General features: G+C 40.7%; 3 protein-coding genes and 1 non-coding gene across 9 annotated transcripts in view; all 4 read left to right on the top strand.

The window, feature by feature from the left end:
- Positions 1-4,546, top strand: part of sarnp (SAP domain containing ribonucleoprotein) — a 16,627-nt gene extending 12,081 nt beyond the window's left edge. For both annotated transcript variants that reach the window (XM_062053544.1, XM_062053543.1), the window contains exons 9-11: positions 3,510-3,578; positions 3,668-3,754; positions 3,832-4,546. In XM_062053544.1, coding sequence (XP_061909528.1) covers positions 3,510-3,578; positions 3,668-3,754; positions 3,832-3,873 — 198 coding nt within the window. In that variant the 3' untranslated portion in view covers positions 3,874-4,546. The remainder of the gene's footprint in view (positions 1-3,509; positions 3,579-3,667; positions 3,755-3,831) is intronic.
- Positions 4,547-22,438: 17,892 nt separating this feature from the next.
- Positions 22,439-28,455, top strand: ccnt1 (cyclin T1). Of its 4 annotated transcripts, none has more exons than XR_009826776.1 (10): positions 22,439-22,651; positions 22,742-22,916; positions 23,492-23,573; positions 23,641-23,769; positions 24,248-24,308; positions 24,871-24,933; positions 25,036-25,081; positions 25,212-25,267; positions 25,507-25,577; positions 25,670-25,741. XR_009826776.1 is itself a non-coding variant. In XM_062053542.1 (10 exons), the coding sequence occupies exons 1-10, from the start codon at positions 22,576-22,578 to the stop codon at positions 26,918-26,920; spliced, it is 2,118 nt and encodes a 705-aa protein (XP_061909526.1). In that variant the 5' UTR covers positions 22,488-22,575; the 3' UTR covers positions 26,921-28,455. The 4 variants fall into 4 exon arrangements, 3 of the variants coding, with proteins under 3 accessions (XP_061909526.1, XP_061909525.1, XP_061909524.1); XM_062053542.1 differs by having other exon boundaries at positions 22,488-22,651; positions 25,212-25,375; positions 25,670-28,455; XM_062053541.1 differs by having other exon boundaries at positions 22,488-22,651; positions 25,030-25,081; positions 25,212-25,375; positions 25,670-28,455.
- An 899-nt stretch (positions 28,456-29,354) lies between these two features.
- Positions 29,355-54,982, top strand: kansl2 (KAT8 regulatory NSL complex subunit 2). 2 transcript variants are annotated; one of them, XM_062053538.1, is made up of 10 exons: positions 29,355-29,503; positions 39,362-39,622; positions 39,788-39,960; positions 42,412-42,526; positions 50,353-50,516; positions 50,599-50,762; positions 52,303-52,399; positions 54,167-54,420; positions 54,501-54,707; positions 54,779-54,982. In XM_062053538.1, the coding sequence occupies exons 2-10, from the start codon at positions 39,369-39,371 to the stop codon at positions 54,833-54,835; spliced, it is 1,485 nt and encodes a 494-aa protein (XP_061909522.1). In that variant the 5' UTR covers positions 29,355-29,503; positions 39,362-39,368; the 3' UTR covers positions 54,836-54,982. The 2 variants fall into 2 exon arrangements, with proteins under 2 accessions (XP_061909522.1, XP_061909523.1); XM_062053539.1 differs by lacking the exon at positions 29,355-29,503 and adding an exon at positions 29,630-29,765.
- On the top strand, positions 52,477-52,609 carry LOC133654437 (small nucleolar RNA SNORA2/SNORA34 family). Its single transcript, XR_009826892.1, has one exon. It is a non-coding gene; the product is annotated as a small nucleolar RNA SNORA2/SNORA34 family (small nucleolar RNA).
- Positions 54,983-72,089: the final 17,107 nt, after the last annotated feature.

Below are 72,089 nucleotides of genomic sequence, written 5' to 3'. Positions count from 1 at the left end.
ACGAAGGCAAGATGGTTTTATAAATATCTCCGCAATGCCTTTGTGGGTTCATATCAAATTTTCAGGACGTATGCAGATCCTAAATACACAAAAACAGGCACCAATAGGTATGATAATGTGGTTTTGCATAATTGGTACCTTTAACCAATAGGGAGCAATACCTGAAGCTAGGCAAACATCCTTCTACAGCGCTATATATATTGCTGCGTACCCCAAGGATCAATACTGGGACCAAAATTGTTCAATCTCTATATAAACAGCATTTGTAAAGTTACAAAGAACTTAGTATTATTTGCAGACAGCACGACTGGATTTTGTTCAGGAGAGAACACACAAACGCTAAAAAATAGTACAAATTAAAAATATGTTTTGACAAAACCAGACTATCCTTGAATCTCAGTAAAACTCAAATAATGCTATTCTGTACTAGCAGAAGAGAAAGTTAAACACAAATATAGATAGACGGAGCAGACATTGAGAGAGTAAAATAAACCAAATATTTGGGTTTAATAATAGATGATGAAATGAACTGGAAATCTCATAAAATTTACAACATAAGGTGACAAGAAATGCAACAATAATGAATAAAACAAAATATGTTCTGGACAAATAATCATTTCATATTCTCTACTGCACGCTAGTGTTACTATGTCTGAATTACTCTGTAGAAATATGGGGAAATAACTTCAAAAATACACTTCATTCACTAAACGTGTTACAAAAAAGGTCAGAATAACACAATGTTGGTTATAGAGAATCCTTAAAACATTTTATTTATTAAATCAAAAATATTGAAATTCAGTGATTATGTTGCATTTGCAAACAGCCAAAACACAAAGCAAACTAACCTGCTACACAAGTGTCCAACAATTCTTCTCAAAAGAAGAGAAATATAACCTTTAGAGAAAAATCTAATTTAGAACAACACTTAAGACTTTTCTTGCATCAGAATGTGGAATTAAATGATGGAATTGATTAGGCAAATGAGTCAATGTTCTGATATTATCCAGTTTAGGAAACTGTTTAAACTCAGTGTTTACAAAGTAGAAAGAAGATTGAAAAAATGTTTTTAAATACAATAATCTTATTCATCTAATTATGTAAATTATAACTTATTTAACTATTTATTGAGGACATGAATATTTATTGATTTAAAATGTGTATGAATTGAGATCAGGAAGTGAAAAAATCTGTTAGTAATTGCTATGAAATGGAAAAGTGGTAGGTTTAAGGCTCAATTTGAATTCTCCCTCTTTCCCCTCTCCTCTTCTACTTGACTTGACTCGCTATGTCATCAATCAATGTCATTTGCCAGCAGTGTCGTAAGGCCGATGCGACAAATGCTTTACCTTACGATGCCGTCACACGCTATGTTCGGCTTTACCTGTGCTTTTATTTTCTTTCGCTCGTCTTTATTAAGAACATTTAGAAGACGTTTTTGTCGACACACGAAACTGCTGGCGCATCAGCTTGCGGTGTGTAAAATGTTTCATTGTGTATTTGTTTAAAACCAATATTTACGTGCAGTAGCAAAGGTTTGAAGTCTGACTAAAACCAGGAATGTCATTGTTATAAAAATCATTAATTACCCTTGTTACTTACATTTGTACGCTTCACTGGGTTTCTGGTCTGCCATCTCTCTCCTCGCACTTGATAGTGTATGGAGGTCTGCAAGCTTACCGGTACTTAGCTTCTAGGGATGTACTTCACCTTTCCCCCCTACCACACGGATAATTTGAACACCTCTTGATTGGCAATATAAACAAGCAAAAACAATGAAGGGGGATGAGGCTATTCCTACTCCTTTTCGGACATGTAGCGAGAAACTGGAAATATAAGATGTATTATTTTTTAACTGCATGCATGTTAAAAATAAACTTAAACCATTGTCTGGCTGGAGTAGGAGCTGGCTGCCGACTGGCACTGCTGCGGTCGAGCTGGGTTGGCTACACTGTCGATCGTGTTTTGTTACTTCGGTTTGTTGGTTGGCTTCTGCTTTGAAGACAGGATGTTTTGGGACGGGTTTTGCAGAGTCGATACCGGAACTCGCTACGCTGGTCGGGAGGCTCTTCTTTCTCATTATCGTGGCACGGAACATACTCATAACTCAAATTGATGCTGGCAACCTAAAGTATAACAAAAAGCCAAGCGACAAATACTCGTAAGTTGAGTTGGAAAACTACATACTCAAAGGGTTTATGTGTAACATATTCCTTACTCGTACACTTACACTTAGACTTTTAAAGAGGTGCCTCATGTTCACTTTTCTCTATTTAGACATATTGCCACCTAGCTGCGCCTAGTTACCAAACACACACACACTGATTCTAATGTTCATGGAAATGAAACCTCTGATATTAAAATCTGACTGTTATGACACTGATAATACAAACGCCCAGCAGGACAGTGGCAGATGAACTCGGACTCCCCTAGCTGCTAGACTGGCTAACTAGCAAAACGACATGTGCAAGTATTGGCGCTATTTTACAACCAGATGGTGTGACAGCGGAGAAGGCCAATCAAACGTTGGCAAGAAATAATAGCAGGCAGGCAACACAGGAGTGCATGTTTTAACAAAATGTCCTCCTTTTGCTTGCAGCAGTTTAGGAGTGCCGTATTTTTCGGACTATAAGTCGCTCAGGAGTATATGTCGCACCGGTCGAAAATGCACAATAAAGAAGGAAAAAATCATATACGTCGCACTGGACTATAAGTCGCATTTTTGGGGGAAATTTATTTGATAAAATCCAACATCAAGAATAGACATTTGAAAGGCAATTTAAAATAAATAAAGAATAGTGAACAGGCTGAATAAGTGTACGCCATATGACGCACAAATAACCAACTGAGAACGTGCCTGGTATGTTAACGCAACACATCATGGCAAGAGTCATTCAAATAACAATAACATATAGAACATGCTATACGTTTACCAAACAATCTGTCACTCCCGATCGCTAAATCCGATGAAATCTTCCTCCCCGGTGTCTCCTCTGGTATGTCCTTTCTTTCTGCTGCTCGATTGCTGTTCTCTGCTGCATATTTCACTACTTGTAATCTGCAGTATATGATTTCCTTTTCGGTGCCATTTTAGTTCAGCCCTTCTCAGTTTTTAAAAGTTACCGCCAATGTTGATGTGATCCATTTTAATAGCTATGGCAGTAACGTATAGCATATAGCAGTTAACATACCATGACCCACAATGCATTTCTGCGAGTGGCGATTGTTGACATGTGTGTGACGATTGCTGCCATTTGCTTCGTCTCTTACGCGAATGAGATAAATAATATTATTTGATATTTTACGGTAATGTGTTAATAATTTCACACATAAGTCGCTCCGGAGTATATGTCGAACCCACGGCGAAACTATGAAAAAAACTGTGATTTATAATCCGAAAAATACGGTAGTAGCATTCGTTTACACAAACAAGCATGTGTGAAAAAATAAGGGCACCCCGTGTATGTGAATAGAATTGACATTAACTTGAAGCTTCCTGTTTTTATCAGGTAAATGTTGATCAGCTGAAGAAAAGGGCAGAAAGATTTGGCATGAACGTCTCATCCGTCTCGCAGAAGGTGACTGTGAGCCATGTTGGCGTGGTTGGAATATATACATTGTACACCCCTTTTTGTTTTTAAAATGCATTTTGTGTCATGTCTGCCAGATGGAAGAGGATGAAAAGCTGAAAAAAAGAAAGGAGCGGTTTGGGATCCAGACAGGCAGTGGGACAGTTGGATCAGCAGACACGGAGGTAGATTTTATACCTGACAGTTGTGGTTTCTTGTTGTATCCGATTGTGTTTTTATGATTTTTTTTCCCCTCCTGCAGGCAAAGAAAGTAAAGCGTGCTGCACGATTTGGAATAGTGTAAAACATAAACTGTGTGTGTATTTTTTGTTTCTTTTTCTAGTTTTCATTTACCAAGGTTCAAAATGTTCTAACTCTTACTAATGGTCACCTTGGGTGTCAAAGATGCAATTAAATACAAATAGTTGGGTTCAGTTAATGGAAATTAATTTTTCATAACACATTCAATGCCAAATATTGCGTTGTTTTTGAATTGGCACAATTTTAACCATAAATGCTGAAACACAATGTCTCCAAATCGGATGCAAAATAACATTAACAATTACATTTGTCTTTTGCTTATCAAATCTGTATATCCTGACTGTGTATCTAAAATTCAATTGGGAGTATAAACACTTGATTTGCATAATTTACTTTTAAGTTTATTACTTTGATTATGACTAAAAATCTCCCAATTGTTCATTATAGTTTATTATCAGACAAGAAAATCATGGCCGTGGAAGTTGAAATTATGTAATATATTACAGACCGAGTCAGAAGAAGAACCAACTAACAAAAAGTTGTAATTTTTGTTTCAGCTGATCTGAGGGCAAATGTTTTTGAATAACCCACTAAAATGTAATAACTTGATTATAATTTGTTTTGTTTGTATTAAGTTGTGCTTTTGATGCCTGTAAATGGTTGAGTCACTGCTTCAGTTGTCCATTTTATAAAAGTAAGACTTTTCAATTTTCTTATATGGCCTCTGTTTAATTCCATCAGTGCTGTGTGTATTTGCCTTGGTCAGACATTGAAACTGTACAATTTGATGTGTCGTCATCAATTCTTATATAACATTTTGGGCTTATAAGAATTAAAATATACAAAAAAACAGAAGTTTGAAGAAAAGTGCTAGGACTTTTAAGTCTGTTTTTTCTCTGGTTGCACTGAAAGTGCTCGCCAAATACAATATTAGAATACTGAAATATCTTATGAGTGTACAGTGTTTACAGTATAGTATTTTGACAGTGGCAATATATTTTACCTCTTTACTATATAACCAAATTATAGCAGGAATTACAGCAAAAGTATTTGGACATTTGACTTGCAGTAATTCCAATCATAGCCATAGGTTTTAGATCAAATCAGATAGGTCTTTATTGTCATTGCACAAGTACAACAAAACTTTGATTTCAGCACAAACCCTTTCAAGATTAGACAAACAAACAGTGTACAGGGTTACAGAACAGGAACGCTTATGGGTCACCACAAGACTCCCCGTAAAAGATGGGAAAAAGGTAAAACTGGGGAAAAAGATGAGTAAAAAAATACAATCTAGACTGGGCTCCTAAGGGGGCTTAGTCTGGAGTGGGGAAAAACTTCCATGCAATGCACACATAAACACGTTACATTTAATCACGACAAACCCGCAATAGAGGGGTGGGGAGTTGGAGCCCTGGAAGGCGACCGCTGCTATGACGCGCTGCCATCCGACCATCACCCCGAGGGGAAAAGAAGCGCTGGTGAAGGCGTGGGGTGAGGGGGGGGGTGCCCAATTGTCTTGGGTGTGATGATGTAATGTTTTTTTAGACTGAGGCCGATCTGCAAAAGTTCGACTCCAGGTGTCGTTGAGGATGGAGAGTGGTCAAAAGTGTCCATCATTGAGGTGTTCTCAGGGGTGTTTTTCAGAACAGCCTGGTCCTGTTTTCACAGCGTCAAGGCCATTCAAGGGAGTCAAATCGTAGATTAGGATGTTTGTGTTCTGCGAGCAGACAAAACAATGACTTGTCTGTTCTATTCGTCTATGCTGGGTGCTCTCAAATTCAATTCAATGTTCCTTTTCAGCAAGCTTGTCCATGATGTGATTCAGTTCAGAAATCACCGCAGCCTTTGGGCTCCTTGAATGGCTGCCATCGTCTTACGAATTTGAAGATACACCAGAGCAATGCCCAGCCCAATCAGCAGGTGCCCCGCGATCACGGTTCCAAATAGGTAGATGTCTTCCACGTCCTCGATGGAAAGGACTGAGAGGCACATGATTCTCCATTCATCCCAGGAATCTCTCCCGTACCCCGCAGCAATGGTTCCATCAGGGCAGCCAGGCTCCCCCGAACTTCTTTTCCTCGTCGAAAAGATTTTGTCAATTGCGTCGAGAGTCCAGCTGATCATATCCATGTCTGATGTTTAGATTTGAAGACAGCGCAAAGAAGAGTCTTCAAAAAAGTTCAGACAAGACAAAAACAAAGAGAGCAAGCTGGGAGAAAAATGCAACCGCCCTCACCAGAGGCAAGATAGAAAGACAGTATTTTAATTAGAATAATTTGCAGTCAAGACTTTTAATATAGCATTTGTATGATTAAAACAAGAAATCAATACACTTCTGGACATAATTATGCAAACATAGATTCCCCAAGTCCAGTACGACATTCTTGATACGGGTTAAACCAACAATTAAAACACATATACACTACCGTTCAAAAGTTTGGGGTCACCCAAACAATTTTGTGGAATAGCCTTCATTTCTAAGAACAAGAATAGACTGTCGAGTTTCAGGTGAAAGTTGTCTTTTTCTGGCCATTTTGAGCGTTTAATTGACCCCACAAATGTGATGCTCCAGAAACTCAATCTGCTCAAAGGAAGGTCAGTTTTGTAGCTTCTGTAACGAGCTAAACTGTTTTCAGATGTGTGAACATGATTGCACAAGGGTTTTCTAATCATAAATTAGCCTTCTGAGCCAATGAGCAAACACATTGTACCATTAGAACACTGTAGTGATAGTTGCTGGAAATGGGCCGCTATACACCTATGTAGATATTGCACCAAAAACCAGACATTTGCAGCTTGAATAGTCATTTACCACATTAGCAATGTATAGAGTGTATTTATTTAAAGTTAAGACTAGTTTAAAGTTATCTTCATTGAAAAGTACAGTGCTTTTCCTTGAAAAATAAGGACATTTCAATGTGACCCCAAACTTTTGAACAGTAGTGTACATTTTCTTTTTTAAATTAATAGTACTATACTATTGTAATGTTACTGTTTTAGGTTAGTTAAATTGCTCAATTTTACAAGCCCTGGAAAAAATATGTCTAGGCGGATGTTCATTTGCTTAATGTTTTTAGAAAAAAAAAAGATAAACATGACAAGTCATTTCGAATCAAATGTCAACATTCTGGCTTAAGAAAATAAATCTAAATAAATTGTGGTCGTCAGCAACTGTTTCATTTTAGATCAAGCAGAGTGAAATAATTATGGAATCATTAAAAAAAAACACTGGTACTTTGTTGCACGAAAATAGCTTTTTAACAGCTTACTCTTCCATCAATCTTACTCCAACTTTCTCTGATTGCTGTTGTCAGCTCAGCTTTGTAGGCTGGAGTCATGTAATGGACAATTTTCTTCAATTTACACCACAGATTTTAATTGGACTATTTGCAGGCAATGACAATGACTTTGTATCTCTCTTCAAGAAACGTTTTTACAGTTTTTGGTGTATGGCAAGATGCATTATCATCTTGAAAAATTGTCATCCCCAACATCTTGCATGTTTGGTTTAGGAGTTATCCTTGAAACAACTTTATTGCTTCATGTGGTGTGATTGTATTATGTGAGAACTACAGAGTCGACAGGCTATGACGTCACGAGGTGCGACGGCGCGGGAGACAGAGTGGGAGTGAGTTAGAGAGCAGACACTGGTTGTGATTGAGCTAATAAAAGCATCCACGTTACAAAGTACAGCTTGACTCACGTATGTAATTCAGTAACTCGACACTTCAAATGCGTTTTTTTTTGGATTCTAAGAACAATACTGTCATATTCAGCAAAAAAATTATGTTTGCAATTGCAAACCTTACAAAAGCACATGTTCCAAGTTTAACTCACAAAGATACATTAATACAGCCAAATTTAGACATATTTCTTGTTTGGTTTAGGAGTTATCCTTGAAACAACTTCTTCAGTGTAGTGGCTCACAGGCTGGCCACCTACCTGGAAAAAAAAATACATTGATACTTCGGTGCAAAAAGCTGGGATTACAGGCTTCTCGGGGTGCCTGGAGCACACAAACCTAATATGGAGTCAAATTCAAACTACCAAAAAGGGTGGAAGAGATCTCCATGTTGTGTTCCTGGACCTAGCAAATGCCTTTGGGTCAGTTCCTCATGATCTCCTCTGGGCGGCATTCCACTATTTCAATGTCACAAATTCCATAACTGGCCTCGTCAAAGCCTATTTCCAGGACCTCCAGCTATGCCTGACAATTGGTGAGTGTACCACAGCATGGCAGCGACTTGAAATAGGAATAATGGCAGGGTGTAGCATCTCACCTCTTGCGTTCACAATGGCTGTGGAGGTCATCATTTAATCCTCTAGGTGGGTGGTAGGAGGTCAGAAGAGTAAATCAGGTCTTCGTCTCCCGCCCATCAGAACCTATATGATATGACCATCATCACCACAACCAAGGCGTGTGCTAAGTGGTTGCTGAACAAGCTGCAAGAAAACATCCAGTGGGAAGAAAGCCAAGCAAGTCCAGAAGCATCTCTGTTGTGAGGGGGAAGCTGATGGAACATTGATTCTGTGTGGGTGAGGAGGCTATACCAACAGTGTCTGAGAAGCCTGTCTAGAGTCTTGAACGTTGGTATCATGCCACCCTCAAAGACACAGAGCATGTGGACCAGCTCAAGCAGGATACCATAACTGGCCTAGAAAACATTGATAATCAATCAATCAATCAATCAATGTTTATTTATATAGCCCTAAATCACAAGTGTCTCAAAGGGCTGTACAAGCCACAACGACATCCTCGGTACAGAGCCCACATAAGACCATGTTCCCTGGCCGGTTGAAGCAATGGTGCCTCCAATGTGGCCTCTTACCATCTAAGACGTACCAACCACAAAGGTAGAAAAGTTGGAGAGGGTGGTTATCTCATTTGCCAGGAAGTGGCTGGGTCTTCCCAAATGCTTCAGTAACATCGGACTGTATGGAAGAGGTGTTCTGGAGCTTTCTGTTTCCAGCCTAGTAGAGGAGTTTAAGTATACAAAGATCAGGCTGGAAATGATGCTAACAGAGTCTCGTGACCCATGTGTTGCCCAAACATCTCCTACCTAGGTGACCGGAATGAAATGGACTGCAGTGGCAGCTACTCTGCAAGTAAAAGAGGATCTTAGGCACAGAGACATCATCAGCCTTGTGCAGCAGGGGAGAGGAGGCCTTGGCCTTGGTGAGAGCCATACTTGCCCACCTTGAGGCCTCCAAATTCGGGAGATTTGGGAGGTGGGTCGGGTCGGAGTGGGTGGGGCCGGGGGGAGGGGTTAAGGGGGGGAGTATATTTATAGGTAGAATTCACTGAAATTTAAGTATTTCTTATATAAATATATATATATATATATATATATATATATATATATATATATATATATATATATATATATATATATATAAATATATATAAATAAAATAAATACTTGACTTTCAATGAATTCTAGCTATATATGTATATATATGTATTTAATTATATATATGTATGTATATATATATATATATATATATATATATATATATATATATATATATATATATATATATACAAATAAATAAAATAAATACTTGAATTTCAGTGTTCATTTATTTACACGTATACACACATAACACTCCTCTCTATTCATTGTTGTATTTGAAAGTGCAATGCTTTGCAGCCAGTAGCACAGCCTTTGAAGGAGAGTAGGTATGGGCAGTGTAATATTCTGGGTTGGAGTCAATAACCAGGCGAGGTGACGAAGTTACGTCTCTTTACTTCATACTTCAGAACCGACTCCCACACTTGCCGTCAGGGTGCGCAATACAACGTAAATCGTTGGCCAACCAAAAAGTAACCACAGAACACTATACGGTATAGTGTTCTGTGGTTACTTTTTGGTTGGCCAAGCGGACGTGACGACAGGCTGTCCTCACTCAGGTCCGCACGGACCTGGAGGGGGTGTGCCTTAAGTCCGGCTGGAAATCAGGAGAAATTCGGGAGAATGGTTGTCCCGGGAGATTTTCGGGAGCGGCACTGAAATTCGGGAGTCTCCCGGAAAATTCGGGAGGGTTGGCAAGTATGGGGAGAGCAGACCAGTGTGGCATACGGCTGCTCCAGCTCAGCAACGCCGGCAGGTTATGGAGGAGGTACGTCGGCAAGAGCAGGCTGCAAGATATGCAAAGGCTGTCTCACAAGTCAAGCAAGGACAGTGGATGAGCTGAGAGGAGTTGAGAGGAGAAAAGTCTTATGGAGGGAGCTCTTGGGCATGGAGGCAGTTCACATCAGCTTCATCTTACGCTCCACTTATGATGTGTTTCCCTCCCCCTCCAACCTCAAACAGTGATACGGAGAGGACCCCACATGCCCCCTCTGTCCATCTCCAGCTAACCTCAAACATATTCTCGTTGGCTGCAAGACAAGTCTGTCACAAGGGCGCTACACCTGGTGGCACAACCAGGTCCTGAAGTGCCTAGCAGTCACGTTAGAGGCCAGACGGGAGAAGATCATTGCCCTGCCCCCTCAACATTACATCATACATCCACAAGAGAGTTCATCCGAGAAGGTGTAGAGTCAACCAAAGGCCATATACCAGACATAGGCCAGGTCGGAGGGGCTTGTGACTGGAATATGGCGGTGGATCTCAATCAAAAGCTCTGCTTTCCTTCAGAGATAGTCAAATCAAACCTCAGACCAGACAAGGTGCTCTGGTCCTCCTCACTGCACATCGTGTACATAATAGAACTCACAGTTCCCTGGGAGGCTGCTGTGGAGGAGGGATTTGAACGCAAAAGCCTTAAGTACACCGAGCTGGCAGCTGATGCTGAGCAGAAAGCCAAGGTCTGCCCAGTGGAAGTTGGCTGCAGAGGCTTTGTGGGCCGGACAACCATCAGGCTGCTTAAAGACATTGGAGTTTGAGGCCAAACCCTGAGAAAAACTATCAAAGCCCTCTCAGGGGCAGCAGAGGCAGCCAGTCGGTGGCTGTGGGTGAAGAGGAGAAACACCATCTGGAGCTCAAGTAAGACCTACAGCACATAATGGTTGAAAGCGGAGGGGGGCTCACCTGGGACGTCAGGTGTTGCCAATGAGCCCTCTGGAGGTGTTGTGGGCCTGTCATTGAAACACCGGTGAAGAAGATGGCGGCGCGCACAGACGCAGCGGCTCACGGCTCTCCTTTTCAGTGCTCTTTCCTCCTTCTTTTCTTCTTGTTTTTTTTTCTTTTGTGCACCACCTGTACTGCAAACACCCGGTACACCCGCCAGTCACTCTTGGATATCGGGAACTCGCACCAGATATCTGTTTCGAGCGACTTTCACCACGAGCACAACATCCCAGACGACATAGCAAGAGCACCAGGCTCTCCGTGGTTTGTTGTCGGGTCTGGGAGACGGCGCAGACGGAGGAGGGAGAGGAAGCAGAAGCGTGGCCGCAGGTCCGGCGTCTTGCTCAGGCTTAGGAAACAACCCCACAAGCCACCTCTACCGAGCCTGTTCCTCTCCAATGCCAGATCCCTCGTACAGAAGATGGACGACCTGGAGTTACAACTCGCTGGAAACCGCTATGTTCGGGACTGTTGTGCTATGATTATCACCGTAACCTGGCTTCACCCGGAAATACCCGATGCTAGCATGCAGCTAGCCGGCCGCACTCTGCTCCGCCGGGACAGAACTAAGAACTCCGGTAAGAGCAGAGGAGGGGGGCTCTGTATTTACGTGCATGAGAACTGGTGCAACAACGGGACAATCATTGAACAGCACAGTTGCCCGGACGTGGAGTACATGTCTGTTAGATGTCTGCCTTTTTTTCTCCAGAGAGAGCTGTCTGTTGTTATCATCACGGCTGTGTATATTCCACCGGACGCCAAAGTAAACACAGCGCTCTCTCTTCTGCTGAACACCGTCAACGAACAGCAGCGGGCCCACCCCGACGGTATTCATATCATAGCAGGGGATTTTAATAAGGCCAATCTAAAGACTGTACTCCCTAAGTTCTACCAGCATGTGAAGTGTTCTACAAGGGGCAAGAACACCCTTGACCACGTGTATACCAACGTGAAGCACGCGTACAGAGCTACACCCCTCCCCCAGCTTGGACAGTCAGACCATCTTTCCCTCCTGCTCTCTCCTACCTACACCCCCATCAGACGCCAGGCCAGGCCCATCACAAAGACTGTTATGACCTGGCCTGACGATGCACTCCCCAAACTTCAGGACTGCTTCCAACACACGAATTGGGACCTCTTCCAACAACAGGAGCTGGAGACAGCCACAGGAACGGTGCTGGACTACATACAGTTCTGTATCGGGAATGTGACTGTGGAAAAAACCATCCGGGTTTACCCCAACAAGAAACCCTGGATGACCAGCCAAGTCCGCACACTCCTCAGGGCCCGCGACGCAGCCTTCAGGTCAGGGGACAGGGCACTGTACAGTGCTGCTAGAGCCGACCTGAAGAGAGGGATTAAAAAAGCAAAAGCGGACCACAGGAGGTGCATAGAGTCCCATCTGTCCAGCAATAACTCACGGGAGGTGTGGCGGGGCATTCATGACATCACGAACTACAGAGGCTGCAATGTGACAACTGCGGATCAGAGTGCGACACTGGCAGAGGAGCTTAACTGTTTCTTTGCCCGTTTCGATACCCCCCAGCGACACTCATCTGCTCCAGCCCTGCCCCCACCGGGCTCCGGCACCACTCCACTCACTGTACAGGAGCACAGTGTCAGACGAGTGCTCCTGGCTGTGAACCCCAGGAAGGCTGCCGGACCAGACGGAGTGGATAGGTGCTCAGGGCGTGCGCCCACCAGCTCGCTCCCCCCTCACCAGGATCTTCAACCTCTCCCTGGCTCAGGCAGTCATCCCATCCTGCCTGAAGTCATCTACAATAATCCCGGTGCCGAAGAAGTCTCCCATCACCAGCCTGAACGATTACCGACCAGTGGCCCTCACTCCGGTAATCATGAAGTGCTTCGAGAGACTGGTTCTCCAGCACATCAAGGACCATATCCCTCCAGACTTTGACCCCCACCAGTTCGCATACCGGGCGAACAGATCCACAGAGGACGCCATCGCTGTTGCTCTCCACTCTGCTCTGAACCACCTGGAGCAGCAGCAGAGCTACGTCCGGATGCTCTCTGTGGATTATAGTTCTGCCTTCAATACAATAATCCCGGACAGACTCTGCAATAAACTGGACACTCTTGGCCTCCCCCCTCTCACAAACGCCTGGATAAGGGACTTCCTAACGGACCGACCCCAGAATGTGAGACTTGGCCCCCACCTCTCATCCACCCGCACGCTGAGCATCGGCTCCCCACAGGGCTGTGTGCTGAGCCCCCTCCTCTCTGCACCCATGACTGCAGTCCAGCCCACAGTCACAACCTTATTGTCAAGTTTGCTGACGATACCACAGTGGTCGGGCTCATCTCCAGGGGTGACGAGGCTGCCTACAGGGAGGAGGTCCTGAAGCTGACGGCCTGGTCTTCGGAGAACAACCTCGCTCTCAACACCAACAAGACCAGAGAGATCATCGTCGACTTCAGGAGGAGCAGCACCGACCCTGCCCCCCTCTACATCAACGGCGAGCGTGTGGAGGGGGTCCATTCCTTCAGGTACCTTGGAGTCCACATCTCTAACGACTTTTCCTGGACAGTCAACACCACAGCAATCATCAAGAAGGCTCAGCAGCGGCTACACTTCCTGAGAGTCCTCGGGAAGTACAACCTGAAGCCTGACCTGCTGCTGACCTTCTGCCGCTCCTCCATCGAGAGCCTGCTGACCTACTGTATTACAGTATGGTACGGCAGCTGCACTGCAGCAGACAGGGAGAGGCTGCAAAGAGTGGTCAAGACGGCTCAAAAGATCATCGGCCGCCCTCTCCCCTCTCTAAAGGACATCTACACCTCCCGCTGCCTCAACAGAGCCAGTGCCATCATCAAGGACAGCACCCACCCTGGCTCTGACCTGTTCCACCTGCTGCCCTCTGGGAAGCGCTACAGGTGCATTAAAGGCCTACTGAAACCCACTACTACCGACCACACAGTCTGATAGTTTATATATCAATGATGAAATCTTAACATTATAACACATGCCAATACGGCCGGGTTAATTTATAAAGTGACATTTTAAATTTGCCGCTAAACTTCCGGTTCGAAACGCCTCTGCGGATGACGTATGCGCGTGACGTAGACCGGGGAACACGGGTATGCCTTCCACATTGAAGCCAATACGAAAAAGCTCTGTTTTCATTTCATAATTCCACAGTATTCTGGACATCTGTGTTCGTGAATCTGTTGCAATCATGTTCATTGCATTATGGAGAAGGAAGCTGAGCAAGCAAAGAAGAAAGTTGTCGGTGCGAAATGGACGTATTTTTCGAACGTAGTCAGCAACAACAGTACACAGCCGGCGCTTCTTTGTTTACATTCCCGAAAGATGCAGTCAAGATGGAAGAACTCGGATAACAGAGACTCTAACCAGGAGGACTTTTGACTTCGATACACAGACGCCTGTAGAGAACTGGGACAACACAGACTCTTACCAGGATTACTTTGATTTGGATGACAAAGACGCAGACGTGCTACTGTGAGTATGCAGCTTTGACTTCTAAACATTTGATCGCTTGACCGTATGTGCGCAACTTTTTTTTGCGTATGTACGTAACTTTTTTAAAATATATAAGCTTTATGAACCTTGGCTTAGGTGAACGGTCTTTTGGGCTGAGTGATTGTGTGTGTTGATCAGGTGTTTGAATTGTATTGGCGTGTTCTATGGAGCTAGGAGCTAGCATAGGAGCTAGGAGTTAGCATAACAAAGACTTAGGTGTTTTTATGCAGGATTAATTTGTGGCATATTAAATATAAGCCTGGTTGTGTTGTGGCTAATAGAGTAAATATATGTCTTGTGTTTATTTACTGTTTTAGTCATTCCCAGCTGAATACCAGGTACCGTGAGTATGCAGCCTTGGCTGCTAAACATTTGATAGCTTGACCGTATGTGCGCGTCACGTACGTAACTTTTTAAAAATATATAAGCTTTATGAACCTTGGGTTAGGTGAACGGTCTTTTGGGCTGAGTGATTGTGTGTGTTGATCAGGTGTTTGAATTGTATTGGCGTGTTCTATGGAGCTAGGAGCTAGCAGAGGAGCTAGCAGCTAGCATAACAAACACGCAGGTGTTTTTATGCAGGATTAATTTGTGGCATATTAAATATAAGCCTGGTTGTGTTGTGGCTAATAGAGTATATATATGTATTGTGTTTATTTACTGTTGTAGTCATTCCCAGCTGAATATCAGGTCACCCCCGGCTCTCACAGCATCTTCCCTATCTGAATAGCTTCAACTCCCCACTAGTCCTTCACTTGCACTTTACTCATCCACAAATCTTTCATCCTCGCTCAAATTAATGGGGAAATTGTCGCTTTCTCGGTCCGAATCTCTCTCACTTCATGCGGCCATCATTGTAAACAATAGGGAACTTTGCGTATATGTTCAACTGACTACGTCACGCTACTTCCGGTAGGGGCAAGCCTTTTTTTTATCAGATACCAAAAGTTGCAATCTTTATCGTCGTTGTTCTATACTAAATCCTTTCAGCAAAAATATGGCAATATCGCGAAAAGATCAAGTATGACACATAGAATAGATCTGCTATCCCCGTTTAAATAAAAACAATTCATTTCAGTAGGCCTTTAAAACTAAGACGAACAGGCTAAAAAACAGCTTCTTCCCCAGGGCCATAACCACCCTGAACAGACTTCCCCATTGACCCTCATAACTGCCTTCTCTTCGGTGCAATAACCCATTCCACCAACCACCCTGTTTCATGTCGGTATTCATGTATATATTCATTTCACCCTCTGTATAGAGTGTACACTTGTTTTATCGCACTGTATGGAATGGCCTCAATCTCGTTACCCTGCGTAATGACAATAAAGCTGATTCTGATTCTGATTCTGATTCTGAAGAAGGGTACCCATCTGATGACCCAAATGAAGCTGTCAACCATCCCCCTCCTCCTCTCCATCCCCCATTTTGCAATCCCACCCAACCAGGACTAACACTATAACAGCACTGAAGTAGCCCTGATGGATGTAGCCTTCTATTACCCCTCTACTCAGGTTTTTTCTATCATGGAATTGTTCCATCTAATCCTAAAATTGAACTGTCTTGCTTCAAACACGTTTTCTCAGGTTTCTAAGAACATTACTGTCATATTGAGGTAAAAACCTTACAAAAGTAGAACTCTCAAAGATACATTTATACAGCCAAATTTAGACATATTTCATGTTTGGTTACTTATTTTAAGACTTTGTGAACACAGTATTTCAAAATGGTAGGATTAAAATACTTTCCATTTTATTTTTGTCACTACCGAAATGATCATATCACCACCAAAACGTTATTGTATGTTTTTTGGGTGTGACTGTTTCGGGTGTGAAAATGCTAGCAAATTTTGACCATAACTAAATAATGCTACCAAGCATATGGCAAGCAAACACATATTTGAAGAGTTGTACACTCATAAAAAGGACAAGGTGACTACCATTCAGCCATGAGGGGCAGAAATGTAATGCCACTTCCTGGTCAAAAATGTAGGGGTGTGGCCTAAATTCAGAATCAGCCATGCCTCTAAAATTCTTGCATTTCGGTCGTGACATAAAAACTAGGGACATTAATTTTTGAGTACAGTTTATTAATTTAGAAATTAAACCTAAAAGAAAAGCAATGCCGTAAAAACTTTCTTTAAACTTAATCATCAAGATTGTTTAAATTACACCATTGCAACACATTTAAAAAATGTTTTATGTTGTATTTTCAGAAATGTCAGAAAAGCAGTCAGTGTCTGGTGTGACCACCAATTGCCTCACGCAGTGTACCACATCTCCTTCGCATAGAGTTGATCTGTTTATTGACTGGCCTGTGGGATATTGGTCTACTCTTCAAAGGTTGTGCGAAGTTGCTAGATATTGGTAGGAACTGGAACACGCTGTTGTATACGCCGATCCACAGCATCCCAAACATGCTCAATGGGTGACAATGCCCGGTGAGTATGCTGGCTATGCAAGAACTGGGATGTTTTCAGCTTCCAGTAATTGTGTACAGATCCTGGCAACATGGGGCCGTGCATTGTTATGCTGCAACATGAGGTGATTATCTCAGGTGAACGGCTTAACAATGGACCTCAGGATCTCGTCACGGTGTCTCTGTGCATTTAAAATGCCATCAATAAAATGTACTTGCGTTCGTTGCCCATAACATACGCCTCCCATACCATAACCCCAACCCCACCATGGGCCACTCGATTCACAACGTTGACATCAGCTAACCGCTCTCCCACACGACGCCACACAAGCTGCCTGCCATCTGCCCTGAACAGTGAAAACCGGGAAGAGAACACCTTTTCCAATGTGCCAGACGCCATCGAATGTGAGCAATTGCCCACTCAAGACGGTTACGATGACGAACTGCAGTCAGGTCAAGACCCCGATGAGGACGACAAGCATTCAGATGAGCTTCCCTGAGACTGTTTGTCAAAGTTTGTGCAGAAATTATTTGGTTGGGCAAACCAATTGTTGCAGCAGTTGTCCGGGTGGCTGGTCTCAGACGATCAAGGAGGTGCACCTGCTGGATGTGGAGGTACTGGATTGGTGTAGTTACACGTGGTCTGCGGTTGTGAGGCCGGTTGGATGTACCAAATTCTCTAAGAACGTCTTGGGAGACGGCTTATGGTTGAAAAATTAACATTCAATTCACGGGCAACAGCTCTGGTGGACATTCCTGCATTCAGCATGCCAATTGTACGCGTCCTCAAAACTTGCGACATCTGTGGCATGTGATAAAACTGCACATTTCAGAGTGGCCTTTTTATTGTAGGCAGCCTAAGGCACACCTGTGCAATAATTATGCTGTTTAATCAGCATCTTGATATGCCACACCTCTGAGGTGGGATGGATTCGCTTGGCAAAGAAGGAATTCTCATTAACACAGATTTAGACAGATTTGTGAACAATATTTGAGAGGGATAAGTCTTTTGTGTATATAGTCAAAGTTTTAGATATTTGAGTTCAACTCATGAAAAATGGGAGCAAAAACAAAAGTGTTGCGTTTATATTTTTGTTCAGTGTATATATATATACACATACAAACATAGATAGATGTGTGTGTGTGTGTGTGTGTGTGTGTGTGTGTGTGTGTGTGTGTGTGTGTGTGTGTGTGTGTGTGTGTGTGTGTGTGTGTGTGTGTGTATATATGTGTATAAATATACATATTATTTTATATATATATATTTTTTTTTTTCTACAGTAAAGTGGTACTTGGTGAAAAAAGTTTGAGAACCACTGCTATAATCTAAAAATAAAACTGTCACTGACTACCACGAATTATATTTTTGATTTATGGCCTTTTTTTTTTTTTAAATAGGCAAGACCATCTGTTCATAGACACAAACACAACACACTGCTGCTGCTTTAACACCTGTGTATATATAAACATGTATATTGTATAATATATTTATAGGCTTATAACTTTTTTGTTCCTCAATTTTATTCTATTTTGATTTGTATTTATTTTTTAGTGTTTTTCCTTTATATTCTGGTGTTACCTGCTGCTGCCGGAACTTGGCAAGTCGTATTGACTATTTTTTTTATATCATTTTCATTGCTAAACAAAGTGACTGCAATATCAATCGATGATAAATTGCGTTCTGATCATAATTGTATAGGAATAAATATTGCAATTGAAGATAATACACGTGGGCCCGGATATTGGAAGTTTAATCAAATGCATCTACAGGATGATGAATTTATCGAAAAAACAAAGCAATTTATTACTGACTTTTTTTAAAATAATGTAGTATCTTCAAATCCCCAAATAGTCTGGGAAGCCTTCAAATGTTGTTTTAGGGGATATGCCATTGCATACTCTTCATGGAAAAAAAAAAAAATTAAAGCGGCAGAACAGGAATTAAAGAAAGAAATTGAGGATTTACAAAAAAACATTGACAGTAATGATAATCTAACTAGTGAGCAACTGAATACCTTTACAGCCAAACAAGAGGAGTTAGCAGATTTAGTTGAAAAACAATTATTGAAAAGTTATGACTGCAACAGAGCAATCTGGATGAAAAAAGGTGAGAAGTGTTCAAAATTCTTTTTAAATATCCAAACAAAAAATCGTTCTAAAAAGAACATTTCTAAGCTTATTAAAACAAATGGAAAGGTATTGGATACACACACCACATTGTTGAAAGAAATGGAAAATTACTTTAAAAAAATTTTTTCTAATCCAGTAATCCCTCCTGAAACTACAAATTTTTTTCCAGAAAATTATGAAAGAAAATTGAATTCGGAAGAAAGCCATTCATGTGAAGGCCTCATTAGAGAGGAAGAACTTGTAGAAGCTGTTAAATCCTTTCATCCAGGGAAAACCCCAGGATTAGATGGAATACCTATTGAGGTTTATCAAGTATTTTATGAAGATCTTAAGAAACCATTACTTTCTAGTTTTAATTACTCATATAAAACAGGTTTTTTGTCCAACACTCAAACAGAAGGTCTTATTTCCTTATTATTGAAACAGGAAATAAATGGTCAGTATAAAGACCCAGTTCATCTAAAAAATTGGAGACCAATAACACTTCAGTGTTATGATGCTAAGATCCTGGCAAAATGTTTGGCTACACGACTTAAGTCTGTTTTGTCAAATATTATTCACCAAGATCAATCAGGCTTCCTACAAGGAATAAATATAGGAAACAATATTAGACAGTTATTAGAAATTATAGAAAATTATAATATGGAAAATAAAAGATGATTAATTTTTGTAGCCGACCTGGAGAAGGCTTTTGACAAAATTAGCTTGGATTTTATTTGTAAAAGCTTAGTTTTTTTCAATTTTGGCAACTCCTTATTAAACTGGATCAAGACGCTATATAATAAAACTAATTGTAGAATTATCAATAATGGATACATCTCTGGGACAATACCTCTATTAAGAGGTCTAAAACAAGGGTGCCCTTTGTCTCCATTCTTATTTATTATTGCTATGGAAATATTGGCGATTAAAGTTAGATTGAATAAAAATATTGAAGGGCTCAGTAATAATAATATTGAAAGTAAAATAGCAATGTATGCAGATGATACAAGCTTCTTTATAAGCCCCAATCCTCATTGTCTGCAAAACCTTCTTGATCTTTTGGACATATTTTCACAGCAATCTGGGCTTAAGCTAAATTATGATAAATGTAAAATATTAAGGATCGGAAATCTAAAGGGAACGTCCTTTCGAATGGAATGCAAAATGCCTGTTTTGTGGACAGATGGACCAGTTAACATACTTGGTGTTGTTGTCCCAGAGAACCTGGAAGATCTAGGCTCAGTAAATTATGATAATCGACTAAGAAAGCTGGATAAAATTATGCAATTATGGAAAGGGAAATCCTTAACCTTGTATGGTAAAATATCTATTGTCAACTCGTTAATTATTCCTCAATTTATTTATTTGTTTTTGTCATTACCAGCTCCATCACAAAACTTTTTTAAGATTTATGAGCGGTTCATAAAGGAAACAATCCACTCATGGTGGTGTTTTCAATTTTATGTACCAGAAAAAAGAGATGATATTTTGCAGCAAATAATATGGATGAACTCTAATATTGTAATAGATGGAAAGCCTTTCTTTTGGAAAAATATGTTTGAAAGAGGAATAATTTTTGTCAATGACATTATCAATGAGAATGGAAAAATTATGAAATATGATGAATTTACAAATATGTATGGTGATGCTTGTTCAAGCTTTTCATTTAATCAACTAACTGGAGTCATTAGGAAAAGATGGAAACAAATTAATTATGGAACTACTAAATTATTAGTTTGTAAACCCTTAATAAGAAATTGTAGTTGGCAAAAAGGAACTAAAATAAATAGAAAAATATATAAGTTTTATTTAATAAAGAAATCTTTGAAGGCTGCCCCATACAACACATATGGAAAATGGGAGGACTTTTTTGACTGCCCGTTGCCGTGGGATGCAATATTCAAATTAATCTACAAAACCATTATTGATGTGCAAAATCGTTATTTTCAAATTAAAATTATTTATAACTTCCTACCCACGGGAAAAATGTTAAAAATATGGAATATGACAGAGTCAGATGATTGCCGATTTTGTTGTCAGGAGCCTGAATCCACCCTACATTTGTTTTGGTATTGTCATATTGTGTCTTCATTTTGGGTGGAAGTTGAAAAAATGTGTTTAAAGATTGGTTTGTTTATGAAGCTTGATGTGGTTTCTGTTATTTTAGGAGAGTTCATTGACAATCATGATTTAGTCAATTTAATTATAGTACTCTGTAAAAGGTTTATTTTTAAGGCAAAAAACAGATATTCACTTAGTATTTCTTTCTTTAAAACATTTATTCAGTATTTTTTAATTTTAGAAAATTATATGGTTGAAAACGATAATGATGCCAAAAAAGATTAAAAAAAAGATGGGAAGTCCTCAAAGGCTTATTTTGAAAATGTAATTTTGTTTATATATGATATGCAATCTGTTGTTGTATTCCCTATTTTAAGTATACATAAATGAAGGTATGTGTTGCTGAGTTCGATTTGGATGTGATCTGGACTGTACATGGGTGCTTAATTTGAAAATGTATTTTTTTTTGCGGATTGTATGCAACCTGTTGTGTTCCCTGGTTTTTGGTGTACATGGGTGAAGGTGTGTGTTGCTGAGCCCGATCTGGACGTAATCTGAACTGGACCTGGTTTTAAGAACCCTTTTGAACAATCTGATTTCATTGACAACCCGGTCTGGTGAAGTTAAGGTCCTTTGTTTGTTTTGTTTGAAAATAAAACAATTTAAAAACAATTACATAAAAAATAGTAATTAGTGAAAATGTTAGTGGACCAGCACCACACACAATCATGTGTGCTCTAAAGACTGTATCCCTTGCAGACTGTATTATTCTATATTGTAGGAACCAGAAGTTGTTGTTTTTTTTAACAGAAAGAGACAGCCCCTTTTGTGTAAATGAGTGTGGATGAGTGTGAATGGGGGAGGGAGGGTTTTCTTGGGTTGATGCACTAATGGTAAGTGTATCTTGTGTCTTTTTTTAATGTTGTTTAAAATAAAAAATAAAAAAAATAAAAAAACATAGATAGATGTGTGTGTGTGTGTGTGTGTGTGTGTGTGTGTGTGTGTGTGTGTGTGTGTGTGTGTATATATATATGTGTATAAATATACATATTATTTTATATATATATATATATATTTTTTTTTTCTACAGTAAAGTGGTACTTGGTGAAAAAAGTTTGAGAACCACTGCTATAATCTAAAAATAAAACTGTCACTGACTACCACGAATTATATTTTTGATTTATGGCCTATTTTTTTTTTTTAAATAGGCAAGACCATCTGTTCATAGACACAAACACAACACACTGCTGCTGCTTTAACACCTGTGTATATATAAACATGTATATTGTATAATATATTTATAGGCTTATAACTTTTTTGTTCCTCAATTTTATTCTATTTTGATTTGTATTTATTTTTGAGTGTTTTCCTTTATATTCTGGTGTTACCTGCTGCTGCCGGAACTTGAATTTCTCAGAGGGAACTTTCCAAAGGGATAAATAAAGTTCCTAGCTATCATCTGAAGCCGGAAAGTTGCCATTTGAAATGACTTGAGATGTTTGTCCTGTCCGTTGTCTGCCGTTTTTCTGCAATATTAAACAATTAAATGAACATCCTCCAAGTCAGGTGATTTCAAATGTTCCAGGGGTTGTATCATGCCAGTTGTACTTTTCACAGTAAGGTTATTTCCGCGGTTTTACCGATACCTATCGGTGAGTGAAATTGCCCGTCTTCCGCCCACTCACTCGATGTGACGTTACTTCCTGTGACGCGCTGAAATTTTAAACTATCCTCCTTCTCAGTGATGGCGGCTTCGCTTAGTCCTCTCCCTGCAAGCTGTAATAACAAATGGTACTACACCCGGCAACAGATCGACAACAATCCATCTCGGCGAGCTGGACTCGATCCGGACAAGGAGCTCTCTTACAGACAACAGGCAGCCAACCTGCTACAGGACATGGGACAGCGGCTCAATGTGTATCTTTTGTCGTGGCCCGAGTGTCGGCGCTGTTAGCCATGTTAGCTACGTTAGCCACCTGAGCTAGCCTAGCTTGTTCGCTACTTACGTTTAGCCTTTTCTATTCGAGAGAGTCGTTACTGCTTGTTGTGTGGTTTCATTTTAAATACCCTCGTTTTTCCTAAACATCGATTATTTTAGTCTATTATAGGGGCCCGGCTCAGCTGTCTGAGAGCGGCGTATTTGGCGAACCCCAAAGTCGCGAAGGCCTGTGTTGTCGGCAGGCCTTTAGGACGTTAGCATTAGCTTCAGATTTCACTGTAATAGTAATGTTATTAAATACGTATACAAGTCCATGTTGCCTCGAGTAACATAGTATTCTCAGAATATTATAATAGTATACGATTTTTGCATTTAACCGTAACTAGTTATATTTACGAAGAACTCCAGCTTCCGGCTAGCTCGGGACAAGTAACGTGATGTGTTTCGCTTTCCTGCAATGTTGTACCACAAGGCTGAGTTTATACAAACTGAATCGATGTTTACATTTCATACCTGAAATATTTTGCCATTTACCTTAACAACTGTGTATTAGGTCCCAGCTTACAATAAACACGGCCATTGTGTACATGCATCGTTTCTATATGGTCCAGTCCTTCACCAGATTCCACAGAAATGTGAGTACTTGTTGAATGTGTAGCGTCATCTGAACTTAAATTATATATTTTAAAATTGTACTTGCAGGTCATTGCTCCAGCCGCTCTTTTCCTTGCTGCAAAGGTGGAGGAGCAGCCCCGAAAGCTAGAACATGTTATTAAGGTGGCTCATGCCTGTCTCAACCCACAGGATCCCTCACCAGACGTTCGCAGTGATGTAAGTTTTATGGTTTTAGCTTCCATTTGATCATCGTGAGTGCCTGTTACTCCCCAAAAGGGCAGTGCCTTACTCTCTGCATTGAGTGATGCTTTTACATGGCCTTCCGCTACTTTATACTCAAGCAACAAATCTCAAAATAAAAATGTGATTGCAGCATTTAGCTTCACTGTCGCTCTTGCAACAGATCCCCTTTTTACATTGAAAGAAGTGGACTTAAAGGGACGTGTTTGGTCATCTGAGAATCTAAATGAGATGGCATAAATGTGAGGTGTCATTTGAGTTCTCATTTATTTGGGAGCGTTTGTCAGCACAAAACTGAAAGACTGATTGAATAAAGTCAGTCTTTCAAGATAAATGCTACAAAACCTCTGAGACAATTACACATGACCAGAATCAAACTGCATGACCAGTTGATCTTGTTTAACAACGGATACAGGCCTTGCAGTGAGTAATGTGCCTGTCCTCTCAACTTCAGGCCTACCTGCAACAAGCCCAAGACCTGGTCATTCTTGAGAGCATAATACTCCAGACCTTGGGTAAGTTCGGAAGGAAAGACTTGGGTCCCTTGATTTCCCTCCCTGTGATTCTGAAGAAGTAACTTGTGTTTACTTTTGTTCGACAGAAACTTTGCATGCAGTTTGCAACACTGCACAGTCACGCTCGCGTGTCGCCAATCCACAGAAATAGCAGTTTGCAACTTTGTCTTTAGTATTGATCATCTCCCTTTTCTGTTTCTTCATTTGGCGCCATCTATCTGAGGTGTACAGAATGAGTTGCAGCATTTTTATGAACCATGTTCTTATATCTGCATACGCCCCTCCACTAAGCATTCAATTCATGGGGAAGTATCAGATGACGATAAATAAAAATCAACGTTAAACAGACACCTGATATACCTTTTTATATTGCTCATAATAAACTTTCAATCTTTTCATGTAGGGCAGAATATTACTGGAAGACCTCATGTGAAGTCAAATAACTCTTTTGTTTGGGCTAACAGGACTCGTTTGTTAACCGTCGATTTGGAAGCACGCTTTTTTTGGGTTTAACTGCTGCATATCACTCAGTCTTTTTTTGTTTTGTCCTGTGTTCTTGCAGCGTTTGAAATCACCATCGACCATCCCCACACTCATGTTGTCAAGTGCACCCAGCTGGTTAGAGGTGAGCATCAAAATACAATTTTGAGCTAATTTTGGAGGGCTCACATCAAAGTCTTTGTGGCTCAGATTTTAAGTGTGCTTCTCCATTCTGTTGTTGTTTCAGCAAGTAAGGATCTTGCTCAAACATCTTACTTCATGGCCACCAACAGGTATATACTCCGTTTACCTCCTGTTTATTTTCACACACATTTTTGTAAATACTCAATATACTGAATATCTGCTCTGTTTTTTTCCCCTCTTTCTATGTATGTTTTTTCTGGGATGTACGCTGCCACATAGTCTCCACTTGACCACGTTCTGCCTGCAGTACAGTCCGCCGGTCGTGGCCTGTGTGTGTATCCATCTTGCCTGCAAGTGGTCCAACTGGGAGATTCCTGTTTCTACAGATGGAAAACACTGGTGGGAATATGTTGACCCCACAGTCACTCTTAAGCTGCTAGATGGTATGCACTCTAGTTGAAGGGGAAAATGTTCAAGAACAAGTCACGCACCAATTTGGCATTAAACTAATGTGTAGCTTCTAATTATCTTCTGCTGATGTTGTCTTTCATATTCCTAAAATAACTTTGTTCAGAGCTCACACACGAGTTCCTGCAGATTCTGGAGAAAACACCTAGCAGACTGAAACGCATCCGCAACTGGAAGGTACGACTTGATTCCGTGGTGACTGAGCACTAATAAGTTGGCCTGTAAAGAGCAGATGAGTTTTGTTGACTCTTAAGGATATTGTTTTTCAGGCAGGAGGTCAGACACCAAAGACCAAGCCAAAAGTCCAGGAGGAGGGTGACCAGAGGGACACCATGATGAGCATGATCTCTATGGCCTCTTCGGAAAGTACTGTGGCGGGTCTGATGAGCCTTTCGGCCCCGTCTTCTGCTTCGTCTTCGTCCACCACGGCTGACAAGGACAGTACGCCTGGCAGTGCTCAGACCTGGAGTGGCAAGAGTCAGGGGGTGCCTGAGCAGCAGACCAACCATGAGATCCACACCCCTGCTAAGGTGTCCTTAAGTGAATACCGCGCCAAGAACGCAGATGTATTGGCCGCTCAGAAGAGGAAGTTGGAAAACATGGAAGCCAGCGTGAAAAGGGAGTACGCCAATGCTGCCCAGGCTCTCATTGGTCAGCAGCAGAGAAAGGAGAAACAGCAGCATCATCACCAGCAGTCCAGCTCGTCTTCCTCTGACCTGTCCAACCCCTCACCCATTATTCTCAAAATCCCCTTGGAGAAGGAAAGACACGATAGAAGTTCTTTGAAAATGAAGTTTCCCCTGGCTGGCGGAGGCAGCAGTGGACACAGCGGCAGAGGACAGGACCAAGACATTAAAGTGCGTATTCGTGTGCCAGAGAAGCAAAGGGGGAGTTCAGGTGAGGAGGGCAAGAGCAGGGACAAGCACAGGGACAGGTCCAATCACCACCACCATCACCACCACCACCACTCTTTGAGTGGTGCTTCTCTTTCCTCCTCACACAAACACTCAAGTTCCGGAAGTGCATTAGGAAGCAGCAAAAAGGTCCCTAATGATTCGTCTCGAACAGGCTCATCTTCCTCTGTCTCCCGCAAGAGGTTACACCCCCAAGACCCTTCGGCAGCACCCCACCCTGCTTCTAAAATGAGCAAGTCTTCTCGAAATCCCTACCAGCTACCATCCATGTCTTCCTCATCTGGCCAAGCACTGGCATCTGACATCCTCCCGGCCCTTAACCTCCCCCATCACCAGGGGAGCTATTCACACCCCAAAGGCGACAAGACAGACACTAACGGACATGGGGGAACAGGTGGCGCTCAGTCCAATGAGTACCAGGACACTTTTGAGATGTTAAACTCGCTTCTGAGCGCGCAGGGTGTCCAGCCGTCCCAGCCGACCATGTTTGACTACAGGTCCCAGTACGCAGACTTCAGGTACTCTGGCGGATCCAGAGGGAGCAATGCCAGACCCCCACCCTTGCCTTCAGACCCTCCTCCACCTCTTCCGCCACTACCCAAATGAGTTTTTAATGTATGTTGCTGTCTGTTACATAAAGTATTGTCTGATTTTAGACATTTTATAAGCGTCATGAGCTGATGCGACTTTCAAAATGTTTTATTTGTATTGATCACTCGAGGTTCAAGGAGCAAAAGCTTGAACATCTGATTGAAACAAAACATGTTATTAACTTAAAGGTATAGATACAAATTTGGCTGCAATCAAATTATTTTAGATGGTGGGACATTACTTTCCTTTACACGATTTAGTTTTTTTTGGAGGAAATTAAGATTAGATAAAATGACTACAACTGTCAGATTGTCTGTTTTATAGAGTTATTTATTTTTATAATATACTCCAATTTTTTTCTTTTTCCCCTGTCTTTACCAATAATTATTATTAAGTAGACAGGCTTTAGATACCATCTCCAAAATGTTTTTTTCTTTGTTGGAGCAGCCATAACCGGAAAAAATTGGGCTTTCCCCGCCCTTTTGGTGTCCTGTATTTTATTCCCTACCTTATTCGGTAGAAGTATACAATTGTAACATGTTTAAAAGAATACACAAAATATTTTTACATTTTGTTAAGAAGAAAATGGCGTAATTAAATATTTTTTTTAGATTTTAAATGTTCTGCAGTCATTGTTTTAAATGGTTGTAAAATAATGTCAGTTTTAATGAAATCCTACTTATTGAAAAGAGACAGAGAAGATATGCTTATTGGTAAAGGGATTCCAATAAAAAAAAACAATCCTGCTGATTTGGTCAGACTGGACTAGGAAAAAGAAACTTGCATTCTTTGTTTGGAATTGTCTCTTGTTAGTCTCCAATGGTGTACATTTATTTGATGGTGGTTACATTGTGGCAACCATATCTATAATAGCTCAGTAAAGGATATCGAATAACCACCTTGTCGATTATTTAGACATCCTTTTTCGGGGTTGTTTTTATTCTTTTTTCTTTTCTTTTTTTTTAAGTGAAAGTCCCCGTGTACCTTTGTGAGTTGATGCAATCATTAAAGTTGTCTTGCTCCATTTGAATTGTACGTTCAACTAACCTGTTCATTAAGTAGTTATGTTATCAATTCAGATTATCAACAATACTTTTCTGGCTTTGCAAATCCTACCCAGTATGAGGATTTTATTTTACTTGGAGCTGTCAAACAGCCATATCCTCTAAGTATGTGTGTATCCTTTGGTTTGACAGACTACATTGTGAGTCGGTGATAAGTAATTTTGTTTGGAGTAAATGCACTGACTTGAACAAAAGGTTTTTTCCTACAATGAAACTGCAAATTTAATTAATTGACTGAAAAATCCTAATGTTGTGGGATCATAAACTCTAAAATCAACTTTTCAACAACTGCCATGCAACCTAGCAATGCAAATCACATTACATTTTACCTGAGGTTCTCCTGCATCTTGGAAGTTTTGTAATTCAGTGGACTGGTATTAAATTAAATATCAGTGGGATTTTATTTTTCATGTAACATGTTCAGTGTGAACATTTGTTTTACATAAAGTGATTTTTTTCCTATTAAAGTTGAGAACTTAATGGAAAGACTGAAAAAGATTCCGCTTCATTCTTCACTTAATGCCACAAATTTTCTTGTCGGCCTATCTTGATCAGACCCTGGCAAAATAAGGCCCGGGGGCCACTTGCGGCCCGTTAAGCTTTTCAATCTGGCCCGCCGGACATTCCCAAATAATTTTTTTTACATCTTTAAGGTGGAAATTGTAGCTGCCATTATTATGTGCAGTGATGTTTTTAAATTAGCGTAAGTCTTAGATAGATAGTACTTTATTGTCCAAAGTCTTGAACTATACAAAGTATTTCAATGGTTGGAATCTGCGCTTTTGCATGATATACTAGTTACTATGGTAATATAATTAGTTACTATGGTAATCTAAGTCACAGCAGCTCAGACAAGGCACCAAGCAGTGTGGGTGGGGAGCGTTTCCACAGAGTGTTTCCAGAGCGGCCAGCCTGAAATGTGGGTGTTGGGACAGACGTGGAAGGACATTTTTACAACGTACTTCTAAAACTTAGTGATATATCAGATTGTAGGTGTTTTTTTTTTTTATTACCCTTCGCATTTATATTTTGCTGTGTTTGTTGCACTTTTGTTGCATTTCGCTTGATTGCAAAATGTGTCAATCGAGAGGGGGTGTGACGTTCATATTTTGCCAATATTCAGTGTTTTATCGTTAATAGTTAATATTGTGAATCCCACATTCTTTATTTTCTACATTCTGGGTGTCTCATTCAGTAAAAAAATTTAATTCTGTTTTCTAAGGCCGTCTGTCATAACGTTTTTAGCATTCAATTAGACATTATTGGGAGGTTTTGTATTAGTGTTCCTAAAAATCAGATATACCGGCCCCCAGACACATTTTTGTCTCTAAATTTGGCCCTCCAAGTCAAAATAATTGCCCAAGCCTGATCTTGATTGTCAACATTTTCACCAAATGACAGAGTCATGATTCGGACCAATCAGAGTTCAAGAAGGCGGGCTCTCGCACACTGTCTGGGCGCTGTGGGTGGATGCAAGAAAATCCGCGCATTGTGCTTCGCCTTCGGCGGCTTAGTTGTGGTGGACCAGCACAAGGTGGGTACGGTATGCTGTTACTTCATTTTGATATAGAAGTAAACTCATATTTTATTACCGAATCATGTCATTACTTCCGCTAAAATGACCGTGCCTCACCGGACAGCAAGATGCCTGTCTTTGCAGCAAGTTGTTAATAATACGCGTTAGCTACCGTTAGCAACTCCCAAACAAAGATGGCGGACGCCATCAAAGAGTGACGCAGTCAACAGAGGCGGGCTCGGCGTGGTTGTCGGTTGGACGTGACCAACATTCTCCGACGGTAGGGGTCAAAAACTTAATTTACCTGAGGGCCGCACAAATTATTCCAATTATTTTCCGAGTTATGTTTTATTCACGTGACTTAATTTGTGAACTACTTCTACCAGCAGCTATAGTGATTTTGCAGTATGGTAGTCCTTAACCCTTGGGGATTGGCTAAATGTTATTAACGTTGTAGGTCCCAGGACACGTAATGGTGTCACCCATTAAAGTCTTAAAAAATAAGTAATATATTTATATATATTGTTTTTACTTTCGGTGCTTAAATCTCAAAATCAAATTGTGATCTGTTTTATTGAGTTTATTTTTTTAAATGTTTCGTGCCCTTTTTGTCAAAATTGTCAAAAGTTTTTTTTAATGGTAAAAACACAAATAATGCAATATTTTCTCCCCAAAAATTCAAAAGTCAAATATTTGATGTGAAGTAATTGAGCCTTAAAGAGGTCAATGATTCACAACAACATTGATGTTGATTCATAATAATGGTTTCACCAAAGAGCATTGACCGTTTTAAAATAAAAAACGACGTAAGACCCTTCGACCCCTTAGGGTCCACTCATTCAAGTTTTAAAAGTCATATATTATTTTAGTTTGACTTTCAACGCTTAAATTTGAAGATCAATTTCAGATCTGTTTGTTGATCTTAAGGTATTTTTTTAAATGTTTTTATGTGTTTTATACCCTTTTTGTCAAAGAAAACCCTTTTTTGTATGGCATACATTTTGTTCATGCCATACAAAAAAGGGTTTTCCCTCCAAAAACCCAGAACTCAAATATTTGATGTGAAATAGTTGGAGCCTTAAACGGGTCAATAATTCACAACAACATTGATTTTGATTCATTATAATTGTTTGAGCATTGACCGTTTTATATAAAAAGCGACATTAGACCTAAGGACCATTGAGGGTCCTTTTTACAAAAGTGTAAGTAAGTCATATAATAATTGTTATTTTTACTTTGAACGCTTAAATCTGTAGATCAACTTCAGTTGTATCCGTTGATGTAAAGTTTTTGTAAATTTTTAATGAAATTTGTAGGTTTTATTTCCTCTTTGTAAAAGAAAAGCCCTTTTTTGTTTTCTCCAAAAAAATAAAAGTCAAATATTTGATGTGAAGTAATTGGGGCCTAATCACGAATAATTTTTTCATATCCAATCTCGATTAATATCATGATTACTTTTTTAAATTAAAGTCAGATTGTCCCGTGCAGGATTATAGCGAGTAGTGTTGCATCCCTACTGTTTACTATTGCAGTATCTTGTAACAGACATTTCCACCATGTTTGATTGAGGTAATATTTGCTCACAGCTAACAATTGTCAACAGTACAGGTAACCCACATTCCGGTCCGTACCTCGATTTTAGGACCACAGTTTTGCTTCTTTTTTGGTACGTTTTGTGGGAGTAAAGACAACTTTTTGCTCTTAAAGTTCTTTTTTTATTTTGCTTCTCATCAAAAAGTGCATTCTGCAGTAAACAAAGTATAATTGGTGTACTGAACAATACAATACTTTTATTTCAAGTTAACATTTACTAAACAACACTTCCAAATAGTAAATTATTATTTGCATTCTTTAATCACTTGTATACATTAGTGCTTCTCACCAGTGCTTTGGCAAACGGCAAGCGGTGACCCAGATTGTTGAGTTTTTTCAACACAAATACTGTATTATATTGAATACAATTACATTAAAGTGCAGTTTGAATTTGAGGTACTGTAAAATAATGTATACCACCACATAAAACAGGTTTAATGATTATTTGAGGAAAAAGATGTTTCTTATGCACAAACAAAAAGAACACAAAAGTGTCTGTCTGCAGAATTTTTTAGTTCATGTTATATCAGAGGAGTGGAATCTTTGCAGACATAAAAAGTCTGATAAAAAATTATCAAGATATAAAAATGCCTTTTATTTTGTCATTAAATTAGTGGGTGTGTTTATTCTCCCAGTCGGGACTAACAACGACTCCTGTGAGTGCCTGCAAGTCCGCATTCAGCGCAGTATTACTGATGCGCTGCAGCAGATTGTGAAACTTAAGACTGTCACTAAAACCGCTGCTCCTTCTTAATGTTGTTTCAACTTCTTTGCTAGTGTTAGTCATATTTATTTATTTTGTCATTCTCGGCTGCATTTCTGAGCTGTATAAAGTTAAATTAAAGTACCAATATTGTCACACACACACACTAGGTGTAGGGGAGGAGACACAATGCAGATTGAATATTAATTACGTTGTAACAAGCCTGATTTTCGTGCAGCAGAACGAGAGGTCGTGTACATACACGGACACAAAAACACACGCAAACGTACACACACACGCACACACATTCACAGACAAACACAGGATCACGGTCAATAAAGGTGGATTGTTCCTTGCAGGATTGCTCCTCTACTGTTTACTACTGCAATAACTTCTAACAGACAGTTCTGCCATGTTTGACCGAGGAAATATGCGAACAGCTGGTGACCGTGATCGAATTCAAATTAATCGCAATCAAACGATCATGGTCATTTAATCGCCCAACCCTACCTGAGGGTCCCACTCATTAAAGTGTTAAAAGTAAGTCATATATAATTTTTTTTATTTTGAACACTTCAATCTCTAGTTCATCTTTAAATCAATCCATTGATATTAAGTTTTTCTTTGTTGTATGCCTTTTTTGAAAAAAAAAAAGAAGTTTTTCTTGGGAAGCAAAATATGCAATATTCTCCCCTCCAATTTTTTTCTAAATGAAACATTTGATATGAGGTAATTGGAGCCTTGAATAGGTCAATAATTCATAACATTGATTTTGATGGGATTGAAATGTATCAATAACATTATCACCAACAATGACAATATGACGAACAATAACACTATAGCGTAACAATATATCAATAACACTATCTACACACATTATTGCCCAAAGCGAGGCCCATGTGCCAAATTTGGCCCGTCGTGTGATTTTGTTTGGCCCGCCAAAGGGTGACTAGTGGCTACCAAATTGAATACATATTCAAACTGACCTCTTTCAAGCTGCACAATCATTGATGGCATGTCCGCAAGTCTACACTGTAAAAACGCCCGTATATTTTACGGTAAAAACCTGTCCGCTCAGTAGCCAACATTTACAGTGAAATCATCACTGGTACCATATTTTTCCATAAACAATAATGCACTGTAAAAACAATGGACATAGATATAACGGCAAAAACGGAACATCACAGTCACCAGAATGCTGTAAAAATAACAGTTTTTCAATTGACTGAAGATTTTTCTGTAATTGTACCATAAGAATAACAGTGGTACTGTTTTTTAATTTACAGTAATGCACTTGCTCGTGGTGTTGTTGCATCTATTACTAGTAACATGAACTCGCTTGCATGATTTCAATTACCTTAAACATTTCAATTGAATTAAAAAATACCTCAATACTAGGTCACAAATGCAATTTTCTTGTTAGAATCCGTTGAAGGTAAAGGAGCATACACATTTTTTATTAATCTGCATATATACGTGATTAATGCAATATTTTTTGTGATTAACCACATTAGTTAACTCATTATTTTTGACAGCCTTAGTTATTAGATTACACTAATTTTTATTTGTAACCTACCTCTGTCACCAAAGCTAACATAGATGTTTTGTTCAGATAGCTTAGCATATATTGACATACACTGGTTTGCTTTTAGCTTTTTTAATTAAAAAATGTATCAAAATGCCCCCCCGCCCATCCTTTTATTTTAATGCATGCGGCCCTCACTGGATCCTCACAATTCCATTAACAATATCAATGTAAAAATAACAATAGAACAATAACAATACCAATAGAAAAACAATAACAACAATGAGGTAACACACAGACTCATTGAGAACAACTATCACAGACCAAATACAGTCTTTGCAAGGGCCTGTGGCAAACGGTGCAAAAGTTAACAATTTTCTGTCAGTAGACAATGTGCACTGTTTACTCCTCCAAGAGGGCCTAGGCTGGGGTTGGTACCACTACTTTCCCCTTTCTGGACCGGCAGCCCTGCTTTGGGGGACCAACTAAGATGCTGCCTGCATGACAGGCAGGTGGGTCCTTGTGGCCTTTGCTGGCTCTGCCTAGAGTCAACGGCTGGGCGATATGGATGAAAAAGTACATCTCGATATATTTTTACCTAAACTCGATATTCGATATATATCTCGATACATTTTCCGGTGAAAGTATACATATAAAGATATTAATTTTTGACGGAGATTCACTGAAATTGAACTGAGTGACAACTGTACTGTACTGTGGCACTTTTATTAACCCAGTTAGTCAAGGTGGGTATTAACAGCACAGAAAAGAAACTGTTTAAGTAGCACAGAATAACATAAGATAAATAAAATAAAAAAAATTCTTTCTACGTAAAACAAATAACATAGCTGTGCAAATAACACAAAATGTATCAAACTCAGATAAAAAATACATTTGCAGGCAGGCACTTTTTAATTCCCAGTCGACGATGTAATGGACTGTCACACACGTACGGTTCAAGTCAGCGCCAAGTAAGTGACTTGACTTAATTGTGCTGCTATGATCTTCCTCACTTCGCCATGCATTTTTGGCAGCATTTCTCGTGCGAAATATGCAACTCGAGAGCAGTTTTGATTTGGGCTTACATGGTAAACAACTCAAATTAATGTTTTATCCAGACACATACATTTGTCCAAATGTGGTCAAGTAGACGCATTGTGGGTTTCCTGGACGTCGTCTACGTCGCTAAAAGAAAAATCTAAGGAAGAGAATCCCTCTGCCATCTTCCACTAGTTTTTCAAATATATAAATCGCCCGCTTGAATATTCCCTCTTCTTTGGGATGTGCGTGTTTGTGTCTGTTGTGATTTCTCTTCCTGGTTCGATGACCCGCCCTATCTTGCCTCTGATTGGCCTGTCCGTAATGTTTTGCTGTAATCTTGACCAATCGTGACTCATCATGGTAAACAACACAAGGAGGAAGGGGAGGGGTTTAGTAGCCAAAGGAGTTTTTAAAGGGAGTGATAAGCAGGGGAGAACAAGAAACACAACAAATAAGCGCCGTTTGGTCATTTTAATGTGAAATCAATTCTATCGATATTACGCTATTTTCTTAATTTATATCTTGTTTAAAAATATATTGATATATCTTACAAACTCGATATATCGCCCAGCCCTACTAGAGTCTCCAAAAATCTGCTGCCTGTAACCTTTTGCGGCATTCCATGTGCAGGGGTTTACGGTGCGACACATTTACTTGCAAATGCGGCTAAAAATTGATTGTGTGACTCTGGGGAGAAAAAAAACAACTGTCGCACATGTGCGAATAGGAATTTCAACCCTCTCATCGCATTTTGCTTCTAAAAGAAATCCATCCAAATTTGATCAAACGAGAGTAAAATGTTTGCCTACTTGTATAACATGTTTGAAATACACTCATAACTGGCATAACCAAATGGACAAGTCATTCAGGTGAATTGTCACTGACCACTCGGAGAGCTGTCCCTTCCTCCTGCGACATGCACAGAGGGGAGCCCCGCTCCTCCAAATTTACAAACTCATGCTGACTCAGCCTTCCCATCGCAGAAGAAACACAGTCTTAGTTGGAGGAACTGGTTAGTAAAAAAAAAATTGTTTTTACTACCTTTAAAACTTGACTCAAACTGCACTGTACGCTAGTAACTATGAAGGTCGGAGGGAAAATGTTACAATAAATCAGTGATAGAAGTGACCAACTTGCCATTGAACTAATACCCCGTTTGTTGACAAGAACATACAGCCATGGAAGCACATTCAATCTATTTATTAAGCAGAGGTAACACAAACCAGTGAAAGATTCGAAAGAGCTTCTGTCGGAGCCAACAAACTGCCGCTGGTAGCCTGCTAACAAAACAGCTCAAACTCAGACTTACTGATGTCACTAGGCAACAGGCACCACCTTTTTAAAAGGCACACACACATACACAATGCTCTCAGATGAGACTTATCGCAACTGCATTATGCCAGATATTTGAAGTGTTTTTAAGTAATGCAATAATTACTTGTCGTAGTAATGTTTTACATTTATTAAAGAGTAATTCCGTTTGGTAAAGTAACGAGGAACTAGAATGAATTACTTTTTAATTTCTAGAAAACTGCCTCTCACACAGCATCATGAAGTAGGTGGCAGGTAGGTAGGTGTTCTTGGCTAAAATCTTTGTGTGTATGTCCTACAATAATGTTAAACTATAAAAACACCATTGTTAAAGGTAAATTATTTTCATGTTGCTGCTGACGTTTAAACATGTCCTCATAAAACTGGGCACTTTATTTTCCAGTTTGTTTTTTTATGTTTTTGTTAGACGAAGAATTGTGCATAGCAAAAAGTTTTTTTAAAGAAGATTGGAGATATTTGAATTTTCTTATATTATTTTCAAAGCTTTTTCTTTCTTTTTTTAACCTCAAAACACCTCCTATTATACAAAACCTACTTTTCTTACATGTTGGTTCCTGTTTTTATGTATTTGGGATCCTCATCAGTCCCGAAAATTTTAAATCAAGGCATGGTGGAGATATTGAGTTACATCAAAGGATATTTCCCATTTTTGGGTTAGTTTATGGGCCAAACTATATCGGGATATGAGTTTTGGTCCATATCGCGGACCCCTACACCCGTCTTAGCGACAGTGCTTGCACAGTTTAGGGATGTTCTCTGTTGAATTGAGCGTTGCAGGAGGCCTTTTGATGGCATTGTGTTTATTATAGGTGTGAGTGCACATGTGTACCTTGTTTGAGTGTTAAACGGGAATAGTGATATTTAGGACATTTGATATTGCTACAAAAAATGTCTGTGCTACAAAAAACATCTGTGCTACTAATTTATATTTTTTAGTAGCACGGGTGCTGCACAACAGCCATGTTGGCTTGGTTGACCACCACGGTTTTTCACTTCCCGGAAAGAAGTAAGGTGATGGACTAGAAGCATACAGTTGTTTTCAAAATAAACGGGTACTAAAGGTACCTTGTTTGTTAGCAATACTCACCTGTTCCTCCCAATTAGAAGCACATGCGATTACAGGTGGTCCTCGGGTTATGAATGAGTTCTGTTCCTAGATAGTGAAGTCGAGTTGTAGTCAAGCCTGGAATTTCGTAATGTTAGGGGCAAGGCTTTTGCTGTCGTCAACCTTTTGAGGGCACAAAGGCCAAATGTCAGAGCAGGATGGCCATCAAAAAAACCATACATTTTATAGGGGAACTGCAGTTTTTTTAATACTTTGCCTATCAAAATTTAAAAAAAAGTTCAGTTCCCCTTTTAGGAGTCGTAGATGTTTGCACATCCGGATTACACGCTGCTATGTGAGTTTTATTTAACTTCTGTTTTGCCCTGTGGTGCTGTGTGTTAGACTATGGCGGTTAATACGAGGCAGAATTAAACCCACCACTGTTCAAAGAAGCTGTAATGGCATGAAAATCATGCAGAGGAAAAAAGATGCTTCTGTCTGGTTATCACGGCCAGTGTGGCCGTGGCGCATATCATTTTTAGAGGGGCACATGGCCAAACAGAGGGGCAATGAGAGCCATGGCCGTTGTGAAATTCCTGCCCTGGTTGTAGTGTAAGTTGAATCTTTTACCTGGGGAAAAAAAACCTGAAAAGCACTTGGAGAGCGCAGACCTCCACCAGATCTTATACCGTCCAAAAATAATAGTAGTAAATAAATAGCTATAAACACTCCTCAATCGAGCCGGTGATCTGGATCAGGCCCAAAATGTAATCAGTTGTTCCTTATCACGTTTTTTCCTGAAACATTGATCAAATCCGCCCATAACTTTTTTAATTATTTGTAGCGAAATGAAAGAAACGGAGTGAAGCCTCATGTCAGTCATCCACTATCTTTGTCTCTGCTGGTGGCCGATACCACTCACAGATGCCCAAGAACGCACGCGTGCACGCACGCACGCACACACACACACACACACACACACACACACACACAGAAGTTGAAGCTCATAAGGTAACATAGTAGAAATTATCCGGATCATAGACAAAGTGCAGTTATTTTTTTAGTACAAGTTGCAGCTAAACTGCTAATGCATTTTCCGTTTCTGAATAATCTCTTGGGTAGTACTTCCTCATATGATTATAAAATCTGTTGCTTTGTTCATACCATGTACATATGCTTGATTTGCTCCACATCACTTTGATGACCCAAACAGCCGCCACACAACCGTTCAAAAAGTTGGCCTTTTCTCTATAATATTTTTTAATTTATAATTAGATTTAGCTGTAGTTTGTGCACACCTGGCGGTAAGAAAGACTCAAAGTTGTATTTGACCAAACTTTACCTGTAGGCTTATCCTGACAAAAGCTAGTATCTTCATTGACGGTAAAAGGTTGGTCGTTCAGTGGATTTTATGAATTTGTAATAATTAAACTCAAACGAATAATGAAAGCAATAAAATGCAAATCAAAGTTTCTTTCTAACTGAAATAATTGGTGAATCGTGGAAGCCCTACATTTGGTCCAAATAGCACACAAAATGACGCATACTAAAACGTTGAAGTCCCACACAATCAATGCCATGTTTGTTTACAATGAGTTCAGGGGGAGTTTATGACAGTAAGGGACAGATTTATTGGTGTGACAACATAATTCCTTATATCGGAATAAATTAGGAGTGTTACTTACAATTATTGTGCTCCCCCAATATATTTGTTTCAATCAATCACACTCATCTAAGATGGTAAATCATAATTTGACAGCCACTTGGTGAGTTTTTACAAGACAGAGAATGAACACACTGAGGACCACAGCAATTTTTTCCATTAGTTGTTTGTAAGACTACTCAAGTTGTCAACGTCCCTCTACGCTGCCCTATGCTTGTTAATACAATATCAGGATAACAGTAAATGTTCAGTGTGATAAGCCACCTGCCATACTACCATCTACAACAGGGGTGTCAAACTCATTTTAGATCGGGGGCCACATGGAGAAAAATCTTCACCCGAGTGGGCCGGACTGGTAAAATCCCGGCACGATAACTTAAAAATAAAGACTTCAGATGGTATGGTTTTCTTTGTTTAAAAATAGAACAAGCACATTTTGAAATTGTAATAATCATAATGTTGTTGGGTTCTACACTTACATTTTGCGGTTCATAGTATTCTATCTTTATTTGTCGTTATTTATATTTTCTGAATAAATTATGTGATAATGTTCATCAGTCAACTCCTTGGTGTTGATTTTCAATCTATCAAGATAAAAAATGTACATCAAAATCAAATTACAGGATGTTATTTATGTAGTTTGATCATTTTCCTCGACTGGTGCACTAACACCATGTGGTTTATTTTGTACATATATAGCATCATCTACAAAGATACAAATAATTGCTATTGCGACATCCAGTGGCCACATTTAGAACAGATGTTTCTTTCATTCAAAAATTTCAGGTTAATTTTTATACTTAGCAAAGTCATCCCGCGGGCCGGATAAAACCTGTCCGCGGGCCTGATCCGGCCCTCGGGCCGTACGTTTGACAACCCTGATCTACAACAACATCACATTCATTTAAACAGCATAAAAGCAGTGTTGGGTAACTGATTTTAATCTGTGATGCACTGTCAACACGATTTTTCAGATTTGCAATGAACAGGATACGAATACACGTTCTGCCGACCAGCCGGAACAGGGTAACACAGCAGGCGCCGCGTCCTCAAGAAGCTCAGACCTGCGCTTTCACACAACGACCATGCACCCAACCTCGCCTGGAAGGACTGGAGTTTTGCATCAAACACATTCTAGAGGATAAAAATGCCCCGTACAAGCAGTGCAATTATGTTTCTGTCAAAAATGGCAAACGCTGCCCAAACGCTGCACCAAAGGTTGAGAGGAAAGATGGGTAAGTCTTATAAGCAATGTCTTACATGTGTAGTTTATACAGTGGTAATTGTGTACCAGTTGTAAAGTATTTAATACAGCATGGCACCCATGCCTGTATTTTCTGTGTTCCCAATTTACATATACAAGCAGCTTTCTCACTTGTTCACCTAATGTGTTTTTGCAGAGTGACATTCTGTGTTGAGCATGCCCGCAGGAATGCAATGGCTCTTCGTGCTCAGATGAGAAAGGTATCGTCTGGTCCATCGCCAGAGATGCTGTTGTCTCAGCTTAGTGGGTACAGTCGGGCAGAGACACGCAGCCTTGATGGAGGTCGCTCTGAAGCAAGTCGTACTTTAGGTAATTTTTACGTGTTTTAAAGGGAAACTGCAGTTTAAAAAAAAATTTGCTAATCATTTACACCTAGGGATAAGAATCGAAAACCGGTTCTTGTTCATAACCAATTCCTAGTGTATCAATTCCTTGAAATCACTTTCCATTTTTTCAAACGGTTCCTTTAACGATTTGTATGGGCAGGAAGGATGTCATTACGCAACGTACATAGTGACGTCAGACAGCAACATGGCTCCCATGCCGCATAAACAATCCAAAGTTTGGCTACATTTTACAAGAAAAGATTGCAACAGCGCTATTTGTAATAACGCGAGGTTGCTATTACATCAAAATGATGACATACGAGCAATATGCTGAAACATTTGAACTCACAGCCTGCAATAGTTGTAAATGAATGTCGTGTTTTTGAATCGCGCCAATCTCATCCCAGCAGCAGTCATCTGGCGTAACTACAAGGTACTAACACCGCCTATCATGTAAGCGCTATTACCTGTCAAATTGAAAAGGAATGCCTTCTCATTTAGATGAGCATGCAAGAGACAGATTCTGACTGACTCCGAGGCGGGCAGTAAGTACTCGCTCCAGGTCATGTCTAAAGTACTTCTCTCCTTTCACCTTGTCAGGGAATAGTGCAATGACTCAGGCCTGGATAGACAAATGTCTCCGAGCAGATACTAAGTTTGTGGTCAAAAGCTTAGAGAAAAATATATATTCCTCATATTTATTTTTAAAAGAGATTTTTTTCTATGCTGCGTATGTGCTTCTTAAGACTTCATTGTTGACTTTGTAAAGTCACGTTACCTGTAAACTAAACAAAATTGATGCTAATCCACCTTTTTGTTCTCTTTTTTTCCAAACTTATCTATAAGAAAACCGATAAGGAACCAAATCTTTAAGTAGAATCGAAAGTGAAATTGGAACCGTAAAAATCCCTATTCACAACCCATATAAATTATGCCTCTCATTTGTATATTAAAAGTTTGTGACCATAAACCGAGAATTTGGTCAACTTTGACATTCAACTTAAACTATGGGATCACGAGAAAGACACCAAAAGACGCTTGTTTGCACCCACCTTTATTTTCACCTTTTGCGAGAGGATTATGATTAATTCTTCAGGTAAACAGGAAGATGGGAACATCCCACCAATCGGCATCCCAGTGAGAGCAGACATTGATTGATGACTGATTTTTTATGTTTTCAGGTTTTTTTTGTTGTACAGTATGTGTTCAAGGAATAATAGTTTCCTCTGATGAGCCGTTTATATTTTGCTTGTGCTCAGTTCATAAAGATGGACAGTAAAGTAATACGACTTCACAATAGTGACAAAGCAATGTATAGATAAGTCTCAAACTAATTGCAAATCTTCCGAGGTTAACTTGTGAGTACTTAGTTTATTAAAATAAAGTATATATGTTTGTTTTGATCAGGTTGAGTCTTCACTCATTCTTCATGCATAGTGAACTAGAAAAAGCACTGGAAAAGTGCAGACCCTATCTGTGGCAGAATTAAATAAACGGAGTGAACACTCTTGTTAGTAATCCACTCTCTTAGTCTCGGTGGGTGGAGGTAGGGCACTAGCGTACACATAGAGAAGTTGAGCGTCGTTAAGTAAACGTAAAAAGAGATTGGTTTCAAACTGAAGTCTTGGACAGGGGGGCCAGACTGAGGTCAAGAAAAAAAACTGTATAGCCGTAAGCACATATAAACATGTTACACAAAAACCACAAAACGTGCAACTAAAGGGGACAGGCAACGGGGACAGGCCGCTGCTATCTAAAGTGCGCCACATCCTTCCATCGCCCCAGGGTGGGTTAAGCGCAGGCAAAGGCGTGGGATGGGTGTGTGTGTGTGTACATACGCATATGCCCATAGTCCAGGGTGTAGGTGATGTTGTGTCTATAGGCCTGGAGTCTTCCTTTGCAGGCGTTATGCGCTAAGTTTAACTCTCAGGTGGTGTTGAAGGAGGGAGAGAGAAAGTATAGACAAGACAAGACAGAGAGCAAGCAGGAAGAAACAGAGAGGGAGGGAATGCGGCTCTTCCACCAAGTGCCAAGAGAGAAGACCTCAGTTAGATTTGTGCACTTTTGTTTCTGCTAAACTAAACAAAGTTTATGCTAATCAATCTGTTTATCCTTTATTTCTAATAAAAACAAATAAGAGAATCAATTATAAACCATGTTGTTAAGCTGAATCAAAAATGGAATCTGAATCGTAAAAATCGTATCAATTTCCAGCTCTGCACCTGGCGCATGTGATAAAGAAAAAGACGTTATTGCATCGACAGGAGATGTTGGCTAAGAATGTGATGTAAAACAAAGTTATTACTGGCGGTTGAGCTACCTATCACAACATGCATATATAATCTCATATTCAAAATGGTCATAACACCATCTAATTTCCTTGTAGTGCATTTTACTGTGTAACGTCTGGAATTAAGTTTTTTCTGCTGTACAGAGGAGGACAGTCTGAGTGAAGAAGAGCAGGGTCCCCTAGTGTTGGACCAGACGTGGAGAGGAGACCCCGAAAGTGAGGCAGACAGCATTGACAGTGACCACGAGGATCCTCTAAAGTAAGAATCTTCATACCAACTGGTTTATTCTAGAGCATGGGGCATAGCGCTGAGGAGTTCGGTAACCAAATAAATTGCTGGATTGCATCTGACGTTTCTGTTGTCAGAATCCGGCAACTGAGAGGCAATGGAGCGTATTCCTAGCGAGAAATCAAATGAACACGGAAATACTTACATGCATACATATGCTTTTGTCGTCTGTTCTTCTTCAAATAGGGATTTTTTAAGAAGTTTGACTACTTGGTCAATGTCTGTATGAAATTATAACAAACTGTAAAACCCTGAGCTTCAAGAATCCATCACTAAATAGTAATATTTAACTTGGTTAATACATCTCTTGGCGGCTGTAATTTGATATCACTAAATGTTTTTTAACCCAAACATTGCTGGACAACATAGAAATATACTTAAACTCTAACTGAATATTGAAGCAAAACATGAACTTCACACCAAAAAAGCAATAAATGTCATTAGCAAATTGTTTGACAACACCGATAAACAATGATCGTACGGCGTTCGTCAATGTTCGTCAGCGAGGTTACTTACCAACAGTGTTAGGACTAACGCGTTACAAAGTAAGGCGTTACTGTAACGCCGTTAGTTTCGGCGGTAACTAGTAATCTAACGCGTTACTTTTTTATATTCAGTAACTCAGTTACCGTTACTACATGATGCGTTACTGCGTTATTTTACGTTATTTTTTATGTAGTATCGGCTAAAAACAGAAGATCTGAGTGTGTTTATTGGAGAGTTGCAGTGTCGTCCTTCTGATTCTTCCTGTGTCACAACGGGGATAAGAGAAGAGGCGCTGTGTGTGTGTGTGTGTCTGGGTGTGGGTGTGGGGAGGGGGGGACGTGTCTGTGTTTACTAACAAGACATGGTGCAGCTGAAGCCGAGTTTTTTAACATGGAGATTTTCTGGACTGACCATGCGTCCTCTTTTCCCCGGACATGTCTTTTGCGGGGTTGTCCGGGCGGAGTTTCTTAAATGCTTCAAATGTCCGGCATTTTGAGTTAGGGTTGCGTGTATTTTCATTGTACGTTCAGGGTAAAGAAGGGGTTAAAAACAAAACAGATTGTGCGCACGCAGCAGCATTCGTGAGGGAGGGGCAGAGACAGAAAGAGCGAGGGAGTGGATTGATTGATTGATTGAGACTTTTATTAGTAGATTGCACAGTACAGTACATATTCCCTACAATTGACCACTAAATGGTAACACCCGAATAAGTTTTTCAACTTGTTTAAGTAGGGGTCCACGTAATCAATTCATGCCGGATTTTGGATGCTGGCGGGACCGCGGGCCATAGTTTGGGGACCCCTGGTCTAGATCAATAAAGTTTGTCTAAGTTTTAATGGGAAAATAAGTTAATGTCTTTTCTATTTATGTTACTATTTAAGCTAGCTAGTGCTCGCTTGCTGCTCCAGTCAACGATTAGTGTCACCGGTCCGTGAGTTTATCAAAGTGTTATCAATTACAGTTTTACGATCATTTAATTTAAAAATGGTAAAACTACCCGTGGAAAGTTTTGCCTCGGTTTATCATTTTACCGTTAATCATTGCATCCCTACTAGGTCCACGTTAATCAATGTCTTTCAAACTGTCATTGCTGAAAACATGAAATTGAATCAAAATCAATGTTACTATGAATTATTGACCTATCCAAGGTTCCGATTATTTCACATCAAATATTCCACTTTGAAAAATGGTGGAAGATTTTGCATATTTTGTGTGTTTGCCATTAAAAACATAGTTTTATTTGACAAAAAAGGGCGGAAAACAAACAAACAAAAAAACTACATAAAAAAAAAACTAAAACATTTTGAAATGAGGGATAGATCTGAAGTTGATGTAGACTCCAGGGGCCGTACTTATCAAGCTTCTCAGAATTACTCCTAAGAAGTCTGCTAAGAGTTGACTTAAGAGTAAATACATTCTTCGCTGAAAGCTGCACTTAAAAGTTAGTTATCAAGCGTCTTACTCACACTTTCAGCGAAGTGTAGGACTGAATCTTAAGTGTCACACTCAGAGCTGAATTACGACATTACTATGTGCCGTAAATGGAATTTTAGGTGACGTCATTTCTGTGTCCATAGAAATGACCAATCACGGAAGGGAATCCGTTGTCTAAGAATAAGGAAATATCTTGGAAATATTTAATTGGACAATGGGAGTGTATATTTTGACAATAAACTACAAAATAATACAAAACAAACTTGTCCCCGCCGGCACTCACGCTACCACTCCCTCTCTTCTCTTCTCTCGCCCACACACTCACTGACGTCACTCACCTCACGGCCACACACATACGCTACTGTCATAACATTTTCTTTCCAATTCATTAATTAGGCAACTAATTTGAAACTGGTGTGGGTGGCTCTATATATACTAGCCCACTGCAGCCACATGCAGAAATCAACATGGAATCGAAAAGTATTAAATCTGTGACAAAAATAATACCCGCTCTGTCTAAACGATACCGTTTGATCAGCTGCTCGTCATCAAACAAATCCAGGACATCGTTCCGCTCCCTGAATGTTCGCGCACGTCTCTCTCGCCTCAGTGCCATCCCCTGCTGGCAACTCCTAACCACTTAAGACACCTCTGAAGGTCTCTTAAATATCGTGGAGAGTAGGAGTGATTCTTAGACTTAAGAACGTTGATAAAAAGCTTTTATTCTTAAGTTTTGAGAGTAGGACTAAATTTCGCAAATTCTCAGGACTTAAGTGTAAAATGGCACTCTAAGAAGCTTGATAAGTACGGCCCCAGAGATTTAAGCGTTAAATATAAAATGTATGTATGCCCTGGCACACCATTTCATGACCAAAGCAAAACACTTTTTACACTTTTATACTGAAATAAATACACCTACAACTTATTACATAAAAACATATAAAAAATTACCAGCAGTGTTAAAGTTTAGATCCATGAAGGAAAGAAGAAAGTGAATGAATGTTTATAACTGAATACATTTATATATGTGTACAATTTTTATTTTTTATTTTTTAATGAATTAACGTTTATGACAACCTTTTTCCAAAACACAATATAGAATGTGAGATACAACAGGATAATGCATACGTTTATCTTTTTTTTTTTCAAAACGCTTACAAAAAAGTGGGACCCCAAAAATGTACTGTAGGACCCCATTTTTATGACCTAATGGGGTCCCTGGGACCCCATTAGTTACTTTTCACAGTAACGCATTACTTTTTGGTGTAAGTAACTGAGTTAGTAACTGAGTTACTTTTTAAATAAAGTAACTAGTAACTAACTAGTTACTGGTTTTCAGTAACTAACCCAACACTGCTTACCAATGCATAAAAATTGGCTTTTATGGATAAATGCTTAATGAATGGACCCATCCAGATGTAAGGAAAATATGTGTTTTCATAAATTTGTACTTCCACTCCTTGTGAGTGTAGAAGGAACTATGGGCGACAACATAGTTAAAAAAAAAAGTCCACTTTGGTGATGTTGAATTCTTTAATTCTTGTGAGAGTATTTTTTCTTAAGAGTGTATGAAGCCACTCAATCACATACAGCTATGCAATTAATGACATTTCGATTTCGATTATGGCATCTTACGATCATAAAAATATAATAATTGGAAAAAAAAACTAATAATGGGCCACGCAACGTGCGTGCAAATTCCGGAGCTTATGACGGTGAAACGGATGAGTGAGCGTATGAGTGGGAAAAAAGTGTCTATAAGAAGTTTGAGATCTCATCATTTTTATTTGACAGCGCTAATCAATAATCACTACACTCAACAAAAAAAGTAAGGCATATGATTTTCCAGTTGAAATAACCACCGATGGAGTCACATAACTGACCAATAAAACTATCTGCGCTCTGAGGCCGGAGAGCCAGCTCCAGCTCGTGGTGCCCAGGACGAGACTTAAAACCAGGGGAGACAGGGCCTTCTCTGTGGTCGGCCCTAAACTCTGGAACACTCTGCCCCTCCATGTTCAAACTGCTTCCACAGTGGAGTGTTTTAAGTCTTGTCTTAAGATCCACTTTTATTCTTTGGCTTTTAACACTACGTGAGTTGTGTGGTCTTCTGTCCTCTGTTGTCCTGAGTGTTTTTTTTAAATAAATTTTGATGTCTATTTTACTGTTTTAATTGGTTTTACCCTTTAAAATCGTTTTTAATCATATTTATTTTTTATATTGTCTCTGTATTGGTTTTCTATTAATTTATTCTTTGTTTTTATTCAGTCATTGGTGTAGCATAATATTGTTTTTAATATTGTTTTTAACATGGCTGTGCAGCACTTTGGAAACATTCTTGTTGTGTAAATGTGCTATATAAATAAAGTGGATTGGATTGGATTGGAATCCGCTGATAAGTGCAAAATAATATTAGGGAAATGTACATAAATGTGACTGAATTGCTGTTGTGAGGAGAAAGAACATTTATTTGCGAAAATAATGTGTCCTGGAACGCACATTCCCCCCGAACCACGTCCTAAAATAATCAATGTCGGGACGGCCACTTGAAACTACAGCTAAACTACATAGCTAACGCTAGCCAGAACAATCTATGCACCCACAACACATCTAATCCGCTTGTGAACGACATCATGGATGTAACATTAATGTACAAACAGGAGGGCAGCAGCAACTTGGGAGTCACGGTCACACTTTTTTTAAATTGTTTTTTTTTATGAATTTTTTTTTTTTACATTCTCAAGTCCTTTCTTTACTCTTCAAACTCAGAATAACCGCACAGCACGCCCTAACCCACCCCCCACCCCACCCCCTTACAATAATAGTCCTGTGTGCCACATCCGGTCTTATGGTTTCAAAAAGTACCTTACACATACCGTATTTTTTGGACTATAAGTCGCTCCGGAGTATACGTCGCACCGGCCGAAAATGCACAATTAAGAAGGAAAAAAACCATATATCTGTCGCACTGGAGTATAAGTCGCATTTTTGGGGGAAATTTATTTGATAAAATCCAACACCAAGAATAGACATAAAGGCAATTTAAAATAAATAAAGAATAGTGAACAACAGGCTGAATAAGTATACGCCATTAGACGCACAAATAACCAACTGAGAACGTGCCTGGTATGTTAACGCAACACATCAAGACAAGAGTCATTCAAATAACTATAACATATAGAACATGCTATACGTTTACCAAACAATCTGTCACTCCCGATCGCTAAATCGGATGAAATCTTCCTCCCCGGTGTCGCCTCTGGTATGTCCTTTCTTTCTGCTGCTTGATTGCCGTTCTCTGCTGCATATTTCACTACGTCCAGCTTGTAATCTGCAGTATATGATTTCCTTATCGGTGCCATTTTTGTTCAGTCCTTCTCAATTTTTATAAGTTACCGCCAATGTGGATGTGATCCATTTTAATAGCTACGGCAGTAGCATATAGCAGTTAGCATCCCATGACCCACGATGCACTTCTGCCATGACCCTCCCCCGCCGAATTCTTATTGGTTGACGTGTGAGTGACGATTGCTGACGTGTGTGTGATGATTGCTGCCATTTGCTTAGTCTCTTACGCGAATGAGATAAATAATATTATTTGATATTTTACGGTAATGTGTTAATAATTTCACACAAGTCGCTCCGGAGTATATGTCGCACCCACGGCCAAACTATGAAAAAAACTGCGATTTATAATCCGAAAAATACGGTATATAAGGTACTAAAAGCCCTTCTGAAACCCACTACTACCGACCACGCAGTCTGATAGTTTATATATCAATGATGAAATCTTAACATTGCAACACATGCCAATACGGCCGGGTTAACTTATAAAGTGCAATTTTAAATTTCCCGCTAAACTTCCGGTTGAAAACGTCTATATATGATGACGTATGCGCGTGACGTCAATCGTTGAACCGGAAGTATTGGTACCGCATTGAATCCAATACAAAAAAGCTCTGTTTTCATCTCAAAATTCCACAGTATTCTGGACATCTGCGTTGGTGAATCTTTTGCAATTTGTTTAATGAACAATGAAGACTGCAAAAAAGAGAGTTGTAGGTGGGATCGGTGTATTAGCGGCTGGCTGTAGCAACACAACCAGGAGGACTTTGACTTGGATAGCAGACGCGCTAGCCAACGCTAGCCGCCGACCGCACGGATGATCGGGTGAAGTCCTTCGTCCTTCCGTCGATCGCTGGAACGCAGGTGAGCACGGGTGTTGATGAGCAGATGAGGGCTGGCGTAGGTGGAGCGCTAATGTTTTTATCATAGCTCTGTGAGGTCCCGTTGCTAAGTTAACTTCAATGGCGTCGTTAGCAACAGCATTGTTAAGTTTTGCCAAGCTGGGAATTATTAACCGTGTAGTTACATGTCCATGGTTTAATAGTATTGTTGATCTTCTGTCTATCCTTCCAGTCAGGGATTTATTTATTTTGTTTCTATCTGCATTTGAGCCCGATGCTATCACGTTAGCTCAGTAGCTAAAGAGCTTCGCCGATGTATTGTCGTGGAGATAAAAGTCACTGTGAATGTCCATTTCGCGTTCTCGACTCTCATTTTCAAGAGGATATAGTATCCGAGGTGGTTTAAAATACAAATCCGTGATCCACAATAGAAAAAGGAGAAAGTGTGGAATCCAATGAACCCTTGTACCTAAGTTACGGCAGAGCGAAAAAGGATACGTCCTGCACTGCACTGTAGTCCTTCACTCTCACTTTCCTCATCTACGAATCTTTCATCCTGGCTCAAATTAATGGGGTAATCGTCACTTTCTCGGTCCGAATCTCTCTCGCTGCATTGTAAACAATGGGAAAATGTGAGGAGTCCTTCCTCTGGTGACGTCACGCTACTTCCTGTACAGGCAAGGCTTTTTTTTTTATCAGCGACCAAAAGTTGCGACCTTTTCGTCGTTCTCTACTAAATCCTTTCAGCAAAAATATGGCAATATCGCGAAATGATCAGGTATGACACATAGAATGGATCTGTTATCCCCGTTCAAATAAAAAAAAATTCATTTCAGTAGGCCTTTAAAGCACTTATTGATACATTACAGGATTATTATGCTTTGATCTAAAATATTGGTCAAAACTGTCCAAAGATATATTGCACCAATAAATTTTTGTATTTACTGTAATTAAGAAACAAAACAAAAAAATTGACACAAAAAGCACACTCTATAGTGGTAAAATGAGTGTGAAAGGTAAAAAACAGTATTAAAAACAATCGAAACGGGAAAAAAAATTATTGGGTTTTTTGTAATACAATTTTTATTTATATTTATTAGTATTACTATTATTTCGTTTATCGTGGTTCATTCGTTTCTAATTTATATCCGTTTTTTAAAACTATTTCAAAGTTGAGTTTTGGTGGTACAATAAATATTAGTGTTTTCAAATTAATGAATAATCTTGTAATTAAACGTGATTACAATAACAATCAAAATTATTTGACTTATTTTTGCTATAATCGTCCAGCTCTACCGCTAGGTCATGTGGTTGCAACCTCGCAATAACCTAAATGATCAATGTGGTTTTCAGTAAGATATGATAATATGAAGAGATTCCAAGGGTAACACTTTTACAAATGTGTTTCTGTATGATGCTGAGATGAAAATGAGGCAGCGTGGCAAATATTGTATGGCGGCCGTGCCAGAAACTCAAGGGTTCCAGGTTCAATTCCAGGGCCTTGCATGGCCGCTTCTGCCATCAGTGTGAATGGGTGAATGTGACGTACCATGTAATGCGCTTTTCGTATCATTCCAGGTCTAGTAAAGCACTATATAAATACAGACCATTACCATTTACCAAAATTAGTTTGTCAGCATTGCCTCAAAAGGAAAAAGTAAAAGATGACCTAACGTTTGTGTTGCCCAGACATGCTGGAGTGTACACTGCAGAAGAGGTGGCACTCTTCACTCGAGAGAAACTCATCAGGCTCCAGTCCCTCTATATTGACCAGTTCAAACGCCTGCAGCATCTGTTGAAGGAGAAGAAACGTAGATATATACACAACCGCAAAATAGAGCATGAAACGATTGGTAAATATGCACAGTATTTGTTTAAAACAATTAATCTTTCATGAAGTGTCTGTGCCCAACAATATGTCTGTGCTGCAAACAGGAGGCAGTCTTCTGACGGGACCTGAAGGTCTGTCCATGAAGGAGAGGGAGAACCTGAAAAAGCTCAAAGCTCTTCGTCGATATCGCCGTCGTTATGGAGTGGAAGCTCTGCTGCACCGGCAGCTGAGAGAGCGCAGACAGGCTGTTACAGAAGGAGTACCTCAGGTAATTTTCTATCAGTATGTTTTTAGTTTCTTGAAGCTGTTAATGCTATTCGGGAGCATCATAGTTTAAATTAAAGATCGACGGATTATCGGCACCGATATTTATTTGGCCTTTTGACGTATATCGGTATCAGCCTCTTTTTATCGGTATCAGTCTTTTAAAAAAAATTGATTTACAACTACAACATTACTACATCGACAAATACATACACATATGACACCAGTATTTACAATTTAAAAAATAATTAGTGAAGTAGATAGTAGTAACCACTGCTCAAGCACCAGCCCGTTTGGAAGTTTACTTTTTTTTCCACTGCAGCGCTCAGCGGCCAAACACCTTTCTCTTACTCGTGCAGTGTTGGTCGCTTGTACACAGTGTATATCTTCTGCTTGACTTTCAAAACTTCCATTTTTTGCTGGAAAATCCAATTTTGGACTTTCTTTTCCCGGTGTCTTACCGGTTCCGTGTTTGTTGCGCTACTGAAAGATATGCCATGATTTAAAAGGAGTGACACGTTTAATAATGTTTCGTGATTCTATCAAAATACAAAGGGAAAGACAGCTGGCAACAGTGTGCAGGTAAAATAGTCTTTAATGCTCAAATATACAAAATAAATTTGTGCAACTGGGAAGTTCACCAAAAAAACAGGGATGTTAAGAACGTAAAGCAGCGTAGCGAAGCATGATCACCAGTCACAAATCAATAATCTCACACCAACTAAACTGTGAGGCTGGTTTATCAAACTCTCTGAGACTTTAGCCGCAGGTGAGAACAATAATTCTTAATCACCAGTTAGTGATGAGACTCGCACTCAGCAACCGGAGTGAAGTGGCTACATGACAAAACCCACCGAACAGGAAATGTGGACAAAATAAGAGCCCTAAACAGGAAAACACCCCCAACAAAGGAAAAGTACCCCCAAAACAAGGCAGGACAAAGCCTGACAATATAAGTAAAGAAGAAGAGGCAGTATTCTAATACTTTCTTTAACACCCAGAAAGAAATTATGTTAGCCAGCTTGAAAAAGTGTCTCGCCTATATGCTATGTGATGATGCCCAGAATTTATTTATTTGAATGTTTCCAGTATTTTAGGGTTCCTCATGAGGACCCCTTAAAATGTATTAAATCCATAAACGGCTATAACATTGAGTAGATGGCGAGATATTGGGATGTAGAAAAATCCCATATTTTTACCAATTTTCTCAGGAGATTTCCCATATTTTGAAAAGCAAGTGTTGATACTTCTCTTAGACACATAACAAAAGTGTTGGTGAAATCCCGTAATGTTTTTTGGAGTTTAATTAACCATAACATTAGCGCAGCATTAAACACTGTCGCTACTAGACCGTTTCCTAAAAATAATGTTAAAAAAACAACTTGAAGTCTTGTCAAGCTGTCTAATAACATTTACTGCAAATAACCGATATTTGGAGCCAATATTTATCGGTCTCCTTGACTGATAATAATAGATATTGGCCCTGAAAAAAAGGTATCATTATATGCTTTTATGTTGACTAACAGTTGTTTTATGTTTGATAGCCACATGGAAGAACAGTGCAAGAGAAATGCATTTCCTTTGTGGATGGAAGTCGCTGCACCAATTCCTGCCTACCCATGACCCACCACTGTGTCTCCCGTATCCTCAACAGAAGAAAACTACACATGTTATCAACAAGAAGAAACCCTCTTGTTTAAATCTGTTTATAGTTTTCTTTGGCTCCGATCAAGACCAGTTGTTTGCAGTAGCTGCTGGTTTCAAAGGAGCCGACATAAACTCCTTCCTGTGGTCTGTTGATTTCCCCCCACTTACAAAAAGGGATAATCAATTCAGTTGGAAGGAACAAATAGTCTGCATTTCATTCGTAGTGAGATGAGCTGCGGGGTTCATACCAGGAACCCTAGTACGAATCCAGCGTCTGCCATCTTAGTCACTGCCGTTGTGTCCTTGAGCAAGACACTTTCCCCACCTTGCTCCCAGTGCCTCTCACACTGCTGTATGAATGTGAATGAATGTTTAGTGGAGGTCGAAGAGGCTGTAGGCACAAATTACTTCCAGTCTACCCCAGAGTAGCTGTGGCTAAATGTAGTTTACCACCATCATCGTGTGAATGTGGACTGAGTGAATAACGGTTTCTCAGCTCTCACTTTAAAGTGCTTTGAGTGTCTTGAAAAGCACTATATAAATCGAATCCCTTATTAGTATTATTTGATTTCTGCATTCATTTAGTGACCGCATTTAACTCGATGTTTCCGGTGCTATTTTCAATTTTACAAACGTTTATTAAGTTCACAGTTCAAAACTCTGTCATGTCAGACATTTGAACTTCATGATGAGATATCTTATTTGGTGCGATACAGTGCCACCTTGTGGGTCACATGAGGCTTTGGATTTGTTTTTGTTTTTTTACTTTATTAGCATTTCCTTTCCCCATCATTGTCATTTCTGTTTGGTGATCAAATTTGTTTTGCCTTTTAAGGCATGTGCTCAGAGTTTTACTGGGTTATCATACCAGCAGCATGCATAGAGACATAAACGCTCTATGTGGTTGTTTTAGGCCATAACCACTAGAGAGGGCCACATGATTATGGCGATTGCTCACTTCAGCAGCTGATCATCAGTGTGGTGTTTCTTCTACTTTGATGAATTGAGTGGCCTCATATACAACTGTACTTTGTTTCTACTGAACTTCTATTCAGTGGTGAGTTGACATGTCCTCAATAGTTTTAGTTCGGTTTAGCAGCATCGAGTCGAATGCTGTCATTGTGACATATTTATGGGCGTGTTTCTAAAAGGACCATACTATTTAGATCTATACAGTAGCCAAACCTTTTTCTCAAAGATGTAATGTCTAAAAAACATTAGTTTTTCACAGTTTTTGCCCATTTATTGTGTTTCGTTTCATTTTTCAATTAATGTTGAAGCAGCACAGCAGTTTTGAATTAGCTTCATGTGTTAAAGATATCCTTGGACCGATCAACTTTAAAAAAAAAAAATGTTTTAATATAAAATACTAAACTACTTCTGATGGCCAACAGTAGTGTACAGCAAACCCTCGTTTATCGTTGGTAATTGATTCCGAGAAGTAGGAATTATTGATTATACATTGACATTTTTTTATAGAGCATAGAAAAATCTGTTTATGATTTTGTAAATATGTTTTTAATGTTAAAGCCCTCTAGACATGAAATAACACATAGTTACAGCAGTAATATTAAGACTGAAACGGAGTCACATACAAAATGTTATTTAGATCCCTGCAGAGACCCCAACCTTATTTTCTTTGGGGGAACGCTCGCTGTGTGTGCAGCAGGTAAAAAAAAATCCCTGGTCTACATTGCAGTTTCTTCCAGCTTCAATAATCATGTATGAGTGGACACTTGTCTTTGACAGTCACACACTCAGACATATTCCAGGACAGCAACCAGGTGCTGTTCAAAACCTGTCCAGGCATGAAGGATGTCCCATGTGACCGCACAGTACACATGGGTCAGTCTGATGAACCCCGCTGCCCGCTTCACCTCGCCCTGCCTCCTCCCATGTACCAACCAGAGCAGCAGCCTCCCCCGCAGGAGCAGTTGACCCCACCCATCAGAGACATGTACCTGAGTGCTGCTGAGCTCCAGCCCACAGAGAACCTGCCTTTGGAGTTCAGTGATGTGCGTGTGGACTTGGGTTCCATCTCTGGAATAGATTGTTAACAATTTTGTTTTACCGGGCGAATACGTCTGCTCTACAGGACCTGGATGTGGAAGGAGATGGTATGCACGGTCCTCCATCGCCTCTGCAGTTTGACACAGCCCTGGCTTTGGAGGACCAAACTATTCGAGCTATAGCTGAGGACCCCATGGACATCCTGACGGCAGATGACCCAGATCAAGTTGACCTGGACAATTCAGGACAGGAGCTTTCAGAAGGAGATGTCAGCGACATTGTGGACAACCAGGTTGACTTCAACCTACTCTATTGTCCTTTAACTGCACTGCTTATTTCATGACTCATGCTTATTCTCACCAGGTGGGGTCAGAGGTTGCAGGAGGGGAAGAAGATTCTGCAGTCAATGCGCCCAGATGAAAAAAACTTTACCAAACGCCCCATTTCCACAAGACCACCTGAGCTGAGCTCTGACGAACTTGTCAAGTTTAATGTGTTCAATGACCTTCTTTGTCACATGGTTCTGTGCATACGGTCTGACTTGCCTGCTTTCATTAAACTACTGCACTCAAATTCTCTTGTTCTTGTTCAGGACACACAGTCACATTTTTCTATAATTTCCTTTTGCTGGCTTCCTGCGCACTTAAGATGCGACTTTAAGGTTGTACTACTTACGTATAAAATACTAAACGGTCTCGCTCCATCCTATCTTGCTGATAGTATTGTACCATATGTCCTGGCAAGAAATCTGCATTCAAAGAACTCTGGCTTATTAGTGATTCTGGCTCCAGTACTCTGGAATGCCCTCCTGGTAACAGTTAGAGATGCTACCTCAGTAGAAGCATTTAAGTCTCATCTTAAAACTCATTTGTATACTTTAAATTTAAATAGACCCCCCTTTTAGACCAGTTGATCTGGCGTCTCTTTTCTGCTCTGCCCCCCTCTCTTGCGTTGAGAGGTTTTCAGATTAAGTGCTAGCTGTTCAAAGTCGGGACCCGGGGTGGACCACTCATCTGTGCATCAGTTGGGGACGTCTCTGCGCTGCTGACTTGTCTCCACTCAAGATGATCCCCTGCTGGCCCCACAATGGACTGGACTGGACTGGACTCACACTATTAACCAGATTCACTCGACGTCCATTGCACCGGTCGCCCAAGGGGGGCGGGGGGGGTCCCCTTCAAGGTTTCTCATTGTAGCCCATTGGGTTGAGTTTGAGCCGAGGATGCCGTGGCTTGTGCAGCCCTTTGAGACACGTGATTTAGGGCTATATGAATAAACTTTGATTGATTGAGAGATGTAGTTTGGCAGCAGCATTCCACATTAAAAATAAGACATTAAGCATCCATCCTTGACATTGAAGGGTGCAGATAAGATATGTGCAGCGGAGAGTTGATAAAAAATCTGAAGCCATGCACAAGTATGGGCTGAAGTTGTGTTTGGCAGCGAAAGGACAGCCCCTCAAAAAATATGGGCGGGTAGAAGAAGCTTCATGCAATGACATCACTTTTCCTCAACCTAAACACGGAGGAGCTCAGGCTGCAGCAGCCAAGCAGCAGCGGAAGAAATGAAGCCAGCACATTCATGATTACTAATAAGCCGGCGCCCTGTCGCTGAGATGGTGTTCAGGCGTCGAGGATCTCCGACACAATGAGGTAAATATCTGCTTCGATGACACACACACGCACACATTGTATCTTTTTTTTTGGTTCCGAGTAAAACGGGCCGGTAGTAATGTCGAGGCTTCGGTGGCAGCAGGCGAAGGGCGGAAGAAACACCGGTGAGTTGTGAGGCCCCGGACACTTTCTTACAAGCACATTGGTGGTCTCACATCCATTCTTTGGGAGGGTGTAAGTGCGTCTATAGTGACGGCAGCTGTCAGCTGCTTGACTGACTGTGCATGTGGAGCAGAAAAGGCCCACAGTGGTGAGATATTCTTCGCACTTGGGACATGTGTCGTCTGCACTGCACCACACGCTCATGTCGCTTCTTTACATCTCAGTCCATGTTGTCTCATTATTGTTTCAATGTGTCATGCAGCATCTGGAACTGCTGAATCATCATTTAATAGCAATTATTGGAGTAATCCCCCCCACCCCCCCCCCCAAACACATAAAGGAGGGTTAGTGTTGCAGTCATCACAATGGAAGTGCAACTGAAGCAAAAAAACAAATAGAGGAAGTCTGCATTGTTGTGTCTGCAGAGTTTATTGGTGTGTTGCAAGAATAGTGAGCTTCAAACTTAGCTTGAAAATAATGACAAATGTTTTTCATAATGCTAAGAAATGGATTTGCAATGCATTTTTCTTACAGAATGATAATGCTGAAATTGGTAGGTTAAGTTAAAGTACCAATGATTGTCACACACACACACTAGGTGGGGTGAAATGTGTCCTGTGCATTTGACCCATCCCCTTGTTCCACCCCCTGAGAGGTGAGGGGAGCAGTGAGCAGCGGCGGTGGCCGCGCCCGGGAGTCATTTTGGTGATTTAACCCCCAATTCCAACCCTTGATGCTGAGTGCCAAGCAGGGAGGTAATGGGTCCCATTGTTATAGTCTTTGGTATGACTCGGCCGGGGTTTGAACTCACGACCTACGTTTATTTCGAACATGAATACAGTTTCAATATGATTCCATCACATATTTTACACATGTACAATCGTCTTTACAACATGTTCGAAAGGGAGTAAGAGGAAGCAATGCTTGTTTAATCCTACCCCCCTTTTTTCACTTCCTAGCAATTTTTAACACCTATGTTCACTTCTTTATAACAGGGTTCCCCAACATTTTTTCTACCAGGGACCGGTTTAATGTAGGCATTATTTTCACGGACCGGCTTTCTATGTGTAGCAAATAAAAACAGCAAAAAAAATGAGCATGAAATATTTGCCTTTGGCTACAATCTGGCACATTAACATTTTATATGTCCATATTTTATATGTGCATTGTCCCATGTACTGTAACAAAGGAGTTGTAATATACATCTATTAACAAACTTATTGGTGGGTTTAGTGGGACAGGCGAAAATTAAGTCGGAGAAAATGCGGTAGTTTATAAATTAATTAATGTTTCTGTGCGGCCTGGTAGCAAATGTGTCACAATGTACTCTAAATACAGTTATCTTATTTATTACATATTTCTTACAATCCTTCTTCCTTGTAGTTTGAACAGTCTCTTAAATTGGATCATTGTTGGATTTATTTGCTTAATCCATTCCATAATTTAATTCCACACACTGATATGCCAAAATAGGATTTAAGTTGTATTTTTCCCTAAGGTTATATTTTTCCTCTTTTGTTGGGAAGAATTGTTGTACGTTTTTGGGTAGCAGGTAATAGTTTGAGTAAAAGTGTCTCCAGCAGACAAAGTGTTATTAGATCCACACAAGACTTCATTTTCAGCCAAAGTGATGACCCCATCGCATTTTCCGAGTGTCACTTGAGTCATGAGGGAGTGTTTCTTGTTGTTTTTTTCACATTCTGGATGATCTTTCCTGGCCAAAACAGGAACATCTCAGTTTAATTACCCATTTATAAAACTTAATGATGTGTGCTGTGGATGAGGGTCGAATGTACTCTTATTATCATCTTCTGAACAAAGACCAAGTCTAAGATCAGGAATTAGGGTTGCAGGATTTGAACGGAGAAAAAGAAGATCTGTAAAATATTTAAATTTCACTCTGAAGAGTGAATCTCAATGGATCTTTCAGTGTTTGTGGATTGCAATTTTCTTCAAAAGGCATGATGCTGAGCACTTTCACATTGCTGCGTGCTGATCTTTTATATGAGTGTTTCTTAACCATAGGGCCTATTGTTGTAGAGGGCCCGCCCAAAAAAATCTATTTTTCAGCTGTGGTCCGTGTGGGCCACAGCGGTACTCACTGGTTGTAATACACTTTTCCACCACTTGTGGCAGTAATGACAATATCAAACTAACAGAAGAAGTCTGTAGCTAAAGTCATAGAGAAGTTTTTAAGCTCGACTAGGGTTGGGAAGCTACTATTTTCATTTGCACTTTAATTGTATTGACAGTTTAATTGAGAAACATGTTCATTATTAATTTAGTTTATTTGAGCACAACATATTTAAATGTAACATTATTTTTCGTTAGTTATTTATGAGTCCATTATGCAGTATTTTTGGTTACTACTTATTTTTCTAATCAGCCTGACCAAAGCGTAAGGTTTATCTGTTAAATAAAATAAACAATAATCTTTGGAACTAACACGCGGTTTCATATCATTTGATAAGGTTATTCGCCTGTTAAACTGTAAGTAGGTTAGATATAATTATCGAATATGATTAATATTAAGAGTAATTCAGTGTTTATATTTGAGTGGGCCTCGGCCCCTCTTTATAGTAAAATAACCCCTATTTTATACAATAGGACATACCAGTACATCATATACTGATAAAAGTATGGCTGACAGGAAGTACAGATGAAAGAAAACAGGGTTGGGGCCCACGTTGCCGCTATAACAGCTGTTGTTCTCTGTGACGTCAGAGGTCAAGTTCTACCACATCAAACTCATCCAAACCTGCGAGGTGACATTAATGTTATCACCAAGAAAGATGAGGTCACCTACCTAGGTTCCATTCTAGAGGCTAACCTTTCCTGTGATAAAATGGCAACCAAGGTAATCAAAAAGGTTAACCAACGAACGAGATTTCTCTACAGAATTTCCTCTCTGGTCAACAAAAGCACCTTGAGGATTCTGGCGGGGAACTCTCGTTCAACCCTTTTTCGATTACGCATGCACCTCCTGGTACCCTAGCACCTCCAAAACCCTCAAATCTAAACTCCAAACATCTCAGAACAAGCTAGTCAGGTTACTTCTAGACCTCCACCCCAGATCCCACCTCACTCCTACCCACTTCTCTAAAGTGGGCTGGCTCAAGGTGGAGGACAGAGTTAAACAACTTGCACTGAGCCTAGTCTATAAAATCCGCTACACCTCCCTGATACCGAAGTACATGTCAAACTACTTCCTTAACGTAAATGACCGCCATAACCACAACACCAGGGGGAGCTCCACTAACCACGTTAAACCCAGATTCCGAACTAACAAAGGTCTTAACTCATTCTCTTTCTATGCCACATCAATGTGGAATGCGCTCCCAACAGGTATAAAAGAAAGGGCATCTCTATCCTCCTTCAAAACCGCAATAAAAGTTCACCTCCAGGCAGCTACAACCCTAAACTAACACTCTCCCCGGATTGCTAATAATCAAATGTAAACAATCAAATGCAGATACTTTTTCTTATGCCTTCTGATCTCTCTCTCTCTCTCTCTCTCTCTCTCTCTCTCTCTCTCTCTCTCTCTCTCTCTCTCTCTCTCTCTCTCTCTCTCTCTCTCTCTCTCTCTCTCTATGTCCACTACTTGATGTCCATATCCTACCCCCCGCCCCCTCCACACCCCTGATTGTAAATAATGTAAATAATTCAATGTGATTATCTTGTGTGATGACTGTATTATGATGATAGTATATATGATAGTATATATCTGTATCATGAATCAAGTGGACCCCGACTTAAACAAGTTGAAAAACTTATTCGGGTGTTACCATTTAGTGGTCAATTGTACGGAATATGTACTTCACTGTGCAACCTACTAATAAAAGTCCCAATCAATCAATCAAACAATCTTTATGAACAGAAAAGGGCCCTTGCCAAAGTGTCCCCTAACATGGCGGTATCTTTGTTTTAAAAGGTCCGACAAAGACCCAATCGTATAAAAACTGGATCAATGGTTTGCCATAAGAAGTACAGTAATGTAAATCCAACTCATCTGTGACAGACACCCCAAAGTACTAAGAAGAAACACATTTAATAGAGAATAATTATAATTTGACATGCAGAAAACAGTGTGAAATACACATAAATGATGAATAAAATGGCTAAATTCAAAATATTCAACATCACTTTTACTTTTTATTGAAGACTTGGTGGCAAAGACAGCGATGAGCGCAGAGTCACATGGACGCTGTTTCACTAACTTGAAGGGGAATTGCACTTTTTTGGAATCATTCACAAACCTTATGTAAGACAAGAACATATGTTTTTATTTTTTTAATGCATTCTAACTATTTAATAAATGCGATCAAAAGTCTGCTTACATTAGAGCCTATGGGAATCGCTCTATTCTGCCTATAAAGCACTTAAAAACATCCAAACACCTCCATTAAGGTTTTATATACTGTACAAACTGTAAGTATTATGTAACAGGCTCATTTATAAGAACATGTCATATTTATGTATTTTGATCATTTGAGGCATATGGCGGCGTATTACTTTCATAGACGCATCACAACGTTCACTTTTTCCTTCAACTGCAACACTGACTACAACGCATGCAGACTTCATGAGAACCGACAAACGTAATAAAACTTCACTTACTGTACAATGTCTGCTATCACTGGAATGATTCCAAAAGTTATAGTATGTTATGGAAAACTGTTGAAACAAACAAAGATTTTTCTGCTTACCATAACTCTCATTCCTGTATTATAAACCTACTCAGTGGCCTAGTGGTTAGAGTGCCCGCCCTGAGATCGGTTGGTTGTGAGTTCAAACCCCGGCCGAGTCATACCAAAGACTATAAAAATGGGACCCATTACCTCCCTGCTTGGCACTCAGCATCAAGGGTTGGAATTGGGGTTTAAATCACCAAAAATGATTCTCGAGCGCGGCCACCGCTGCTGCTCACTGCTCCCCTCACCTCCCAGGGGGTGGAACAAGGGGATGGGTCAAATGCACAGGACACATTTCACCCCACCTCGTGTGTGTGTGACAATCATTGGTACTTTAACTTTTAACTTTTTTTTAATAAGTGCACATCATCAACATCATCACAGCACCCACAATTCACCAATCTCATGTGCGCCTTATTGCAGCAGTTCCTGGCACTCCATGTGTGTGTGTGTATATATATATATATATATATATATATATATATATATATATATATATATATATATATATATATATAAATATATATATATATATATATATATATATATATATATATATATATATATATATATATATATATATAAATTAATCATTGCAGCCCTAATCCTAATTAGGAGTGACCCGATATGACTTTTTTTTTTTTAAAATTTCGATACCGATATTGGAGCTTTGAGTGTTGGCCGATACCGATATTAAACCAATACAATATCAGCAGGACTCCTAATACATTTTGTAGTGCAGAATGTGACAAAATGTTTGATCAAGTGAAAATAGTCAAACACATAACATTAGTAGGTATGAAAAACATTTAACTAAGGGCATAAAAGTACAGACGATAAATTATTAAATTAAGCTCACAAAGCAGGAACTTTAATGATGCGGACACGTTTGTTACTGGATACTTTCTCATACGCTTCTGCATTGGAGACTGAATCTGTAGGTATAATGCAACTATAATTATTTGATACTTATTCATGTTGAAAAATGTCAGGTTTTAATATTGTTCAATTAAGGACATATGACATAGGCTTGTGTGCGTAGCTGTTGTGTAACTGCTAGCTCCTAGTAGCCTATAGCCTAGCATCTTTACCTTTTTTAAATGACTTCACGAAAATACAAGATAAGGCCAACTTTGTGTGCTTATTGGAGAACATTTAGATGTTAACTGGCTGTCCGGTTTTGCACAAACGCAAAACTGCTGGTAATGGAGCTTGTATTGGAGATTTTAGATGCAAGTCCATGTCATCCAATGTTTTTTTTTTTCTGATATTAGTCCAATATCCGATATTAATATCGGATTGGAACAGCGCTAATTATAACCCTATACTACATCCATACTTTGCTGCAAGGTCTTTCTTGAATTCATTAATTCTTCATCCAAGTGCTGGCTCTCGCAGCTAAAAGTGTCGAGACATTTCCGTTCTCAGCGTGGGGAGTAAAGATGAACTCAACCCCAAGTGATGCTAATGTAGCGAATCCCCACAAATGTACTTGTGAGTCCACGATTATTGTTATGGTCTCCCAATACGCGCATGTGCAATTGACTGCGATGCCCGTTTTCAACATTTCCCTTCCACCCGGAGTCATTGTGTTCAAGTGTTTATTTTTTAAGCATCAAAAACACAGTTTTCCTATAGTCTGACAGCCAAAACGCTTCAAAAGTTTTCCATTTTTTTACTCCATCCATGAGGGAGGATTTCTGTTTCCCACTCGTGTCAATGTTTGTCGTCAGGTTTGTGCAGTGCAGTTTGAGGTAGCGTATCCAAGTAGTGCTGCATTACATCATGAAAAAAAGGGTGACTTTATTGGAGTGTAACAAGCAGTGAGAAGTACGGGCTGCTTGTGTTCGCCTCTAATTGTTACCAGATGTGCTACACGCCTTTGTGTCCCACATCATGTTACTTGTGCAGACGCCACATAGGGCGCTAGCCAGGCTTTTGATGACGGAGGGAAAACGCGGCATGGAGTGACTGGCTTTTTTTTTTTTTTTTTTTTTTTTTTTGAATTGCTTGTGTGGATGTTGACGAGGCGTTGCAATGGGCAGCAGCCATGTTAGCTGACATTGAATGTGTTCATTGTGGCCTGGTAACAATGTCTGCTTCACAGCCTCTTGTTTCTCTCATTGACACAAGATGGTAGCAGTAGCTGAGGTCAAAGGTCAACTCAGGACAGCCACAAGTATGAATTGCTCGTCAAACTTTGAGACGATATTGTTGTACTTTGGTGTATGTGAGATTTAAATGCTGGAGGCCTGCCATGTGTTGTCTTAAAGTCATAAATGGGTTATACTTGTATAACGCTGATCTACCTTCAAGGTACTCAAAGCGCTTTGACACTATTTCCACATTCACCCATTCATTTACCCATTCATGCACACATTCACACACAGATGGCGGGAAGCTGCCATGCAAGGAGCAAGGGTGAAGTGTCTTGCTCAAGGACACTACAGACGTGACCAGGATGGCGGAAGCTAGGGCTCGAACCAGGAACCCTCTGGCACGGCTGCTCTACCAACCGAGCCACGCCGACCACAGTCACTTTTCTAGCCACATTTCCTCACTGATTAGTCACTTCATCATCAGGATCAGTGCTCGCTTATGGCCGACTACCCTAATTTTCTCCTTTTTCCTTCCAATAAACCATAATAAACCCATGTTATGGGGATAGGTTGATTGGCAACACTAAATGGTCCCTAGTGTGTGAATGTGAGTGTGAATGTTGTCTGTCTATCTGTGTTGGCCCTGCGATGAGGTGGCGACACGAATGCAGCTGGGATAGGCTCCAGCACCCCCCACGACCTCGAGAAGGACGAGCGGTAGAAAATGGATGGATGGAAATTCACTGTATTGACCCGAGTTAAAGACGAACTAATTAAAAAAATAAATAAATTAAGACAAAATTACCGGTAATAATATATAAAAAATAAATAAATCATATTTTCAATATACTGTATGTGAAAAAAAAGTAAATTGCAATAAAACCCTTTTTATTATTTGATCTCCATTGTTTAGCCGCATCATTTCTCCTCTGTTGTTTACTGAGGTGTCCATCCATCCTGCCTATCCCACCTTACTAAGTGTGAAAGGCGGGGCACAGCCTGGACTGCTCACCAACCAATCACAGAGGTTATATTGAATAGATATGCAAAGTTACCCAAGTTTTATTTAAAAAATGAAAGAATGCAGCTGAGAGAGGCTCCAGCACCCCCGCAACCCCCTATAGGGAAAAGCGGTAGAAAATGGATGGATGGATAATAGGGACGTGAATCTTACAACCATCCATCCCAAACATTAAGCCACTCGCAATGAATCCAAACTTCATCCTGAACAACTGCTTTTTCAGTTTATACCAAACTGTATTGTGGATTTAACATGTGTGACGTGACCTCTGTATCGGGTTCTTCTGGAACCACAGGAAAGGGAACAACACTCTGCTGCAGCGGGTTACAATCGTTTTAATTATCTTGCACAACCGTGTCCGGTGGCTTTGCAGCTCCTCCTTGGTCCTCGCCTCTGCTTTTCAGCACCGCTCTCGTGGTGTCGCTCTCGTGGTGTCGCTCTCGTGGTGTCGCTCTCGTGCTCTCCAGCCCACACCCCCCCTTCATGGTCTCCGACGCTGCTAATAAAGGAACAGGTGATTAGATAACTCGTTCCAGCTGAGATATCCACTCACCTGTCTGCCGCTTCATGGCCGGCCCCTGCACACACCCCGCCCGCAGGGAACGCGTGCACCACGCCCCTCTCCACATGCCTCCACCGCTAGACTCAGGCCGGGCAGCCGTCCGGCCGCGCCCACTCCCCCCACACCCCCCCATAGCGGGGCGAGAGAGGAAGTCGGCCACGGCCATCTGCGCACCCGGCCTGTGGACCACCCGGAAGTTGTAGGGCTGTAATGCCAGATACCACCGCGCGTTGGCGTCCTTCATGCGGTGGAGCCACTGGAGCGGTTTGTGGTCCGAGCAGAGACTGAAGGCACGCCCCAACAGGTAGTAGCGGAGGGCCCCGACCGCCCACACTGTAAAAACTGTTGCCTAGATCTAACTCAATAAAAAAAAGGCAACATTTTCCAAGCAATTTTTGTTAGTTTAGTCAACTAATTGGTATTTTGAGTAAGTAGAACTTAATAATATGCATTTCGATTTATGCAAAAAGATTAAGTTGCGTTTACAGAAAAAGCCACGAAATTGAGTAAAATCAATGTAAAAACCATCAGCATATTAAACACACAAGACTTAATTAAAATAATTAAAATTTAAATGAAAAAATAATTTTTGTACTTAATTTTATTAATTTTGACCAACTTACCCTTTCTTTGTTTTGAAAATGGAAACTGCTTATTATAATTACTGAGAATAATAATACAAAAATCAAGACATATCAAATTCCAACCTTTATTAAATCATTATCATATAAAAACAGTGGCAATGAGCTGTACAGTATGAACTGTCAACATCCATATTTAGTGCATAGAATGCATGACCTCAACTTTTTAAAGTGCTGTCTAGAACACCTTCACAGTAGTTTTCTTTTTTTAACCATATAAATATTATTAAAACATTTTCACAAGCCATATCCAAACCATGTCAATAAGCTGGACAGTATTAACAGTCAAGAACATCAGTATTTAGTGCATAAAAGAATGCATGACCTCAGCATCTCAAGTTTTACTTAGAACATTTACAGTACAGTTTCTTGCTAAAACAATTTAACATTAAGATTATCTGTACTTCTGTAACAATTCACAAGCAGAACACCTTCACCATAGTGTCTTTCAGTGTGTATATTTTGAAACATTTTAACTTAAACAACTCACATATCCCTCCTTCTGACCAGCTAGAGCTTCACGGTGGGGCAATTTAGTGTGTATAAAACATAAAAAAACTTAATTTACACACCAGAAACGATGACCTGGAGCTTTGTATAAAACCTGAACAGGACAACATTCTGAAGAATTCCACTCAATGAACAATGTATAATGATTTTGAACAGACAAAAGAAAATAGCTGTTCAAAAGTGCAAGCTGACAGTCATGGCTCACTGGCTAAGCTAGAAGCTTGTTTTTGAGAGTCATGAATTTGGGGGTTGGTTTTGGGCGCAGTGTGTCGAGTCCCACAAAAAGTCTTTGAAACACCTCAAATGTTTTGGAAAGTTTGGATGGATACTCAAGATTAAGTGCATACGTCAACCCCAGAAGTAGGCAGCATGCTTTGGCTAGGTTTCCAAGATGAATAAGGACTGGTACTCCCTCAATGATGATTCCTACTGCATTTGGCTCACGACAGATGTAGATGCTCATATTCTTCATTTCCAGGTCCTCATGAACAGTGGTCTCAGCTGTTCCCTTTGAGATACAAAAACAGTAATTAAAAAAAACAAACATGTAATTTTATACTTAATATAAGTTGTGTGATTTAATTCAGATAATGATTACTTTTGTGAAGACCATTTTGAAAACTTTTGATTTCTAATTTGAGATCTTGTACATTAAACTTGGTACAATAGATGCATTTCCAGCCACATGTTTTTTATTGGTATTTCTAATTTGCATATAAAAAAGCTGAATAGAACCACCAAAAATTAAAACAAACAAACAGTAATATGTTATATATATATATAGAGTAAATGTTTTAATTCTTGTTTAAGGAGAGTCTTTTTTGTTTGCATTGTTTTTTTTTAGGGCAAACAGAAACACAAGACAGAAAGGCATCACTCTGTGGTGCTATGCTAATTGGCTATCCTGGGGCTCCTGCCAACTAGCTGCATGCGCGACCTCCACCTGACAACTGCTGGTTCAGTCAGTTCACATAAGTAAACCCAATTTAAGCTTGTACATCAGACTGATCCAAACCTGCTTTTAAACAATACTTACACAATAGTCAGAGATTAGCTCCTGTCCACTCTCTCCCATGTACTCTATGAGGCATCTCAAAGTCACATCTCTCTTTATCACTGCAGAGGCACTTGGGTCCTAGAGTTAATAGAAGAATAATAAATAAATGAATTTTTTTGGCAATTTTACTCCAAATCTGTGATACCGTTATTAGAGCATGATTACAGATTCAGTTGTAAACTTTTAAACCACTTTTAACCCACCTGTATCAGTTCCATCAACAAGTTCTTGATGCACTGACCAGTCACTCCACCTTTTGCACTGAAGAGCTCCAGTAGTTTCGGAGTGTACCTGTCCAGCTGGGACATAAATGTTGATTCCAGTGGAACAGCAGCGCACCTTCGGAACTCTTCATTAATCTGTAAGACAGCAAATGTTGACCGTTACTGATATTAAGGGTTTTAGTATACATTTTCAGGCAAAAAGTGAGTCTAGTATTTCATGTCCAAGTCACAATGGAAACTTGGTCAGGAAAAATAGAATGATAAATCATTTACCTGGAATGGTTCGAAGAGGGCAGGCCATCTTTCCTTAAATTCTGCCACCCCAGCAGGAGACTTGGCAACCACTTCCTGTCTTCTCCAACTGTATACGTTCTGGCCATCATATCATTGATGCTCCTGGCACAGTCCCTTTACACAGGGGGGCAGGTGAATGAAGGACTTACTTGAGGTGAGTTGAGGAATTTGATTTCTGGGTGGTATCTTGACAGATGAGAGTGAAGGGAACTCCAGCATTTAAAAGGGCATGTGCAACGTATATGAATGCAAGGCAAGGCATGGCTGTGTCCAAAGGTCCCATGGTGAAGTCTGTAATGCTTTAAAAATTCACTCTTGGTTGGTACAACAGTGCTGCACAATTTACAGGGCCATCCCATCTGTCATTGTAGAGAGCGAGAGAAAAAAAAGACAAGTTATGGTTCATGTCTAACCTCTTGGATATATAAGCCTAATGAGAGCCCTTTATATCTGTTTTTTTTACACCCTAATATACTAATTTGCAGTGTTTCCTCTAGATTTTTTTGTAGCCGCGGTGGTCTAAATTGGTAACCTAGCAACAGTAGGGGAGTCCGGGGACATGCCCCCTCGGAAGAAAAATTAGAAAAAGTATCCTTTAAATGGTGACTACTAGTGAAATTTTGGGGGGGAACAATGTTGAGATTGAGACTTACACAATGAGTGTTATTCTTACAAGAGTAGTGTTTTGCCTAGGAGTGTGCATGGACAGCAGGTCTGAGGGGGCTTCAGATAGCTCTGTCAAGTTTACCTAGCTAGCTGCTAGCAACTTTTAATTAAAGCTAGTGAAGCAGCTTTAATGTGGCTGCTTATAAACTGAAGAATAAAATATTAAACTACCACGCAAAGAAAACGCTAATTATAAACTGCACAGCTATAAACAATGTTTGGTTGAAGTTAATGAGCTGTTGGAGGTCAGAGCACATTCGAAATGGCGGTCGGCGGGAAAAGTAGCCAACTAAATATAACATTGAACCATGCCTTTGAAAATGTATACATTTCAATCCTGGCAAATACTGACTTTTAACAATATAAATCGTTACTTACATGAGTCCGGTAAAGTGTTTTCCTTGGGCTCCGTGGCGTGAAGAGACGTGTCTCGGCTTGTTCTTCCACAGCTGCATGCAGGTGGGCGGGGCCTGACGTTTTAGGTCTGATATAAATAATAAATGATAAATGGGTTATACTTGTATAGCGCTTTTCTACCTTCAAGGTACTCAAAGCGCTTTGACAGTATTTCCACATTCACCCATTCACACACACATTCACACACTGATGGCGGGAGCTGCCATGCAAGGCGCTAACCAGCAGCCATCAGGGGCAAAGGTGAAGTGTCTTGCCCAAGGACACAACAGACGTGACTAGGATGGTAGAAGGCGGGGATTGAACCCCAGTAACCAGCAACCCTCCGATTGCTGGCACGGCCACTCTACCAACTTCACCACTCTACCAACTTCGCCACGCCGCCCCTATATAAACCTTTGAACTGAGTTTTGCTAAATAAATTTATGTTGGAAGTCCAATAACATTTATTTTATCACATAAAAAATTAAGTTACGAAAATATTCACACTTTTTACTTATAGGTAACTCAAAAACTATAAAAAAATAAATACATTGATTTATTGGAATAAATATACTTTTAAAAATTAAGTAAAATGGACAATACCACTGAAAGAGTTTTTACAGTGCACCGGATGGCAAGGCACTCCCTCTCCACCGTGCTGTACCTTGCCTCCCGGTCCGAGAGTTTCCGGCTGATGTACAGCACAGGGCGGTCGACGTCCCCCACCCGCTGTGACAGCACCGCCCCGAGCCCCCGGCCCGACGTGTCCGCCTGCAGACAGAAAGGGATGTCAAAGTTAGGCATGTGCAGCACCGGCTCCTCGCAGAGTGCTGTTTTTACCTTCTCAAACCCCCGCTGGCACTGCTCCGTCCACTGGACCAGTTCTGGAGCACCCTTTCGGGTGAGGTCAGTCAGTGGGCCGGTCAAGTCCGCAAACCGGGGAATGAACCGGCGGTAGTAGCCCGCCAGTCCCAAAAACTGCCTCACCTCTTTTTTTGTCTTGGGGGGTGGACAGGCCGCGATTGCTGCTGTTTTGTCTACCTGGGGCCGCACCTTCCCCCCCCAAGTGGTACCCCAGATACTGTACCTCCCTCCGGCCAACTGCGCACTTCGCCGGGTTGGCGGTGAACCCCGCCCGCCTCAGGGACTCGAGCACCGCCCCCACCCGCCGCATGTGTTCTTCCCAGCTGCCACTCTAGATGATGACATCATCCAGATATGCAGCCGCGTATGCAGCGTGGGGGCGCAGCATGCGATCCATGAGACGCTGGAACGTGGCGGGCGCACCGAACAAGCCAAACGGAAGTGTCACGAATTGGTACAAACCTTCCGGAGTGGAGAAGGCCGTTTTTTCTCGGGACTCTGGTGACAAGGGAATCTGCCAGTAGCCCTTGGTCAAATCCAGTGTCGTGAAAAAACGAGCAGTGCCCAGCCGATCTAGGAGCTCGTCGACCCGAGGCATTGGGTACGCGTCAAAACGTGACATTTCATTCACCCTGCGGTAATCCACACAGAACCGCACAGTCCCATCCTTCTTCCCAACCAGAACAACGGGACTGCACCACACGCTGTGGGATTCTTCTATTACACCCAACTCAAGCATGGTTTTTAATTCCTCCCGAACCACATTGCGCTTGTGTTCGGGATGCCGATATGGCCGAGACCGCACCGTGACCCCCGGGCTGGTCTCAATATGATGTCGGATGAGATCTGTGCGCCCGGGCCGCGAGGAGAACACATCCGAGTAGCGCCGCTGTAATTCAGCAACCTCCGCTCTCTGCGCCAATGTGAGCTGGTCATCACAGGACAACTGAGGGATCTCCGGCCCCAACTCCTCCTCCTCCTTCACCACTGTCACCATGGAAACAGGCTCCGCCTCTTTCCATGCCTTCAGCAGGTTCAGATGATAGATCTGAGTGTCTCCGCATCGGTCCGAGCGCCGAACCTCGTAATCGACATCACCCACTTGCCGTGTGACCTCAAAGGGTCCCTGCCACTTTGCAAGTAATTTGGAGCTTGAGGTTGGAAGCAATACAAGTACTTTTTCTCCCGGTGTGAATTTGCGTAGTTGGGTCCCCCTGTTATACGTGCGCCGCTGACGCTCTTGGGCACGGAGCAAATTCTCACGTGACAAGTGCCCCACCTTGTGGAGTTTTGCTCGCATGTCCATGACGTACTGAATTTCATTTTTGCTGGAGCTTGGACCCTCCTCCCAGCTCTCTTTAATGACGTCCAGCACTCCGCGAGGCCTCCGGCCGTACAATAACTCGAACGGTGCAAAACCAACTGAGGCCTGAGGTACCTCCCGCATCGCAAACATTAGGGGGTCCAACCATTTATCCCAATTCTGTTTGTCCTCGTGCATAAATTTACGGATCATGGTTTTCAGCGTTTTATTTAATCTCTCCACCAGCCCATCCGTTTGCGGATGGTACACGCTGGTGCGGATCGCTTTAATTCCCAGTAACCCGTAAAGTTCCTTTATCGTGCGTGACATAAAGGACGTGCCCTGGTCAGTCAGAATCTCTTTCGGGATTCCAACTCGGGAGATGACCTGAAACAGCGCTTGCGCAACACTCTTGGCCGAGATAGAGCGCAAGGGCACTGCTTCGGGATAACGCGTTGCGTAATCCACCAGGACCAACACAAAGCGGTATCCCCGTGTGCTCGGGTGAAATGGTCCGATGAGGTCCATCCCAATTCTCTCGAACGGGACCTCCATGAGCGGTAATGGGCGCAAGGGCGCCTTTGGGGTGGCCGCTGGGTTCACCAGCTGGCAGTCCGGGCAAGCAGCCCACCAACGGCGCACATCTGCCCGGAGGCCCGGCCAATAGAAACGGACCATGACCCGATTAAGTGTTTTATCATACCCTAAGTGGCCAGACATGGGATTAAAATGCGCCGCCTGGAAAACCATTTCCCGGCGGCGTTTTGGCACCAACAACTGGGTGCGTTCCTTCCCGGTTTGAGTGTCACGACTCACTCGGTATAATCTATCCCGAATAATTGAAAAATGGGGGAATACCCGCGCTTTCCCCGGGCGCACCAGCTGACCGTCAATGTAATCCACCTGGTCCCAGGCCTCGCGCAAGGTTTCATCACGGGACTGCTCGAGGGGAAAGTCCTCAGTAGGTTGCCACCGGGGGCCAGGGGGGGCCTCCCGCGAAGCCCCCACCGGTTCCCGCTCGGCAGTACCCGATGAAGCCGCGTCGCCGCTGAAAACCGCGCGGATAGCCCCCTCGCCGACTGCCCGTGAACGCACCCCCATACATTGTGTCACCAAATGGTTAAATCCCGGCCAATTTGTCCCTAAAATTACGGGGTGCGTAAGGTGCGCGCTTACGGCAACCTTGACTTTATGCTTTTGTCCCTCATATAAAATTTGCACTGGCACAATAGGGTACTCGTGCACATCCCTATGAATACACCTAATTTTCACCCGTGTCGCCCGCTTCCATGCCCCGGGTCAAACCAGGTTTTGGTGGACCATGGACTGTTTGCAGCCCGAATCCACCATTGCCCGATATGTACCCCCTTGTACCCTTACCGGGACACAGTACGTCTCCCCTAGATCGGGGGCGTGTGCTGGAGGCCCGACAACCCGCATCGCCTGCCCCACCTCCATCATGGAGCACTCCCGGCGCACGTGCCCAGGCTGTCCGCACCTCCAGCACACCGGCCCTGGTGTTTGAGGTGCCATCTGCGAGGGAAGCCCTCTCCCCGCAGCGCCGGTCTCCT

The sequence above is a fragment of the Entelurus aequoreus genome, linkage group LG07 (assembly GCF_033978785.1).
Source record: "Entelurus aequoreus isolate RoL-2023_Sb linkage group LG07, RoL_Eaeq_v1.1, whole genome shotgun sequence".
Taxonomy (NCBI): domain Eukaryota; kingdom Metazoa; phylum Chordata; class Actinopteri; order Syngnathiformes; family Syngnathidae; genus Entelurus; species Entelurus aequoreus.
This window is presented reverse-complemented; position numbering and strand designations above follow the sequence as displayed.

Excerpts from the sequence above, each read along its gene's own strand:
- ccnt1 (XM_062053540.1), top strand. The coding sequence starts at position 22,576 with ATGTTCCAGGGGTTGTATCATGCCAGTTGTACTTTTCACAGTAAGGTT. Across the intron at positions 22,917-23,491 it reads ATGGGACAGCGGCTCAATGT|GTCCCAGCTTACAATAAACA; the intron begins GTATCTTTTGTC and ends ACTGTGTATTAG. Across the intron at positions 24,309-24,870 it reads CATAATACTCCAGACCTTGG|CGTTTGAAATCACCATCGAC; the intron begins GTAAGTTCGGAA and ends GTGTTCTTGCAG.
- kansl2 (XM_062053538.1), top strand. The coding sequence starts at position 39,369 with ATGAACAGGATACGAATACACGTTCTGCCGACCAGCCGGAACAGGGTA. Across the intron at positions 39,623-39,787 it reads AAGGTTGAGAGGAAAGATGG|AGTGACATTCTGTGTTGAGC; the intron begins GTAAGTCTTATA and ends GTGTTTTTGCAG. Across the intron at positions 39,961-42,411 it reads TGAAGCAAGTCGTACTTTAG|AGGAGGACAGTCTGAGTGAA; the intron begins GTAATTTTTACG and ends TCTGCTGTACAG.